Source organism: Anoplolepis gracilipes, chromosome 6 (assembly GCF_047496725.1).
Source record: "Anoplolepis gracilipes chromosome 6, ASM4749672v1, whole genome shotgun sequence".
NCBI lineage: Eukaryota > Metazoa > Arthropoda > Insecta > Hymenoptera > Formicidae > Anoplolepis > Anoplolepis gracilipes.
Window position 1 is genome coordinate 2,715,279 of NC_132975.1, and position 72,089 is coordinate 2,787,367.

The 72,089-nt window shown below is 37.6% G+C and overlaps 6 protein-coding genes across 6 annotated transcripts; 2 read left to right on the forward strand and 4 right to left on the reverse strand.

Moving 5' to 3' along the window:
• The first annotated feature begins 27,425 nt into the window (after window positions 1-27,425).
• On the forward strand, window positions 27,426-29,232 carry LOC140667195 (uncharacterized). Its single transcript, XM_072894945.1, has 5 exons — window positions 27,426-27,658; window positions 27,725-27,925; window positions 28,008-28,064; window positions 28,419-29,043; window positions 29,213-29,232. The coding sequence occupies exons 1-5, from the start codon at window positions 27,500-27,502 to the stop codon at window positions 29,230-29,232; spliced, it is 1,062 nt and encodes a 353-aa protein (XP_072751046.1). The 5' UTR covers window positions 27,426-27,499.
• A 9,261-nt stretch (window positions 29,233-38,493) lies between these two features.
• LOC140666694 (uncharacterized) lies at window positions 38,494-40,066 on the forward strand. Its single transcript, XM_072894155.1, has one exon. It carries the CDS (start codon window positions 38,551-38,553, stop codon window positions 39,634-39,636), a length of 1,086 nt encoding a protein of 361 aa, XP_072750256.1. The 5' UTR covers window positions 38,494-38,550; the 3' UTR covers window positions 39,637-40,066.
• Window positions 40,067-41,606: 1,540 nt separating this feature from the next.
• LOC140666695 (uncharacterized) lies at window positions 41,607-44,143 on the reverse strand. Its single transcript, XM_072894157.1, has one exon. The coding sequence runs from the start codon at window positions 44,141-44,143 to the stop codon at window positions 41,636-41,638; it is 2,508 nt and encodes an 835-aa protein (XP_072750258.1). The 3' UTR covers window positions 41,607-41,635.
• A 92-nt stretch (window positions 44,144-44,235) lies between these two features.
• LOC140667196 (uncharacterized) lies at window positions 44,236-46,440 on the reverse strand. Its single transcript, XM_072894946.1, has 2 exons — window positions 46,420-46,440; window positions 44,236-45,375 (listed from the first exon to the last, which is right to left on the reverse strand). Exons 1-2 carry the CDS (start codon window positions 46,438-46,440, stop codon window positions 44,266-44,268), a joined length of 1,131 nt encoding a protein of 376 aa, XP_072751047.1. The 3' UTR covers window positions 44,236-44,265.
• A 9,617-nt stretch (window positions 46,441-56,057) lies between these two features.
• On the reverse strand, window positions 56,058-57,076 carry LOC140667197 (uncharacterized). Its single transcript, XM_072894947.1, has 2 exons — window positions 56,578-57,076; window positions 56,058-56,086 (listed from the first exon to the last, which is right to left on the reverse strand). Exons 1-2 carry the CDS (start codon window positions 57,074-57,076, stop codon window positions 56,058-56,060), a joined length of 528 nt encoding a protein of 175 aa, XP_072751048.1.
• An 11,943-nt stretch (window positions 57,077-69,019) lies between these two features.
• On the reverse strand, window positions 69,020-71,685 carry LOC140667144 (uncharacterized). The gene is made up of 3 exons (XM_072894864.1): window positions 71,395-71,685; window positions 70,966-71,150; window positions 69,020-69,577 (listed from the first exon to the last, which is right to left on the reverse strand). Exons 2-3 carry the CDS (start codon window positions 71,119-71,121, stop codon window positions 69,206-69,208), a joined length of 528 nt encoding a protein of 175 aa, XP_072750965.1. The 5' UTR covers window positions 71,122-71,150; window positions 71,395-71,685; the 3' UTR covers window positions 69,020-69,205.
• Window positions 71,686-72,089: the final 404 nt, after the last annotated feature.

The following is a 72,089-nucleotide window of genomic DNA, read 5'->3' on the forward strand; positions in this document are numbered from 1 at the left end:
TGTTGAAAGTGAAAATGTTGCTAATAAACTTTAAACAACAAAATTTTCTATTTTTATTGACGAAACGTCAGATATCTGCAACGAAAAATGGATGATATTTTTTGTTAGATACATTGATCCTAAGACATTAGATATTCACTCACAATTGACCAAATTAATAAATATTGATACAAGAGATAGTAGTGCTGAAAAGTTATTTCACGCATTTAAAATTAAAATGTGGAAATTAGAGATTCCTTTCGGAAATATTGTTGCCCTGTCATGCGACAATGCATCAGTAATGACAGGGAAACATTTATCGTTCAAAACTAAATTAGAAGAGATGTGCAAACATTTGTTAACATTTCCATACCCGTGTTATTCAGCCGCGTTAGCTGCGCACGCTGCATGTGCAAAACTACCGTCATTTTGTGACGAGTTTTTAAAAAAAATAGCACATTATGTTAATAGCAGTCCAAAACGTTCGGCAATTTTTCACGAATTTTGCAATTGCTTTCAAGAAAGTTATCACAAAATTTTAAAATTAAGTGAAACGCGTTAACTGTCTCATCACACATGTGTCGAAAGACTTCTAGAATCACGGAATACAATTAAAAATTTTTTGCAAGAAATGGTTGTAAGCGATAAAACAAAATCTGGAGAATATCTTTTGTCTATGATAAATAATTTAGAAATAAAAGCTTATTTTTTTTTTCTTCAATATATTTTAAATTTCTTTAATATATTCAATGCATTTGTTCAATCAACAGAGACGAGAATTCATTTATTACCGTTAAAATCAGCTAATTTTCTCTCCCAAGTCTGCCAAAACTTCGTTAAAAATGAATATCTAAAAGATATAGCAACAAGTATTGATTTTTCGCAAAAAGAAATTCAGAAAGATATAAATGAAATTTTTGTTGGGTCAGAATGTCAAGAATACCTTAATAATTTAATGATAGAAGGTCATGTAGATACAATTGTAACTATTCGACAAAACTGTTTACAATTTTATATAACCGCTGCACAAGAAATACGTAAAAGATTGCCCATTAAACATAATTTTTTGACAAAATTACAAATTTTTAAACCATCTATATCTTTATTTAATGATAATAGAGAAACATCATTCCAGTATGTTTCTTTTATTGCAAAAAGTCTTGGTGGTTTCAATGAAGAATCCTTAAAAAAAGAGTGGCTTGCATTATCAACAGATTTAACTATAGAAGAAAAAGAAAATATATCAAAATTAAAATTCGATGATATGTGGAAAGCAATTTTACAACGTCAGTTAAATAACACTTACAAATATCTCAATTTGAGAGATCTTCTAAACGCTGTTCGAGCACTTCCTAATTCAAATGCAGATCCGGAGAGAATGTTTTCGATTTTAACTGATTTAAAAACCAAAAAACGCAACAAACTCTCTTCGACCAGCGTTAATGCCATTTGCGTAATAAAATCAGCATTGAAAACGAGGGGCGAAACAGCTATAAACATGACAGTAACTGAACAGCATTTATCTCGTATGTCGACTGATAAATTATATGCAGCTTGTACTAAACAAAAAAAAAGTAGTTTAACTTTATATGCTGCAGATGAAATTGGCAGTCCTTCATCTACAACGCAATAATAATGTTGAGAAAAGAATAAATGCTTTGTCACTAATTGACACCATACTTATAAAAAAAGAAATTTGTAAAAATAATTTGTCATTAAATGATACCACACTTGCAAAACTAAATACATAAAAAATGTCTTGTCACTAAGTGACACCATACTTCCGAAATATGTAAAAAATATTTTGTCGCTAATTGATACCACAATTATAAAAGACAAATATTTAAAAAATATCTTGTCATTAATTGACATCACACTTGTAAAAAAAAATCTTGTCACTAAGTGACACCACAAAATGACACTTGCAAAAGGAAAGTATGTACAAAATATCTTGTCATTAATTGACACCACATTTGCGAAAGGCAAGTAAAAAATTTTTTTTGAAGACATCACTCCCCGTATAAATGGCACATTATAAAATATAATAGTATTTCATGTATGGTATAATAGGACTCCAGGCGAAGGAACTCCAAACTCTAAAAAAACCTTACGCGCCATTGGTGATACCTCATGGGTGGTGAGGAAAATTACCATTAATATTATTTTATTATTATTTTTGAACCATCAACGACACAAACGTATATGTGGGTCAATATACGTTTGCTGTCGTTATTGTGTTGCAATTTCAAATAAGATATTTATATTTGTAGAGATAAAAAAAGATTCCCGATGCCAGAGTGTCGCCGCAAGAGATAGAGAGAGTGAGAACGTACGAGGAGCAAGCGAGGAAGCTAACAAAGTCCCGCTCGAGAGAATTTCTTTTTCAATTGTTTTTCGTATCACATATCATTTTATTATAGAAAATAAAATTTCTTATTTCGCATTTCATCGGTTTGAAAAAAATTTTAATGAATTAATGAGATTTTTGCGATTAAAATGACACCAAATGCGACATAAATCAGTTAACATTTAATTAGAAATTTAATCGTAATTATGATTATATTTCTAATTAAATGTTAACCGATTTATATCGTGTTTGGTGTCATCTTAATCGTAAAAATCTCATTAATTCATTAAAGTTATTTTGAAGCCGATAAAATGCGAAATAAAAGTCTTAGCTTTATTCAGTAAGATGTTTATATTTGTAGAGATAAAAAAGATTCCCGATGCCGGAGTGTCACCGCAAAAGAGAGCGAGAACGTATAAGGAGCAAACGGTGCTAATGTGATTAGGATTATGCATGTAAAAATAAGAATATACAGAAAGAAGGTAAAAGAGAGATAGCATTGCGTAACTTACAATTAATATAATTATATCGATATTGCACGATAACATTTTACTGCGTATAAATAACGTATCGATTATCCAAAAATGTATCGATCCAGTTCAATTAATGAATATAGTGCAATGATCTCTTGGTATTTTGTTAATTTCTTATTTTGTTATATATATATACACATGTATATATAACAAAATAAGACGCAGAATGATGGAAAAGAATTACTTGAAACAAATAATATTAGTTATAAAAATAAAACAAATTTTTTCTCATTTTTTAATGTTATACATGCATATAATAAATAATAAAAAATTTTCAAGAATAAATAATAATAAAATAGCAAAAGATCATTGCACTATATTCGTCAACTGCACTGGATCGATACATTTTGTCGGACAATCGATATATTTATATATGTTAAAATTTTATCATACAATATAGATAATTATTATATTAAATTGCGCAACGCTATTTCTCTCTTTTTTTCTATCTATTCTTATTTTTGTGTATATAATCTTAGAAATATTAGCATCATTTATATATTTATCGATTTTTTTATTTTCTTGTTTGGATATTACATGGATATATCCTTTATTCTTTCAATAAATCAACAATTTAAGATACATTATTCCAGATAAAACTTTTAATAATTTATATATACATCTTAAAATCATAATAATTATATGTATAATATATTTAAAATAATAAATATAATAATAAATATATAATATAATATATTTAATACAAAAAGTGAAAAAAAAGCATTTAACGTTTTCACGCGTCTCAAGAATCGAGAATCGAGAATCGTCGATCGTCGCTCGTTACCAGTTTAGTGGGAAGAAGACAGGAAACAGTTTAGGCTATCGCACACAAAATGCATAAGCTACATGTGCATAGCATAAGATTGTATGGACCAATAATAATATGTAAATTAATATGGCGACTTAATACTCGATGCTCATCGGTCCATATAATTTTATGATATGCACATGTAGCTTATGCACTTTGTGTGCGACAGCTTTTTATGGGTCGGGCACATACATAAGGAATTCGATTGGTTGAATTCCTTATGCATGTGTTTATAAACCAATCACTGCGGCCGCGGCTCTTAGCTCTTATATCTATTCTTTTTTATTAGCTAGCTGAAGTTAGCCAAGCACCGAGCTCACACGTACGCAATACGATACTTGTGTATGTTTCCCTATCCTACAGTCTACAGTTGCGCGCGCATGCGTACGCCGTAGATTCGGTTGCTGGCGTGGGCAACCTGGCATCTCTGGCCAGTACGGAGCAGGCCGTACAACACTTCACAGCGACATTCGACAAGGCTTGCCAATACGAGAACGGCAGCGACTGGGAGGTTTCCACCAAAGACCATGGAACGCAAACGGAGCCTGAGAGACCACGAAGGACCAAGGAAAGCAGGCGACGAGCCCGGGAGCTCCCAGGCGGACGAGAACAACAACCTCGTAGACCGTTGGGGGCCAGTGAAGACCACGAAGACGCCTCCGATAGAGTGGCGCCCGTTACGCCGATAGGCACACAAACGGCCCTTTTCAGGGCCACCACAGAAACACTCACACCACGCGTAAACATTGTACATAATCATACTCGCCACTCGTGTAAATAGTCATACATGTAAAATAAGAGAATAAACCATCATTGAAGCAAACCACGTATTGTGTCTCCGTACACCTCTACCATCGCCTCTTCCTTTGCGAATACCAAGCGAGCGAACACCGGGCGAAAGCGGGACTCCACGTAGCGACCGCCATACTTGTGTTCGGATCGGTTGTATTATCGCTTTTAAAAATTGTGTTAAAGTTAAAAAGAAATATTTCCGGATATCGCATTAACGACAGTAAGTTAAAACATTTTTATTTTCTTACTCCTATTTTACTTTCACTTATCATTTTAATTGTTGTGTAGACCATTATAAACATTGTATGTGATAGAAATACCAGAAAAATTACCAGAATCCGGCGGATAGACAAGTGAGTCAATTATATAAAAGAAGACGATTAAATCTCACGTCTCATGTGCCGCAAGAATTTTTTATCAGGTATCGTATTAACTACTAAAATGTAACCTAACCTAACAATAAGGAGATAAGTATAAAGGGCCACGTATGAACTAACACAGAATCTTTATGTGTACTTATATTAATATAAAAAAATTATTAAACTATATAATATACATTAAAGACATTTTAAAAACATTTTTTGACATTTTGAGTTTTTTTCTACTTACTCATACATTCTTAATTGTGTGCTCTTGTTATATTATTTTACAGAAGCAATTGCTAAAGAATATCCAACTATAAATGACACGCTGTTTGGTAGTGTTACGTCCGAGCACCAAACATTTTTCCATTAGCTTTAAGAAAACACCAAATTTATAATATAAGTCTAAGCGATAAGTTACCGATTATATCTTAGCCGATAAGTTACTCATTAGATAAGTTACCTATCATAATTGTTACCAACTCTAGCCGACAGTCCGAAAACACTAATCATAAATAGTCGCCTTCCCACCACCATGGGACTCCCCTGCTTCCGAACCCTTAGATAACCCTTCCTACGCGTCCACCCCACTCTTCAACCCTGACCCGCACAAACCAAGGGACCTCGAAACAGTCCCAAAATTCGTCACATTAACTCGAGACTCTGAGCGATGCACTTCTCTCTCTAGAAGTGCTTCTCATTCTTGTAATACTATTTCGACACGCGATTCCATTTCCAAATACCGTTCCAAGTCAACACGCTTTTCCATATCCATACTCGTTTCCATTTCAGTACGTGATCCTATTTCATACAGTTCCACTCCAACCTTATTTTACCTCACGCGAGCGTATACATATTGTCACTTCGTTATATTACGCCTGTTCACCCTGCGTCAGTTCTCCGTGCCGATAGCTCTCCGATTTATACTCACGCGTCACCTCTGTAAACCACCCAATGTAAGTGCAGTTAAAATATACATATATTTGTGAGACCTCATTGTGCATTAATAAACGAAACGTACCCAAACCCAGTCAGCATTTTCTACGTTCGGCGTCATACTAAGTTCCAATCCGATCCCTCAACAAAATCTGGTTTCTACCATTAACAAAAACCGACAACACAGCGGTGCGGACGATTGCACGCTTGTTACTACCCCCTACCCTGCCGATATCATGCTAATATTCTGCACATACCGCACTCCTACTCTAAGACCAAAGCTTGCACCTTCTCCTGATAGCATCGTACTAATATTCTGCACATGCCACTTCCCTATCTCAAAATCAATGGTCGAACCCAGCACGCGAAACTAATTCAATTTTTTTGTAAATGCCAAAAATAAGAAGAAGCGGACACAAATATCACGCGCGGCGTTTATATTACGAATTCAAATACGCCCCCGTCAGCGAAGCGGATAGCGAGTTTCTCGGGACGGAACGCCTCTATTTCGACTTAGAGTACGAGGCGTACTTCAACCAGGTCTTAGCGAAACAGGCCAAACCTCTAAGGAAGGACATCCGCGTAAAATCTATAGAGTACTTTCGGTGGCCGTGCAAACTAACACCGTTGGACACGCAGCGACTGTCTCTCCCTCTGCCGCCCGCGAATTACGTACCGGGAGGCCCGAGGAGAACCCGCTATCTCCAGATACGCGACGAGATATTATACTTAAACTACGGGTGTTCCACCCCCGAGCACTAGAGTTCCGCGGAACAACTGATAATATTAGATTAATACTACGCGGAACGAAACATAATAATATTTTGTAGTAATACCACGTAAAGCACGAAACTTAGAAAACGCGGATTTTCTCGTGCCGACGAGAGACACTTTTACGACCGACCCTTTTTTTTGCTTCCTGCGTCTCACTTGGGCCAGCTCACTCTCGGCTGAACCCTTTTAAAATAGTATTTTCCCTTCGCGCTGCCGAGCTTGGTTTATGACCGACCCTTTTTTTTATTTCCTGCGTTTCGCGTTGACTAGTCTCTCTCTCGACCAAATCTTTCCGAAAATATTTGGCTCCAAAATAATATTCGTTTCAAATAATGTACAACGCGCGTTTTGCTTTATTCACTAAATTGTAAACAATCAACACCCAAACTTGAATAAATATGAGAACCCTACCTTCGTTATTTAATTATTTGTAGCCCTAGCTACTCCTTCCCCCGTCCCGACCGCGACTAACAACAACGCTTTATACAGATAATAATAATAATATTTAACTATAATCTATTAACAACACATCTACATGTGTTACAGACCACTGCGCCCCGCACAGGTGGGCCACCCCTCCCCTCCCGCCGTCGAAACGAGCCACCGATTAAAAAACGTCCGTTGCACCTACATCTCGGGTTTTGCTCACAAATCAGAACTCACCCCGTATTGCGCATCTTGCTTTGTAAATTCCGATAATATCGATAGAGACTCTTACGCGTACTTCAACGTACACCTCGTGATCGATAGCACGCGCTATACCGGTGTATATTGCACGGTCTGCCTCCGTAACCTAGCAGAATTTTTCCCGTTCGACTGCGAACGGTGTGTCAACGCCTACGCCGATTTCCTCAGAGGTTTAAGAAATAAAAATATCTCCTATTATTCGTTAGCGGACCCTATTAAAGTATTCGTTAGCGGAACTATTCCCGAGAGTTTCACGCGAGACTTCCCTTAATCGCTAATTGCCATTTTCGCCACTGTCACATTATCACATATACGGCATCCGGTAACATCACCCCCCGACGAAAGAAAAACACACAACGCATCGCACCATCACACTCCTAATACATCGCCTTTGGGAAGGGAAAACATTCGTCGTCAGGATAGCTCTAGTCGCGGGAAATCCCCAGAAGCTTAGCTTCTGAAATAAGCGACCGGTCACGTGAAAAGTCCAAGCACTCTTAGGAGCCGCGACTCCGCTTGACGTAACAGTAGGAAAGCAGGACCATGGTTAGCTCAGGCCAGCTTTCGTATAAAAAAGTAAATATATGTATATAGATAAACATATTTATTGATTCCCCTTGGGGTTTTCAACTCTTACAAGTTTTCTTAACCTACCTTACCGGTAACTTATCTTAACTTAACCTAATTGTTTTTGGAGAGCCTGCAATCGTGGGCGACCCTTCTATGTCCCCCCCCCCAATCGCATGCCCTCCCTACACACACACACACCACCCTCTCTCCGCCGAACTTCCGCTCCCTTTTGCCTTACAAAAACTTCATTTTCTTTTCTCTTTCTCTTCCCCTCGACTCCCTTCTCTCCTTTCATCCTACCATTCACTTTCATTTTCTTCTCCTCGTTCATTCTCATTCCTATTACTCTCCTCTCTCCTATACCTCTCTCTCTCTCTCCACCTCCCTCATCCATTCCTCTCTCTCCACCTCCCTCATCCATTCCTCTCTCTCCACCTCCCTCATCCATTCCTCTCTCTCCCCCTCCTCTCCCAAAACCCATCTCACATTATCCTGCCAGCTCCCCTCTCCTCTCTTCCAGTTCCTACAACCCTCTCATACATGCTTTCACGTCTCCTCCTGCCCTCCACACAGTCTACATTGTCTTTTCCCCTCCTCTTCCCAGTACCTACTCTCCTTCATCTCCTCTTCCAATCTAAATCTGGCCACTCTTCTCCATCTGCTCTCTCCCCAATCCTTCTTTAAATATCCCGGTATCCCTTCCCCCTTAACATCCTTATACCATCTATTAAATCTTGCCTCCTCCATCCTTTCCCTTCTTTCTTTCCTCTGCCTCTCTTTATCTCTATCTTCTATTCCCTTATACCAGTCCTCCCCCGTCTCCTCCTTTTCTTCCATCTCCTCCACTCTTATCCCTCTATCTTTAAAAAACCCTTCTCTTTCCTCCTCCCACTTCAACCCCATCTCCCTTTCTTTGCTCCTATCTCTTATTTCTTCTACACACCTTGCTAATTCACTCTCCCCCCTTCCTTCCCTTAGCCTTTTCTCATATCCCCATGCTCTTCTTCCCGCTCTCACTCTTATTTTCTCCCTCTGTAGTTCTTCCCTTATCATGTATCCCGGTGTCCTGTTGTCCACTCCCAGTACCCACCTTAAGTATCTCTCCTCTATTCTCTCCATCTCCTCTCTCTCTTTCCATCCCCATATCTCATACCCCAGTACCGCCCATACCAGCCTGTCAAACAGCCACTATATCCTCCTTCCCCAGTCCCTTCCAAATCTTCTCTTTCCTATCCCCCATACCTGTCCCATTATTGAAGCTGCTCTCCTAACCTGTCCCTCATCTGTGCCTCCTGTCCCCCATTCCTCTGTAGCGTATATCCTAAATATCTATACTCCTTTACCTCCTCCACCTCCTTCCCTTTTCATCTCCAATTTCTCTTTGATATCCTTCCTCCCCTCTCTCTCCTGAATCTCATGATCTTCGTCTTCCCTATATTCACTTCCAGCCCCTTTCTATCCATATACCTCTCTAGCCTATCCATCATTGTCCTCATTCCTTCCTCTTCTTCCGCCACCAACACCAAGTCATTCGCATACTACAGTGTGTATATTTTCTCTCCCCTCTAACGCAACCCCTCCCCACTTTACTTTTCCCATTTCTTCCTCCAGATCTGCAATCAGTATATTGAATAACATCGGGCTTAGTGAGCATCCTTGTCTCACCCCCCTCCCCGTTCAAAAACTCTCGCTCATTCCCTGCTCTACCCTTACCCTACTTTTTGTCTCTCCCAGTACCTCCTCTATCCTTCTTCTCAGTTCTTCTCTCACTCCCCGCCGTTTCATCATTTCCACTACTATCCCTCTATCCACCGAATCAAATGCCGCCCTCAAGTCAACGAATAATGCCACCCTCAAGTCAACGAATAATGCCACCATCCCATCCCTTTCTCCCCTTCCCTCTCTTCTTCTCCCTGCACTCCACGTCTCACCAACCTTCTTTCCCTTTATCCCTTCTTCCCCTTCCCTCCTCCGTCTCTTTTATCGCCTCCTTTATCCTTCTTTCCATTTCCTCCCATCCTTCGTTCTCCTTGCCTCTTCGTTCTATCTCTTCCATCTTTTCTCTGAACTTCTTCTTTCCCTTCTCATCCCATACCCTCCTCCAGAACCTCTCTCTCCTTTTTCTCTCTTCCTTACCTCGTCCTTCTCCTCATACCCATAATTCTATCGCGTGATGGTCTGAGTCTATCTTATCCCCCACCCTTAAGCTCCCTATCTTTTCCTCCACCTCCCCATTCCCTATTACATAATCAATCACCGTGTCCCCTTCCCTCCTGTGAATGTGAACTCCCCTTCCTTATCCCCTTTCACCCTTCTATTAGGATTCCCAGCCCCCATTCTTCTAAAAATTCTATCAGACATCTATCCTCCCTATTCTTTTTCTTATCTTTTGAACGCCTTTCCTTCTCCTCCTTCTCCTCCCCAACTGCTCTTCCTCCCTCCTCCGCCGTCCTTGCGTTGAAATCCCCCGCTATTAACGTTTTCGTTCCCTCTTCCTCCACTCTTACCTATCTCTCTAATTCCCTTGTCCTCCCTACCCCCTCCCTCACGTGTACTCCTATCACCCTCCATCTTTCTTCCTCCCAGCTCACCCTACTCACCATCATACCTTCCATTCTCCCTTCTATCTCACTTCCTTTTTCCATTCACTCTTTCCTTATACCCATCAACATACCTCCTTTCGGCCTCCCTCTCTTTCCCTCCCTTTTCGCCAATTGTACCCCCCATTTTAGCTCATTCGGTAATCTCTTTTTCATTCTCTCTTAACCCTTCTCTACTAACCACTTTTCCGATAACACCACCACATCCCATTCCCTCAACCCTTTCCAGAATTCTTCATCTTTTTTCTTCAAACCTGCCACATTCCAAAAAACCACTCTCCATCCTCTCTCTTCCTCTCCTCACTTACCCTATTCCCTAGTTTTCCCCTTGTTCCTCCCCTCTTCTCCTCCCTTCCTCATCTATCAAGCCTCCCTCTTCCTCATCTCATCTCCACCACTTATCCTCTATCATCATTCTCCCGTACCCCATTCTCTTTCCTGCCTTCTCCTTTCTCGCAATCTCTTCCATTTTCCATCTCATCCTCCTTTCCTGCCATATCCAGTCTTTCAAAAATTCTTCCTTACTCTCCCTTAGCCCACTCTTTTTCTTTCATATCTCTCTTCTCTGTTCCTCATCCTCTAACCTCACTAACACTATTTTCCTATCCTTTTCCCTATCACCTCCTAGTCTTTTTACCCCCTTTATCTTCACCTCCACCCCTATGTTCCTTAAGATCTCCTCCACCACCTCCTTCCCTTTCCCTTCCTTTATCTTCGCTCCTCTTATTATTATATTCTTCCTTCTCTCTTCCCTATCTTTCATCTCCATCTTCCTTTCCATCTCCTTCACCCTTCTCACCATCTCCCTTCCTTCCCCTTTTCTTTTCTCCCCGTCCCCTTCTTCCCCTTTTTTCTTATTTTCTTCTAACTCTATTACCCTCTTCTCTAATCCCTTATTATAATTTTTTATTTTCTCCATTTCCTTCTTCCATCTCCTCATCATCTCCTCTAACCCTCTCTCTTTTTTCCTGTCCGGTGATCTAGCCGTTTTTCTACTTTTAACAAAAATCCACTCATTTCCCTCCCACTCCTCCCTCTTCCTCTTTATCCAATCCTCCATATTCCCCTCGCTCCCTCTTCTGTCCTTTCTCAGCTTCCCGATTCTTCCTATGCCTTCCACCATTGGTACTTCTCTTTCTTTCTTGTTATCTCGCGTCTTTCTATTTTCTCCTTACGCCCCCTATGTTCACGCCTTAACCGCTTACTATCCGTCTTATCCCTCTGTCTACTTCTTCCTCTTTGCCTGAGCGTCTTGTTCACTTATCTTTCTTCACTATTCTATCCTCTATGCCTAACTGTCACTATTCTCCGTTACCTGTTGATCCTCTTTTCCTCTCTATACCTCGCTCCCTTTGCTTTCCTCACATTCACGCGTCACTCTCACTCTTTCTCTCTCACCCTCGCACACTCTCAGCCCTCCTCTCTCACTATAACCCCTGTACACTTCACTTGAAAAAAACTCACTCGTCACGTATCGCCACTGAACGCACTGAAAGCGGAAGTCCAAATAAATATATATTTTACATATTAAATAAGATTTTTATAACAAATTGAAGTACGACATACATATAAATAAAAACTTATAAGAAATTGTTAGATTAAGTTAGGTTATACAAACGGGGATAAATCTTCTCACCTATGAATTTATACATATATTAGAGCATGTATGCATTTTCCATACATGCTCTGATATACGTTTAAATTCATGTGAGAAGGCATCTGTCCCTATGTGTACAACATTTATTACATATCTGTTAACGTTTATTAATATTGATCTATTTTTAATATTAACAGACATCAAGATGACGTGAATGATGATAATTCAAGTGACAGCACGAATGAAGAGACTGATAATAATGGGAAAAGTAATAAAGAGACAGAGTAAATTATATATATTGTGACCGTATATTCTTTGGTTAATTACCGTGTACGCTCCTTTACATAATTTTTGGCCGATGGACGGGTCTACGGCACACCTTCGGCGCGATCGCTTAATTAATCGGCGTTTTTCCTTACAAGAACGATAATTTATGGGCGTCAGGCGCAAAAATTCGCGCCACCTTTGATTAACACGATACTCGTATGATCCACGTGAAATCGTAAAACAATTACGACCGCGACGGCAGCTAAAGCGGTTAGTCAGTACTTAAGCGGCAGAGGGGGGGGGTGCGTCAGGAGCTGGACGGGATCGAGAATCGATAATCTACAAGCGAGAAAGCTTCCGGGAAAACAGACACAGTTATTAAATTTGAAGAATAGATATATTTAACAATAATTAATAGAACGGATGTGACATACAGGGAAGTTCCCAGCCTGGAACGATAAATATCGGAGAGAGCTATTATAAATGCGACAACTAAACGTAAAGGTCGCACGCTCTGGGCATGTGAAGGGCGCGTGACGGCGTGATGCCGCGACCGAGAGGTATCGAATTACACGCGATTTTAGAAGAATTTGGACTTTCCCATAGATCGCTCGCGGCTTATCAAGGTCGCGGCGATCATACAGACAAATTTTTCGGTGGGACACCGCACGTCTCGGCCGCGAATCGTCCGCTAATTGCACTAATCGATTTATGATAAAGCTTCGGGAATGTGCATAAATATGCGCGGTTGACACGCATCGACCTTCGCCATCGATCACTACGGTACTTATTACGCGCAATATACGGCGTGTGACATTATCCAAATTCGCGGGATACAAAGATTCGACGGTCTTGTACAAAAAATTACATTCGAATAGAACAGCCTTGAAAATTGTCCCCGGATCGCGAATCGATAAATGGCACGGAATATGGAAGTCGCACGCGACACGCAATATACGAGCTCACTTCCCGACGGATACAATTTGACACGCGGTGTGACAAATCTCGACACCTAAACGATACTTAACGCGGTAATACAATAATGACTATCGGCGGCGGTTACAGAGAGAGACGTTATGCCCTTTTACGACTCGGACGAAATGCGGCCCCTTGCAAATTTCAACAACGGTACGGCAACAAATACGCGACGGCGGAACATATTCTCCCCGTTAATCGCGACAACTAAATTTTCGATAATTACGATAGGGCACGTCCGTCCGAATCGTGTGAGTTACCTGTTTGGCGGCCTTACAATTCTTTCCCTCTTCCGTCGTCCGGTCTCGCTTGGGGTAATCCTCGTTAGTCGGGTCGATAGGCCTGTCGTCCTCGATCGCTCGCCAAACAGTGACGAGCGTAAGACTTGCGGGAGACACGCCGGCGACATCGTACGCAAGTAGGCCACCTGTGGCGCTATCGTGGCCCTTAGGGCCAATCACGGCCGTTCCTTATCGCGACTGGTTCGATTCGGATTATCGATCTTTGATCCTTCGGCTCCCGCGAGGCAACTTCTTGGTACGGCTTGTCGGCAGCTTCCGGCCGGCTCGGTCCGGTGCCCTTGGCTTCCCCGGACCCCAGTCCGGTTGAGTCAGACCTTTCAGCTCCATGGTCGGGGCTCCGATGCTCAATACGTCGGGAGTGGCCATCCCCCTGACCGTTTCCTTCCGGTCCTTCGCCCTCGGTACAATCCTGTGGATGTGAGCCTTTTAACGGCGGCCGGTGTCTCCGCCAATTTATGAATTATCAAATAAAAATGTACGATCCTTACCGGGCGTGATTTCTCCGCATTCCTTGACCTCCGCTCGCCGTCATAACCAGGCTCCTCGGATCCTGGTGTAGATGTCAAACTAAAGGTTGCTGCCACCAAACTCACAAATAACGCGCGTAAAAAAATAAAAAAGTGAATTTTGCAGAGCGCTCTCTCTATAATTCGAGGACGCAGGCCCCGCGAAAACCCTTCCCGATCGGGCCTTTCGGCCCTTGTGACGGACGAAAGAAAACGTCACGTCACAATATATATATGTATATATATATACACGACGTGTGCAATATAATGTATAATATTTTCAATTCTTATGCATGCATAAGAAATTCAACCAATCGAATTTCTTATGTATATGCGTTATGGGTTTATGCAAGAGTGTGTGCTTTCCGCTTTATCGTTTTACCGCTTAAAACTCTTGCTATATACTTACTGTTATTTATATTAAAATTGCGACATTATAAACGAAAAATGACACTCTGAGAATTCTTGCATGTCATTTTTAAATAAAATATTTTAGTAAAACCACCACAGATCGTTATAGCGTTGACATGCGGTTTGACAACTGTCAAAAGAAGTGGAAAATATTTCTTCCATATAGTATATTTCTTGCAAAGTTTAATTTTCGGACATTTTACAAGTGTACTAAAACGATTTGTAGTATTATTTCATTAAAATATCTCTTATTTCATTAAAATATCTCTTATTTAAAAATGACACGCAAGAATACTCAGCGTATCATTTCTCGCTTCTCTAGAGATCTATATATTTTTATACTGTCACATAATTGTATAATGAACAATTTTATTTCTACTTAAAGCTAATTGTATCAATATTGAAAGCTAGTTAAAGCTAATTGTATCAGTATTGAATAAAATATAATAAAAATTCATGTGAGTATATCAATGTATTGATAAAAAATATTTTTTAAATGTAAAATAAATGTTTTTTTAATTATTAGAAAAGAACATTTTAAATGTAAAATAAATTTTTTTAAATCGTAAATAAACGTTTTTTAAACATAAAAATAATGTTTTTGAAACATTAAAATAACGATTTCTGAAATATTTATTAAATATTAAAAAACATTTTTCCAAATATTAAAATAAACATTTTTTTAATAAATAAAAGGGGACTTATCCCATTATTTTAACGTTTTTAAAAATGTTTAAAACATTTTTAAAAACATTATCTTGCTGATTGAGTAGCCCTGATTTCAATACTGAGTCTATTACTTTTTTAATAAGAATACTTAATTCGCATCCATGAATATTTGTATGCAAAATAAAATAGGCTACAGGTTGTTTCCACGAATATTTTAAACCTCGAAGTACGAAGCAAAGAGTATATTTAGCAAAATTATTTGTTCTACCAAGCTCTCCTAAATTTTCATATCCTTCTATAAGATCTTCCTTCGAATTATACTGAAGAGTGCTTTTAATACTCATTTCGTCCCACATTAACACACACTCCTTTTCATATGTGGACATGTTGTGCCTCCAGGAGGGGGGCACAGGATTTTTCGGGATCCGTTCAGGGAAGGCCGGGGATACGACGGGCAAGGGCTACCTTTTATTTTAATATTATTTTTAATTGTTTCCTTTAATTACTTCCTTCATTTTATTATAATAAATAGCAGTTTAAAAGAAATCACTGCTCCCAGCGTACGTATCTACACTCGTGTGTATTGTCGGTTAAAGGGAGAGAGCGGTATCTCTCATATACTCTGTCATACAGGTAGTCTGATACGCGTCGGCTTATCTCAGGCGCGCATATATCTCTTAGTTATTCGTGTATCTCGTTCTATTTAATAACTGTCCGTGACGATTATTCCTCTTTAAGATCTGATCAACGACTGCCCGTCGCTTCATCGCGGCGGGTGCTGAGTTTCCCTCCGAACTGCATGGTTTTTCGGAGGGGGTCCCTTAGCAACGTGACCAAATATGGTTATGTTGCTGAATTCGCGTTTTAGTGCAGGCGAGGAAGTTCAAAGTCGAATTTCCTCGCTTGTACTTTTAGCAATTCGGCGACACCTTTCCGGTTTCGTGTTCGCGCTCGGTCTCGGGCGCGCGTGGCTCGCTGCGTCAGCGGCTCGCGCGATTATCGCTTCGCTCGCGATGCATTCCTGCATCAATATAATTATATGTATATATATATATATATATTCATTAAATCTGTAGCCTTTTCTGGGGCTATAACAATATTTTGAGCCTTTATAGCTATTTTTTGCATTACTTGTGAATTTATACCGGGCTTGAGATTAAAGTCATTAATCCATTCGCGAATTAGAGTTATACAAGGCAATGCGAATTTTTTTGTAGTTTTCAAGAAGATATAAGCTTTTGGAGATTTATAATATAAGGACAAAGCAAATTCTTTCTCTTCTATCGTCCATTTTCGTTTTTTTAAATCATTTAATTGCATTTTCATAAATAAAAATTGATCTGTATTTAAATATTTGGCAATTATTTACTATAAGGGAGGCAGCTCCAATGACCTTGACCTTGACATATATTGTCATTCGCATGTCAAGGTCATTGTCTTGAGTAATGTTCAAAAGGTTTTAGCCGTCGGTCGTTATTTCTTAAAAAGTTATCAACAAAGAAAGTTTGACAAGTAGGATATTATTATTCGTTCGTAGGAGTAGTTATACATATAATATCTTATATTGTATATTGTATAATTGGTAATTATTTACTATAGGGGAGGCAGCTCGAATGACCTTGACCTTGACATATACTGTCAAGGTCACTGTCCTGAGTAATGTTCAAAAAGTTTTAGCCGTCGCTCGTTATTTCTTAAAAAGTTATTAACAAAGAAAGTTTGACAAATAGAATATTATTATTCGTTCATAGGAGTAATTATATAATATCTTATATGGTATAATATCTTATATTATATATTGTATAATTTTATTTAATTAATTTCATTTATTCATTTACATTTTCACTTTGAGGATACTTAATAGCCATTACTTCGAAAAAAGCATCTAATCATTTTTCAAAATCAAATCTCTTTTTAAATATAAACTCTGTTAAATAATGATTAAAATGTTCCTCTTTACGACCATACTCTCAGTGAACAACAATACGAAAGGATACAGTCTATACACACACACACACGAGAGGGTGCAACAGGGACCACCTTGCTTCGCATATACGTTGCAAAACAAAGCAAAGTTCATGGGTTTGCAACTTTCCATAAGAAGCGAATTGGACGGGGTGGGTGCGGGAGGAGGGGCCCAAAGGCCCCTCTTGCACCCCCCGTGTGTGTGTTATAAAAAGATTCCCTGGCCCATATTTATATTATTCCATGCAAAATTCAAAGCATGCGTTATTTAGAAGCGTACCTTCTACAAGATATATCAAGGTCGTCATTGGCGAGGTATCATTTAAAGTAATTTTTTTTACATGTATGTATCACTCCGCTCACGAGATTGATTTAATACACCTAAATAAATAAACCCGCTTTATTAAATATATATAAGGTGTGAAAATTATGTCCTATTTATGAAACTTGTTTTGATAACTTTTTAAGAAACGACGAGCGACGACTAAAACCTTTTGAACATTATTCAGGACAGTGACCTTGACAACATATGTCAAGATCAAGGTTATTGGGGCTGCCTCCCCTATAGTAAATAATTATCAAATATTTTGCCATATAATGCAAAATGTCAAGAATGGATATTTTTTTTGTGATGATTTCATGATATTCATTCTTTTAATTTTTCGATTTTTTAAAATTATTTTTTGCCATAAGTCTTTTATTTGATTTTTTAAACGTTTTTCTCTAATTGTACAAAGTGTGAATCTCCTTACACAATAAACTGAAATATTTTTCCGAGTTAATACGCTTTCTGTTGTAGTAAGCTTCAGAAGCTATTAAAGATTTATTTTTAGTTAAAGAATCTGATATTTGTAACGTGATTTGTTCCTCTATTTCATCTCTAGAATTTTCAACAATGTCCGAGTTTACATTAATATTTTCATTCACATCAATTGGTACTGCTGTACTTATAAACGTTACCTTACCGGATTTAAAAATGTCTATTGTTTGGTAAAAAATGAGTTGAGCAAATACGTTTTTCTCTAAGTTGCTTTGTACTTAACTCTGCAAAATCATCATTTCCCGAATGCATTATCCACTGAAATTGACTATATGTATATGTAAGAAAAAATAAAAAGTACATGTAAAAAAATTTAATATAGTTTAAATTAATATTTATAAAGAGTGTTTCAGATTTTATAAGTCATTCTTCATTGCACATAAAGATTTTAAAATGTGCTTTAAAAGATTAAATTTATATACAGAATGTGTATATGAATCTGCTACAACTTTTGATAAGAAAATAATTTTTTATGTCCAAATATAAATAAAATATAAATATGTGTGTGTAATTACATTATATATATTTTATATATAAAATACAAGAGAAAAATGACTTGTCGCGCTGCAATATAATTTTAATTAATGTCACAATTTACATGCACCTTACACATGCACAGACACTGTAAAAAAATTAGTTGTATGGACTAAATTTATTATAGTTGGGTGAGCCAATGGTTAATTCAACAATTATTTAGTTGCACTGAAAAAAGATATATTTTATTTATAATATACCTTTTTTTTAGGAGGAAAATGCTTTACGCACTCCCATCAGCCGGTTCTGACGGGAAGTGTGGGACTTCCACTCCTGTGGAGTGATATACCCACTACAAACTCCCTCGCACACGTCCATCCTTGGCCGTATTATTGAGTCCCGACTCACGTTGCTCACATCCATCGGCTCAAACGGATTTGTATTTTGTGGTGCTCATCCTTGGATCGGTATTCTTCTCCTTTCGAACTCATTCCTTCCTAATACCCAAACCCATAATCCTCCCCCCACCCCTTTCTCCTACACCATCCCAACTTCCCTACCATACAACCCACACCCCATCCCATACCCTATCCCCTCCCAACACCCACCCCACCCCTTCCACTCGACCTCTCCCTGGCCGACCTTTCTCCACAAATCCTACCCTTGTGCATGTATCGATACATATATCAACACATGCACATTCCCCATCCCCCTACCCCCTCACCCAATACTCAATACGCTTACCCTTCCCCCACTTCTTAGAGTTCGAAACTTTAAGCTCTAGGTCTAACTTTCCATATTAAGTAGGTAAATATAGGTAAGTATACGTAAGTATATATGTAAGTATAAGTATAGGTAAGTATGTAAGTATAGTATAGGTAAGTATATAAGTGTATGTAAGTAGGTGGGTATATATACACACACCTCTACACAAAGAGTACCTTTTACTCCCACGTATATCACGCTACTCACTGTGTCCACACAGTACCAAGCCCATTAAATGTTCCAACATGTTCCTAATAGGACCTACTTTAATATCCTGCACATTGCAATCACATGTGCGACTTCCTCTTGAATGACCGAGTCGTCTAAACCCATTATTCTTATCTCTCCTTTAATGCTCGGTATAGAGATTCTTACCGCGTATTCTAATTGCAAGACATCCTTTAGCTTATTTAAAGTGTCTGCCTTTTCCGTACCTTGAGGACCGGGAATTTCTATTAAAATTCTTCCGCTAATCGCTTTGCGGATCCTAGATGCTTCGATCCCCAGGGTTTTCAGGGAAATATGTTCACGAGCCTTTCTAAGTACATCCGCATACGAGAAGTCCTCACCTATACTCCTAATAGCAACAGCTGCTGTTTTCGGAGGTCTCCTTCTTACAGTCTTGCTATCTCCTTTCCTTATGTTTCCTTAGTAGGTAGGGGAGCGAAATTTTCTTCCTTTTTCCTTCTCGAGTCCTATCCTTTCCTCATTCTTCTCTTTCTAGTTTTAGTCCAGCCTTCCGATTTCTGATTTTCCATTTCCGACGTCATCCTGCTTACCTCCCTTTCTGGGCAACATCCTTTTTAGCTCTGGGAGGAACTAATTGGATATTGCTCGTAATTCTCTAACCTATTTAGGCTTAGTGTCACGCTTGGAACCAGGGTTAGGAGGTCTAGGGGGTCTTTACGGTAATGCTTCCAACTCTGTCTCAGTCTCCTCTTCTTGAATCTTTTTTCTGCCCTTTGGCGATCTTCCTTTCTCTGTTTCTATGCTTTTGTACATATTTTCTTTCCTTTCTTCTTAGACTTAGTCCTTGACACCCATCTGTCAAGGGTTAGGCTTTTCTGCCTTTTCTTTTGAGCTGTCTCCACTTTTTTATTAATCTCCTTCATTTCTGCTTCTGGTATGGGAATTGTACGTGCTATGTCTAGCCTATTTTCCGCAAAGCTTTTTCCTCTTCCTTTTGAGGAAAATGCCTTTACCTTACTTAGCTCTAAATTTAAATCCTCCATTACAGCTTTAGCCACTCCAATTCTCCGGCCATGCGCTCTTTAACCTTTTGGGCAATCTTCAGTTGAGTAGTCAAGTCGTTTACTCTTATCCGTAGAAGAACGGGATCACCTGTACTTTCCGCCTTACCTACTAGCGCTCTTATAATTTTTCTTAGATTACCATGTATAGTTTTCATGCGACCACTGAATCCTCCCTGGAATATTCTAGATTTAGCTCGAATTAGTTCTACCTCTTCAAGCCACTCCAAAGCTAGGGCGCCCAACATCTCGGCCGTCATACCGTAATATTCCTCTTCCTCATATTCATCAGGTGAGTCCTCGAAAAATTCTTCTAAATCAACATTCGACGGTATAACTAGTTTCTTTTGGAGCCTCCTAATATCTTTTACCTTTTTCCTTTCAGTATTTCCTATCCCTTTGGTCGTTACTTCTTCTACTGAAGACTCCTGTTTTCGAGTATGTTGGCTGTTCCTCCGAATTAACCAGTGTAGACTCGGATGCTGTCACTGTAACTTCCTTCTCTAAAACATCCGATCCTTCCAAAACAATCGCTTCACTCTTTTTCCCTTTCCTTATCTTGGAAGCGGTCTTCGACTTCTCCGTTCCTTTTCTTTTATTTTGGGAACTAGTGGCACATTCGCTCATTCCTGAGTCCGATGGTAAAGGCTCTGTCGAGGAAGTATCCTTTATTGAGACTTGTGTTTCCTGCACATTTATCACCGCAGTGTAATCCATCTGATTATCTTCATTAGCGGTAGTATATTCGACCGGGGCGCCCGCTGGCAACACTCCGGCTTGCCCATTGCTTGTTGATGACACGCCGGTAACTGGGACAATTACCGGAATTGCGCCAACCCTGGAGGCTCCGAGTACCCCCTGAAGTGGTAAGTTTTTTCGTGTTTTGTGTGTGATCCATCATGTTTAAAGAAAGAGTGGCTGATTGCATAGCTCACGAGCACAGCCAAACCCGGGTTTTTGTTTCGAGGTTTTCCTTCCTTTAGCCGTTCACGACCACACGGCTTAACCTCGCTGCGGTCATGCATCCCTCGGCACGGACTAGACCCCTAACAGCACATGTAGATTCTGAGAATGTTCATAGAATATCACAAAAGTATCTTGCGTATATTCTAAGAACATTCGAAAGACGTACTGTGATATACTAAGGACATACTGAGAATGCTCTAATGTTTCATCTATTATAGTTCATAGTATATACTATAATATTCTATAATAAATCCAAAAAATATTATCAAAATCATGCACGCACACACACACACACGCATGCGCGCACGCACGCATACACACACACACACTGTTTATATGTATACATACACACACACATACACAGATTTTTTAATAAAAAATTATATTTATGTTAAACACATATATTACTTATTTGCGCCTCCTTTATCTGTCCTATCCTTCTTCCTCTGTATTAGATTTAATTACATAATATTTAATACATAATAAGATATAATTAGATTATATTTAATATTATAAAAAAAACTTAACATACAAAAATTATCTTTTTCTCGCGTACGCCTTAGCCTCCGTCTACTCCCGCTATCCTTTCCCCGTACCCTCCTTCTTTCTCTCTCACACTATCATTCTATTGTGCTCTCTTCCGTTTCCCACCACATCATGCTCTCATTATTCTATGCTATGTACAATGCACATAGCGCTCTCCTTATCCTATCCTATACCACACGTCTATCGCGCCGTCTCTTTCTATTGCGTTGCGAACGCCTATCGCGTTGTCTCTTTCTACCGCGTTGCGAACGCCTATCGCGCCGTCTCTCTCTATCCATCTCCCTACTCGCAGATCCATCGGTTACGCCGCGGACCTCTCTTCCCTCTTCGCAAACCCCTCATCTACCGGCCGCGTCGCAGACCTCTCTCCTCTCCGCAAACCCCTTGCCTACCGGATGTATCACGCACTTCTCCCTCCTCTCCGCTGTCTCCTCGCCTACCGGCTGCGTCGCGGACCTTTTCCCCCTTCTCCGCTGTCCCCTCGTCTACCGACTGCGCCGCGGACCTCTCTCTCCTCTCCGCGTACCCCTCGCCTATCACCCGCGCCGCGGACCTGCGTGACGTCATCTCCCCCGCGCTCGCAGTTCCCCGCGCCCGCGGTTCCCCCCGCCCCGGCATCCCCCTCGAGCACCTGGGTTAGAATCTCCCTTACATCACTATCATTATTTAGTTAATTATTATTACATATGTTTAATTATTTATTCGATTTTTATTTAAAAATATAACATGCAAACATTTTAGATATGTTCCTTTTATTTAATTATCAATATTTAGTATTGAGTACTATGTATAAAACCCAGAATTAGCAAAATTCTACATTTTTTAGATAAAAATAGCCAGTAGTAAAAACTAATATTTCCTGGAAGAGACTGACAAAAATTGATCTTTTCCCATACTGTACAATATTCCCATATTGTACAGTATGGGAAAAGATCAATTTTTGTCAGTCTCTCCCAGGAAATATTAATTTTTACTACTGGCTATATTTCTATCTAAAAAAATGTGGAATTTTGCTATATTGTAATATTGCTGTAATTGTAACTGAAATATTTGTGCTGTATGAGTTCTATTAAAAATATTAAAACAAATAATAATAGATAATAAATAATAAATAAAAATAAAAAAATAAAAAATCTTTTTATTATATAATATTTGTCAATTATTTTGAATGTTTTTAAAATTGAACTTTTTATCAACGTAACAAATAATTAATTTTTTGGTAAAGGATATGTTAAAAGACAAATTAATTTATTGATACAAATTTTTAATTCTATTATTACAGGATATTCACGATTTTCACGACTGATATTCGTTTTGCTTTTTGTCTTGTCCTGGTGGCAAACATACGCAATAGCGTATTTGTACGAGCAAAAAACGTTGGTGCTGAGCCGTTTTTTTGCACATAATAATTTTAATATCTATAATAGAAAAGATTATATTTTTTGCCAGAAAATATCGGCTTTTACCATTGATGGTTTTCTATCCAAGAAAGTGAAATTTTGCCCCAACTTTGGTTTTTATATATCATTCAGTATTAATAATGTTAAAAACAGATAATAATATAAAGAACAGATCAAAAATAAGTTTATGTAACGATCAACTAAAACGCAGTCACAAAAACAATGTTTCAGTTGTAAGTATGTTATGAAATAATAAAGAAACAAAAAACAGAAACTTACGTTGTAACAGTGCACCTTTCCCGACGTCTCGGACAAGTTCGTCGATTCCAGGATTCGGGAAAAGGGAAAGACTCCAATTGACGAGAACGGGATCATTGATAACAAATGTTTTATTAAGCTTAGTATTTACATGTGGTAGGGGTCGTGTGCTATTTACATGTGTGATTGTGTACGTGTGATGTGCGTGTATGAGTGCGTGGGGGTGAGAGTGTAGGTAGGCGTGAGCGCAAGCGGGCGTGTTCGGCAAGCGGTACGGGTGCAAGCGGTTAGCGATACGGTTGGTTACAGGTATAAGCGGTGCGCATCACAAGCGGGTGGCGAGTATCTACAAGCTAAGGTGGCGCGGGTTGCGAGCGGTTCGTAGTACGTGCGAGTATCTACAAGCTAAGGTGGCGCGGGTTACGAGCGGGTCGCCGTACAATGCGAGTATCTACAAGCTAGGCGGCACGGGTTGCGAGCGGTTCGCAACGCGGTTATTTACAGGTGGTGCGGTGCGTGTCGCAATCGGTTTCGCGTTACAAGCAGGCCGCTGGGCGGCGATCAGGCGCGCTCGTCTTCGGTCTCCGGGAACACCCGGCAGGAGAAGAGGACACCCTTTTCCCAGATCGACGGTTGATCGGGATCGCGGCCGCCGGGAACACCCGGCAGAAGGAGAGAACACCCTCCTTCCGGATCGCGCGGTCGAGAGCGGAGTCGGTCACCGGGAACATCCGGCAGGAGAAGAGAACACCCTTCCGGATCGACGGTCAGGAACTCGAGGAGAGGCTTGAATCTAGTTGCTGGCTTCGCTTCGGAGCTTAACTCTGAGACTCTTGCCCGTCGGATTCAGGATCAGAACAGATGTCTGGTCGTCGGTCGGTCGGGCTTATATACCCGGGAGCTTTCCCTGTCTCTCGTCTCATTTGAGAGAGAGGGGGTTCCCAGTGGCGTGCGCGATTGTCGCGCGGTAGGGAGGGCGCGCATGAATTAAAAACTTTATTATTAGATTGATTTCAATTCTTTTAAACTCAAGAGTGATTAGTGTGTTTATTAATTAAAACAAAAATATCTTTGCTTAAAGTTGTATGTATATATTTTAGTGTTATATTTTAATTATTTTTCTAGTTTATGTATTTTTAAAGTTTATACATTTTGATGTTATTTTAGTATTACATATTAATTATTTTGCCAGTTTATTTTATTAAATAAAGTCCAAGATATTAAGGATCGTAATTCATCATACTTTTTTCACTTACTGTAACTTTTTCGACCCTTAAGGGGATCCTAAACGCACGGACGAACTCCGACGAGATAGCGCCATCATTTCAGCGGAATTAAAATTGTCGATAAATTACCAACAATTTTAATTCCGCCTTTTACCGACATGCATAATTGCGATAGATGTCGTAAAAAACAATTTCTCATTGTGTTCACGGGTGCGGGGACAGGCTTTTTCCGCTAACAGTGTCATTCTATCTCGTTCAATTAGTGACAAAGATAGAATGACGCTGTCAGCGCTTTTCTCTTTCTGATACACACCCAATATGTTGAAATCAGACAATATTTTTTTCCAATGTATCATCTCATACGCGTATGTAAACGTCGATGATAGGAAAATATAAATGTGTTTGACTTTTTTACGTAAATTGAACACAATTTATATTGTTTACATTGACACATATATATATGTTGTCATACATATTAAGCGCGAATAACATGTAGTTATTCGTGTATATATACATATAACATTTATTTGTGCATATACAGAGTGGTTTACATAAATCGACAATATTCTGTATATATATGCATATGTTACACATACGTATCTGTATATATGTATTAGAGCCTAGACAGAGATTGGACAGCAAATTGAATGTTTTTAATAATAATTTTTTTTTATATATTTTAATGTATTTTTTAATAAATAAATTTTTTAGTAGGTAATATGAGTAGAACGACCAAACTAGCCAATAAATTCTTTATTTAATATTACGACGTTTCGACCATTTGTGGTCCTTTTTAAGTGTCACTATAATGAATAACAAATTAATAATAAATTAAGCATAGAAGATAAACGCGACAAAATCGATCAAAGATAAATTAATTAACTTAGTACATACATTCGAGTGAAACAAAGATGTATAACAATGTATTGTACAAGTGGAAGGTAATTAAAACATTTCGCTGTTATAAATATTAATAAGACGAACCAACAAGTGACGAAACACGTCTTGTCAAAACAAATCTTAAAACTGAACTGTCGATTTTTTAAAAAACATTTTAAACGACCTTTATTATCTTGTCATAAATATTATTTAGATTTTCTGTGTCTCTCTGTAAATTTATTGTGTTGTTGTTAAATTTCTTGATAAAAAACATTTCGGCTATTTCTCTCTTTTTTACAAATTTCTCGTTGTGTAAAATATCTGGGCTATCCTATTCAAATTCATGTCCGAATTCTGATCTATGTTTACTAATTACGGATTGACACGAAGGATGCAATTTAATATTTTTAAAATGTTCTTTAAGCCGTGTGCGTAAATGTCTTTTAGTTTGACTTATGTAAAACGCATCACAATTCTTACAGCAAATTTTATATACGACATTAGTTTTATTATCAATGTGTAACATATCTTTGCCACGTTTTATCAATGTGTTAAGCTTATTAGTTACTATCGACGCAACATTGAAACCGGTATCACGTATTGACCGGCGCAAACACGTACTAAAATCCTTAACATAAGGTAGTTACATAAAAATGGTGTTCGGCTGTAATTTTTCGTAGATTCATGAGTATTAGTGGTTTTACGGTTTTTTAGAACATTAATCCTTTTTTGGATGTGTCGCTCAACAAATTGTTCAGGGAAACAATTATTACGTAACTTTTTACGAACTATATTTATATTCTCTTTGTGGAATCTGGCATCCGAGAGCAATAAGGCGTGATCAACGAGATTATATATAGTATTTATTTTATACTTCGTTGGGTGGTTAGAATGAAAGTTGATGTTTCTTTCCGACCATATAGGCTTCCTAAACCAGTTAGTTATAAGTGTTGTCGACATAATCGTTGTATTTAAAAAACTAATGGAATTGTTATGTTCTATTTCAAAGGTAAATTTCAATCGAGGGTGAAAATTATTAAAGGTCTCTACCATCTCATCTATAACTGTGCGCGGAACTACTGCAAAAATGTCGTCAACATATCGATAATAGGCGGCGACGTTAAAACCTAAAGAATGTAGACAATGTGACTCTAGGTCATCCATGACTATCTCGGCTAAAATCGGGGATAAGGGAAAACCCATTGGACTTCCAAAGATTTGTTCATAAAAATGGCCATTAAAATTAAAACTGGTCGAGTCCAAAATTAATTCAATTATATGTAAAAATTGAGAGAGAGTAAAGCTCATGACGGAAGTAATGTCTTTCCAACGTTTCTTGATGGCACTCAAAACTAAATCCTTAGAGATATTAGTAAATAGAGAACTCACGTCCAATGAGATCATCAAATCCTTGTTATCGATAATAGTATCCTTGATCTTAGTGGAAAAGGACCAACCGTCCTTAATATGTGAGGCTGGCTTTTTAATTAATCTATGTATGTCATGTATGTATGTGGAGGGGTGGGAGTCTATTGACCACGTCACCAATTGGCCAGTTTAAAATAAGACTCTCTTGGTTAATCATTGCTGATGACCCTAGGCATCGGTCGATATTAGAGAGCCTATAATCAGAATGGCGACATCAGGAGAGGTCTGCCATTTTTCCAACGAAATTGTGCGAGGAAGAAAGAAATATGCAAAAAAGAGAAAGAAATGTGCGAAAGAGACAGAGACATATGCAGTCTGTCTGTAACTCTGTCATCTGTCAGTGAGGTTAAGATTTTCTGTTAATAATATATTGATTGTCTAAATCTAAATTACAAAATTTTTACAAAATGGTTGGCTGTACAATTCCTTTTTGTAATAATTCCGCACAGAAGGGATATAACATGAAAATGTTACCAACAAATATACAACGCCGAAATCAATGGATTAATAATATTAATAATAAATACCCAAACTGGACACCAAGCAAAAATTCATATTTATGCGAGGTAAAATTACTTGTTAATGAATATTTATGTTATAATATATTGTTTAATTAATTATTGTATTGATAGGTACATTTTGAACCTGAAATGTGGGAAAAGAGGAGGATCGATGGAAAAAAAAAATTAAAACCAAACGCAGTGCCAACTATATTTGAATATTTTCAAAAAGAAAAACTACATTTTTATATTAATAATGAGAAATCTAATCTTGATATTATTGAGCAAGAACTTGTTAATGAAGAAAATCAAATTATAATAAATGATAAACAGGTAAAGTAAAATATGATAGAATATGTACACAAAATAAAAAAAAGTATATATTTAAATATTATATATATATATTTTTTTTTAGATAATGCATGATAAAATCAAGGTAAAGGAAAAAAATAATTCAGAAGAGATAATTAAGAAACTATAATTTAATTTATATCGTGTAAATAAAAGATATAAGATGATAAGTTTAAAATTAAGAAGACTTGAAGAACAAATGAAGAATGATAAGTATAGAAAAGTTTTAAAAGAAGTTTTTAAAGATGATTAAATCAATGCTTTATTAAAAAGAACACAAAGAACAAAATATTGGTCCAATGAGACCATTAAAAATGCGCTTAGATTTAGATTAACTTGTGGTACTAGTGGTTACGAAAAACTTTTTCGACAAAAAATATCACTTCCAAGTTTGCGCACCTTACAACGAAGAATAGAAAATTTGAAGTTTGAGAGTGGTATTTCAAACGAAATGTTTGATTTTTTAAAATTGAAGGTAAATTCTTTTCAAGATATCGATAAAGAATGTGGACTTGTTCTTGATGAGATGAATATAAGTCCAAAGTATGTTTATGATTCTTCAACAAAAACATTACTTGGAAATATAACTCTTTCACATGAAGAAGGTATAGCAACACATGCTCTAACGTTTATGCTAACGGGCATAGCTAAGCGATGGAAGCATGTTGTAGGTTATTTTTATACAGGTGATTCATTTAATGGAGAAACTGTTAAAAATATTATATTTCAGATAATTCAAAAAGCTGAAGAAATTGGTCTTCATGTAAATTATATAACTTCTGACATGGGTCCTGGAAATGGTAAAATATGGAAATGTTGTGGAATCAATGTGGGACGGCATTCTGATGTTAGAAATTGTATGTCACATCCCTACGCTTTAGATAGATTTTTATATTTTATCGCAGATATACCACATCTTCTAAAAAATTTAAAAGAAGCCTTAGTTTCCAATGGGTTTTTCATCTTGCCAGATGAATTTGTTCAAAAATACAACTTACCATCTAATAGAGTAGAGATTACACATTTTAATGAATTAATTGAGTTTCAAAAAGACCTGGAATTTCTCCTTACACCTAGATTACAATATAATGATGTTAATTGTACTAATAATTACAATAAAATGCGTGTAAACAAAGCAAAAAATGTTTTCTCAACCCATGTCAGTAGTTCCTTACAATTTTTATCAAATGAAAATTATAAACCGGAATTTCGCACTACTGCATGGTTTGTTAAACAAATATCTAAATGGTTCTCATTAATGACTTCTAGATCATGCTGTACAGCATTAGGTATTAAGAACAAAAAAATATATGATAATAGTATCTCTTTTCTTCATGAAATAATTGATCTCTTTAAAAAAATAAAAATAGGTGAAAAAGGAATATTTAAACCTGTACAAAGAGGAATCATACTTTCTACAACATCAATTGTTAATTTGGTACAATATCTTTTAAACGAATGCAATTTTGAATTTGTTTTGACTGGTCGTCTTACGCAAGACTGCATAGAAAATCTGTTCTCACTTTTGCGCCATAAAAATGTAATTTTAGATCCTTTACAATTTAAAAATAATTTAAAACTTATTGCCATAAGTATGTTTACAAAACCAATATTAACGGGAAATTATGAAATTGATGATAGTGAACATCTTTCTGGTTTTCTAGAATATTTAAAATCCAAAAAAGATAATGTACCTAATCCTTCACCTACATCTAATGGATCCTTACAATCTCCTACAATCATAGATCAAATTCCTTTGTTTGATAATAGTGCAATAAAAGAATATAATAATATAGAGATGAATTGCTTATATAATGTTGCAGGATATTGTTTGGCATCTATTAAAAAAACATGTATTACATGCTCTGTTTGCATGCAATCTGTTGGTTCTAAAACGCCATTAAATTTTAAATTTTCTGAACTTGTAAGAATTAAATGTTATAATGCAAATAGTCTTTATTTTGTTAATAAGCCAACATTTCAAGTTTTTTTACAATTAGAAAATATTTTTAGACATTACAGTCCTTATTTTCAAAAAATGCGTAATGTAAATTTACATAATTTTTTAGTTGAGAAATTTAATTATGTTTCTACACAATACATTCCAGACTGTCATAAATTGCGTTTTAAGTTATTTTCCAAATTTGCAACGGTACGTTTAAAATTTAAAAATAAGCGTAAAATTATATTAAGTAATCGAAAATATGACAGTAAATCTATGGCGATGCATTATTCTTTTAAATGAGTTTAGTTTATCTTTTTTTCAGTTTTAAATAAGTTTTGTTTATGTATTTTTAGTTTCAAATGTGATTTGAGTTTATCTATTTTTTTGTTTCAAATGAGTTTATCTATTTTTATATAATATAAACATATGTTTTTTAACAATGTGCAAAAAATAACATGTGATATATAATTTTATATATATATTTATTTATTTCCTATTTTAATTTTTAATTTAAACACTGTTTACTTATTAATACAAAATTTAGATAAGTTTGAAAACCTGGCGGCAATGGAAAATGGCGGACCAATCAGAAAGTGGCACCCAGTTGTCGCCACTCTGATTATAGACTCTCTAGTCGATATAAATGGCTGTGGTCAATCGTGACGTGGTCAAACGGGACGCTCCCATGTGAGAGACGTTATACAAGGGGCTACCAACAGACGAAACAATAACTCTTAAAGGAAATCTTGGTTTATGGATCTTGGGTAGACCAGCGAGATAGATTACCGTTGGTACACCTAAGATGTTTGTAAGTTGTTTCATCAATCAATTCATTATCAAACCATGATTTTAATAGTGTATTTATCTTATTCGTAAGCGGTTTAATTGGATCTTTATTTATCTTTCTGTAGGTAAATTCATCATTCAATAACAATTCCATTTGTAGCAAATAATCAGTCTTATTCATTACCACAGTGGCCTGACCTTTGTCAGCCTTGGTGACTAAAATGTCTTTATTGTCAAATAAAAACTTTTTTGAACGTGAAAAAGCACCAAGAATATGCTTGTCGACATAACTTATATGTTTTTTCGAACTCAAAAATCTCTGGAGTGTATTAGCAACAGAAATTCTCGTTGTTTCTAAAAAAACCGTGGAAATCTTATCTGAACAATAAAGGTCGTTTAAAATGTTTTTTAAAAAATCGACAGTTCAGTTTTAAGATTTGTTTTGACAAGACGTGTTTCGTCACTTGTTGGTTCGTTTTATTAATATTTACAACAGCGAAATGTTTTAATTACCTTCCACTTGTACAATACATTGTTATACATCTTTGTTTCACTCGAATGTATGTACTAAGTTAATTTGTCTTTGATCGATTTTGTCGCGTTTATCTTCTGTGCTTAATTTATTATTAATTTGTTATTCATTATAGTGACACTTGAAAAGGACCACAACCAAATGGTCGAAACATCGTAATATTAAATAAAGAATTTATTGGCTAGTTTGGTCGTTCTACTCATATTACCTACTATTAACTAGATACTAGCGATTTTGATCTAATAATTTAAAATAAATTTTTTAATAAATGTTTTTTAATAAATATTTTTCATATAATTTTTTACTATTATATATATATACATAGTAAAAAAAATTATATGAAAAATATTTATTAAACATTCAATTTGCTCGTATTCTATGTCGGCCACCACTTCCGAACACAAAATAGATAATTATTACTAAATATATATATATGTAATTGCAATTTCATATAATAGTAGATATATATAGAGAGTTCTAATCCAGGGATCTGAGGGGGGGTGAGGTAAGCGGGGGGGACGAGGCGAGGTACCTCGCCCCCCCCGCACTGACGGGGGGGGGGGGGGGGGGAGTCCCCCTCAATCGCGGGGGGAAGGGGCAAATGTCCCCCTAGACTGAGGGGGAAGGGGGAGGTACCAAATGCCCCACCCCCCAGATTAAGGGGGGAGGGTGGTACCAAACATCCCCTGATTGAGAGGGGGATGGGGGAGGGGGAGGGGGGGCATACATATGGTTCCGCACGTGGAGGGAGTGTCCTCTCCGAAAGACTGCGGAGGTCTGACGGTGAGAGAGAGGAATGTCAACTGTTATAGATAAAATAATCACCCCACTCTGTTTATTCATAATGTATATTTGCAATAAATAATTACGTTCGCAACGCGGTAGAGGGAGACGGTGCGATAGACGTCCGCAACGTGGTAGAGGGAGACGGTGCGATAGACGTTCGCAACGTGGTAGAGGGAGACGATGCGATAGACGTTCGCAACGTGGTAGAGGGAGACGGTGCGATAGACGTTCGCAACGTGGTAGAGGGAGACGATGCGATAGACGTTCGCAACGTGGTAGAGGGAGACGGTGCGATAGACGTTCGCAACGTGGTAGAGGGAGACGGTGCGATAGACGTTCGCAACGTGGTAGAGGGAGACGGTGCGATAGACGTTCGCAACGTGGTAGAGGGAGACGATGCGATAGACGTTCGCAACGTGGTAGAGGGAGACGGTGCGATAGACGTTCGCAACGTGGTAGAGGGAGACGGTGCGATAGACGTTCGCAACGTGGTAGAGGGAGACGATGCGATAGACGTTCGCAACGTGGTAGAGGGAGACGGTGCGATAGACGTTCGCAACGTGGTAGAGGGAGACGGTGCGATAGACGTTCGCAACGTGGTAGAGGGAGACGGTGCGATAGACGTTCGCAACGTGGTAGAGGGAGACGATGCGATAGACGTTCTATATAGCGTAGGACAAGGAGAGTATGACGTGGTGTGAGAAGGAAAGCGCTGTATGTGTATGACAAGGGAGTGCATGATGATAGGAAAAGGAGGGCATGATGGTAAGAAAAGGAGAGCATGATGGTAGGAAAAGGAGATATAGGTGTGAGAGAAAAGAATAGAGATGAAGAAGGATAGCGAGAAGGAGAGCGTGTTATGGGGTGCGAGAGAAAGAATAGAGAGGAAGGAGAGCACGCATGGTGAGAAAAGGACAGCGATATAGACGTAGGACAAGGAGAGTATGATGTGTAAGGAAAGGAGAGAGCACGATGGTAAGGAAAGAAGGTGACAAGTAAAAGAAATATATAAATGTATAAAAATTCCAAATTTATTTAAAATTAAAAAAATTTAATTACAGAATATAGAAAATAATACTTGAACTATAGTTTTTTAATGTAAATATGGGTTGATTGAACCTTCATGATGATGATTCGACCACCAATTGAATATTTTAAATACATTTTGTAAAGCGCAATTTCGTACATGTCTATCGCAACGCAGAGTAGCATCTAATTTATCTAAAGCAGGAACGTCATCATAGTCGTTATCCAATGTCTCGATAATAAGACCGATTCTCGCATCGTCTTCCAGTAAATTCGCCAACCATTCTCGTTTTTCATGTCCTTTGACATACACTCGAGAAGATGTATCTTTCAACGTCACAGCCTCAGTGATTAAACGTTTAGCCATGTAGTATGGAACGTTCCCATCTTCCCATTGCAGATTATGATGTTTTCCAACCAACCATGCAACCTGAGATCTCTCAGACCTCGTGAGCAAACGAAATGGTGTAAGACTCGTAAAAATATAATGAGAGAGTACAGATCCCTTCGTCAAAATCGCAATTTCTTTCACGATAAACTTTCCTCCAACGATAAATCCTTGAAGATCCACAAACGTTGGCACAACCATAATGAAGAGATATTAGCGAGAACTACGACGACGAACGACTGACGTTAACCATCGAGTATCGCAAGTTTTTATGTTATATGATCCGGTATGCGATTCTCCAATTTCGTTTACAGAAGAATCAAACGTTGGTTGGTTGGTTGGCTGATAAGACGAGCGTTCCTGCTAGTGTTGATTCATGTAATTTTACGTACTACGTTCGTTAGAGGATTGTATTCGACAACGCGATCATGCAAAATGAGACAATAAGCGGTAGTGTTTGCCGGCACATTTTCTTTACAATCAAATTCTATTCTTACGTCTACGGTAGCATTTTTCACCGATTCGTTTTGTCGAGAACAATCGATGATTACAAACGGACCGTAAAGTAGAAACTGTGAGACGGTGAGGCTCGGTTCGAGGTACTCGTATCCGTAATAGTTTTTGCAGAAACGCGCGTACGTGTCGTATAGAATCGACCATCTGTTTTTATCGAAATCCAGATTCATATCGTCGTACGGATAACATTCCGAGTTCAGATACAGTTTCACGTTTGTTAATTTGCAGTCGTCGAATTTACTCATATCCTCGAGCATAACATTCTTCCGACCTGTCTGCAGAGCAAAGATAACGTATCGTGGTTTTTCCAGCTGAGTCGCGGTCTTAATGGCCCACGAATGCTTGGTTGTACGCTGCAACAGCGGAAAATCGTACAGATCCCACGAGCGAAAACCCATGCTGAGGTAGCGTCCGCTTTCCAGAGCGCGCAGCATAGCCAACTTCTTAATTTCACTCAACAGCACATGTGGCATTCGCCATTGTATCTTGAATATGTTGATCACAGGCTCCACCACCGAAGCTCCAACCAGACAATTGTTGTCATTGCGCGATCGTATTAAGATCAACTCGTGACGAGCGTTAATTACTATGCGTCTGTAATCCTCGCAAAATCCCAATAACATGTAGAGCGGTACGCAAAAATTAAAATGTCCATTTACAGTAGTTGGATCACTCCAGCCAGCATTTCTCATAATCACGCTTTTATCGGATGATATTGTTACATAGTTTTTGAGCATACTCGTTATTCCCACGTTTCTGTTGCGATCAATCTCCACGCCATTGAGTTCGTATCGAATCTCGTCAAACATGAATGCTACGCAATTATTTTGCAGTACCACATTAGATCCGTCAGTTGGATTGTTTATCTTCAATTCTCCCTCGATGTATAAGAAACTCTCGTACGGTAATGTATACAGATCCTGTTGTTGTATGGGTATTCTTATCTCGTCACTGTGTCCGAACGTTGTGTTGGCGAATGGGTTGTATGCGTGAGTCTCAATCTTGACGATGCGATCGTCAAAGATCGGTTCGTCCGCGATGTTGAGAATGTCAGTCATCGTTCAAATGTTTCGCACCGCGAATCCCAAAGATTGTAAAAACGCAACGTTTGATGCGTTCAATTTCTTTTTCTTAGCGCAAGATGATTGCGTATTAGCAAATCTCGATGTTGTTGTTGTTGTTGTCGTCACGGGCGTCGTAAAAATTGTGTTGTCTCTCACGTCTTTCGATCCGTTCAGCACGAGCATCACACGCTAATTTTGTCGCCGTCGTACATGCACTCTAATGGTGATCTCTTCTCCTCGAAAATCGAGTAATCGTCCTTCCTGATCGACAACGCGTAACGTTAAATCCGTAATGCTCCGTACGATGATCGGTAGGTAAATGATGTGCGCCGGTGTTTCCGATATCTTATATCCTGGTGGTACCCTCGGTGAAAATTCATGTATCGTATGAACGAGTTTACCGTTGTTGTACGCACCCGCGGTGACATTACATTCGACGCGGATAATGTTCACGTTGATAATGTTAATCGGCACGTCCGACTCGTACCATTTTCGCGGCTGCAGTATACGGTTCGAGAATCCTAGCAGCGATCCAATGTTGTTAGGCTTGCTAAAATTTATTCTGTAGGCGCATTTGATCTCGCTCCGCATCGTATTGTAATTAGCGCGGAGCACTATCGGCCATTCTCCAGCCTCGAAGTCATCGTCGTCAGTTTGTTTTTTATCACCATCACGAACTGCGTGTTGCGAACGTTTTCGTGAAATTGTTTTTTTCAAAAATTCATGTATCGCTTGCAGCTCGTACGATCCCTCGGGAATCGTAATTTCCGCATCGTCTTTGCCAAAGTAAAATTTATTATTCGAGGAATTCACGTTCGATATCGTGTGATAACTCTCAAAATCCGCTAGACCGAGTTCGTATTCACCATCGCTTAAATCTACGGTGGGCGAGTAATTTGCCGCGAGAACGCTGCTCTTCCCAGTCAGCGTGAATGTCATAGACATGTTGACCAAACTGTTTAACGAATACTAAATTAAATAGCGGAATGTATGTCTTTAAATTCGCGTGCATCGACCGCTCGGAAAAACTGCAAGCACAATAGAGCGTATGACAAGGAGAGTACGACGTGGTGTAAGAAGGAAAGCGCTATAGACGTAGGACAAGGAGAGCATAATGGTGGGAAAAGGGCAACGCTATAGACGTAGCACAAGGAGAGTATGATGTGTAAGGAAAGGAGAGAGAGAGAGAGAGAGAGAGCAAAGGAAAAGGTTGCAGTAAAAGAAATATAAACGTAACTTATTAAGATATTAAAAGTATTCTTGACACATTTCCAATAAACTATACATTTCGATTAAAAAATATATCAATGTAACATATTATTATTATTATTATTATTATATAATATACAGGAAGAAGGATAGGATTTTATAAAGAAGATACATAGCGATATATATGTTTAATATATAATTTTTATTCAAAATGTGTTTTCATACATATAATGTGCATGTGTTAAAATTTAAATTCGCGTGCATCGACCGTTCGGAGAAACTGCAAGCACAATTGTCCGCAGATGCTTTGATTATAAGTTTGATAGGATGTATGATTATAATCTATTTTTGACACATTTAAATATCGTATCAATTCATTCGGCGGGCGAAGATTGCCAAAACTGTCAAAATATATAGCGCGATTCCCTCTCTTTGCATACGCTACTCAGTGAGTACCCGAGCCTTTAGCGTTATCCAAATTTATGATACCGCTCTCGTTTCGATATATACCACCGATCGGTAATGAGTCACGCATAAAAACGCCTCTAAAATACGGAATGCGCATACGTTTTGCTAGTTGCAGCAGTTGTACGTTGGTAGTTGCACCCTTTGGCATTTTTAGTGTCTCTTTGACGTTTTTTTTTTTTTCTTCTTCTTTCTCATTGAGATTCCTCGTCCGTATTTGTATGGCGCGAGATACAATCCGCGACCTTCCATGGCGCGATTGTGACGTAGCATCTCTTGAAACTGACGTTGCGTAGATTTTCCGTCGTTTACCATCTTCGCTACACCAGCCGCTCCACCAATCAGAGATCCGAGAGCACCCAACACTGGTAGAATCGGTAATACGCCTCCGCGTTTCGCTACCGGAAGTATTCGTTTTTTCGTAATCTTTTTCTTCGTCGACGACTTTTTCATCCCCATACCCATTTTCGTCTTTGCTTTCATGACCGTCCAAACGGCCGTGGCGGCTGCTCTTTCGCCAAAATTCGAATCTTTCGCGGTAATACGTTCCCGCGCCCTCGCAGCTAGTATACTATCCGCTACGTGTCGTTCGCCGAGGTTGTTGCTTCGCGAGTAAGCTAAATCGTGTTCGCGACACGCGACGTCCAATGGGTTGATGCCTCGATCGCCTCTAACCAATCGTTCTTGTAAACGAGTTCCCGGTCCGCAAAACTGATATCCAGGAATATGTAATTCGATAGGGAGTGCGTTTATCGCGCGATTCAACAGACCACAGCCTCTTACGGTTTTCGCTGACATTCGTAACAATCTTTTATCATCGGTGCTGGACCGTCAATGTGCGTTCGTTGCCACGGTCGATTGTAATGTTCGAAACAGCGACGATAGGTCTGAACCTCCGAATCAGCCTTTATATATTCCGGAAGTTTGTCCCACAGACGTTCCACGTAACGACCAAACTGTTTCAATAAAATAATCTTCGGTATATATTGCAACTGTTCTGAGGTAAGGTTGAGAATATCACAGTCATCCGACAGTGAAAGAAACATGTTTGACACTGAGCGGTTTCGATTTGATGCGCATCTATAAATAGGCTCTCCTCACCCTCCTCCTCCTCATAAAGTATCGTTAAGTCTGATTAGACAAGTCATGCGATTCGTGCTACAACCAACGGTAATTAAAGTAACAAATTTTGACAATAGACTAATGCCTGAAAAAGAAATACACAAACATGGAAAAATGTTACCGAATACAATACGCGGTCTCATTTGCGGCCCTTCGAATTGCGGTAAAACTAACTTGTTGATAAGCTTGATAGAAAGTCCAAACGGCATACGCTTTGAAAATTTATACATATATTCAAAATCTCTTCAACAACCAAAATATCAATATTTGGAAAATTTACTATCATCGATAGATGAAATTGGTTACTTTACGTTCTCTAATAACAGCGATGTCATTTCATCGAGAGAGGCGCTTCCGAATTCGGTTTTTATCTTCGATGACGTGGCATGCGACAAGCAAGATACGATAAGAGAGTACTTCTCAATGGGTCGACACTCAAGCGTCGATTGTTTCTATCTCTGTCAAACGTATGCCAAGATACCCAAGCATCTTATACGCGACAATGCTAATCTGTTGATTTTATTTAAACAAGACGGTACAAACTTGCGACATGTGTACAACGATCATGTAAATACTGACATGTCGTACGATGATTTTAGCGCGTTATGCCAAAAATGTTGGCAGCACAAGCATGGATTTCTAGTAATTGACAAAGACAGTTCAATGAACAATGGACGTTACAGAAGAGGTTTTAATGAATTTGCGGTACCGTAAAATGATCAGTCGCTATCGAAACATTGACAGAGCAACGTCTACATAAAAAAAAACATGAGTGATCGTGAAAAGATTGCGCGAAAAATTGTACAGACGAGCGAGTCAATTCGCAAAAAATATCGCGCGTTAAAAACTGGTAAAATTGAGGAAGATGTAGCGTTGGAGAAACAGTTTAAACCGATTAGCGAGCCTCTAAAACAGCTTGTTCAAAATACCATCGATGTAGAATCCGACGTATCGAAAATCGAGCCGTTCGATATACTCGAAAAAGACCATGTGGAAAAGAAAATTATTAAAGTTAAAAAACGACCAAGAATCTCATATAATGATTTGAGCTCAAAGCAAAAACGATTAAACGTCTCATTAAATGATTTGCCGATAACTTCTACACCTAATCAAAGACGAACGATACCGGACACATCTACTCAGATAGAAATTGCGCAACCGCGTCAATTATCGTACGAGCAACCACCCGTCGACGAAATTTTTGAAACCACACCCGATTCGTTGGTTACGACGGTACAACGTGAATTGCAAACGTCCGCAGGTGTAAACATATTTCGAGAGCATTTAGGTCCACTCGGACAAAAATATATATTAACTGTTATGAATCAAGATAAAGATAAAGCTATGGATTATGTGTACGGCATTAAGTTTTCTAACGATGGAATAATGCTCGGTGATAAACATTTTGACGTAGACAAAAATGATAATATAATTATCAATGAAGTAAAATATACGGGAACGCCTGGTCTCTATGAATTAATTTTCAAAAAAATCCCCGACGATGAAATATACACCGAAGATGATTTGCTTAAATATAAAAGTATATTATTAGCGACGAATGCGCATAAACGTGGGAACAAAGCACATAATCCAGTATTAGGGACTAAAGGATATAAGTATAAAAATGTAATTGCGCCGTTATTGTCTAGCAGAAAAGCTGGAAAGGGTATACTACCGCGCGCTATGACTCTAAACGACAATAAGATCGACTACGTGCATTGGAACGATCCAAACGAGTTGGTAGATCGTCTGCGATTACTGGATGCTTCGCGTCGAGCCGGTAACAATGCTCACGACAATGAAATCATGTCGATTATCGAAGAACTTCGCGAAGATGGTCTTATTATAAATTGAATGATGTATCGACAAAACTAATCAGTCGATCAGCGTCGCGTGACACTTTACGAAGCGTCGGAAAAAAAAATGCCTATCAACAAGTTTGGCTTATTCGATTCAAGAAATGATGCAACCGGTACAAACGGCTCTTGGGATAGGTTGGTAAAAAGTTATGTGCACGAAAACGCTCTGTGTCGCGTCGTTACAGACTTCGATGCGAGGTCGCGTAAGATTCGTCGTGTAGCGCAACCTGAGGCTGACACCGATGCCGTCAACAAATTGTACGTACAGTCTTGCGTTAAAAGATTAATGAATCGACAGAAAGAATCAGACGAGAAGCTTACTTCGCTTGAGAAGGACGTGCGAGCATTACAGATTGCGCTAAACAATCTTCAACGCGCGGCTAACGCTAACTCAGAGACGGCTATCAACCCGAATGAGCATCAGTGAACGAGTTAGGAGCGGCTATCGAACGGCTATCGAACAGCTACGAAGGATTATCGAACGGCTGCGAACAATTATCGAACCGCTACGAAGAATTACCGAACTGCTATCTAATATACTACAATGAGTGGCAGTGGTAGTGAACGACCTAGCAGCAGCAGCAGCAGCAACAACAGCCTCGAACGAGGCTATCAACATCTCAAGCAGGGCTGTGAACGAGGCTACGAACACGTTCTTCACGGCTACACTCAAGGTTACAAACAACTCAAGAACTCCTACGATCGTTCGAAAGACGTCTGTGAACGAGGCTACGAACGGGTCAAAAGCGGCTACGAACGAGTCAAAAACGACTGTGAAAAAGGCTGCGAACGGATCAAGAACGATTTTCGAATGGGTGAAGGACGGCGGTGAACAACGCAAGAACGGATTAGAAAACGTGAAAAAATAAAAAAAAACATAGAAAAAACGGAACTTAAAGAACGGCTCTTAAAGGACGATAAACGAAAAATGAGTGATAAAAAAGCAAACAACAAACAACCATCGAGAAAAACTGGCAAAGCAAAGAATCAACATAGTTTGGAGAGACGGCAGTTGGTAAACGAGCTGCACGCGCCAGCGAGAAAAAATTTTCCCCGAAGACACGTCATAGTGCGGGGATACGATGATCTGTGGCAAGCCGACATCGTCGAGATGCGTCCGTATGCTCGAGTCAACAAGGGATACAATTACATACTCACTGTTATCGATGTGTTGAGCAAGTATGCGTGGGTCGTACCGCTCAAGAGTAAAGGTGGAAACGAGACGGCCGATGCGATTGCGGAGATAATTCGAGACGATGCGAGATGCCCGAAAAATTTTCAAACCGATCAAGGAAAAGAATTTTACAATGCAAATGTACAAAACCTCATGAAGAAACACGATATTAATCATTATTCGACATATTCCGTCATGAAAGCCTCGATCGTGGAACGCTTCAATCGTACTTTGAAGAATAAAATGTGGAAAATGTTTACGCTCAATGGAAACTACAAGTGGATCGACGAACTATCGAGACTCGTTGAAGAGTACAACACGCAAAAACATCGCACTATCGGTATGAGACCTGTCGATGTTACTCCAGCCGTCGCGGAGAAACTTTTACATACGGTGTACAGCAACGTAAAGATTGCGGCGCCGGCGAAATTTAAAATAGGCGATTCGGTGCGCGTGAGTAAATTCAAGACTTTATTCGAAAAAGGCTACACACCAAATTGGACCACCGAAGTGTTCGAAATTGTTAAGATACAGAAAACTAATCCCGTGACATATATATTAAAAGATTCGCGCGGAAATCCCGTTGCCGGTGGATTTTACGAATACGAACTGCAACGCGTTGCTAATCCCGATATATATCTTGTGGAAAAGATATTGAGGAAGAGAGGGGATGAAGTTTTTGTGAAATGGTTGGGATTCGATAGTTCACGGAATTCTTGGATTCATAAAAATAATGTATTGTAAAAATATAACAAATATTATATAAAGTTTACATATATAAATATATATAATATTCAAATATATACACTTTTTTTCTTTTTTACAACGGTATTCTGTAATGCCCCCATGGTAGCGTATCGATACTTTTAGGTATTATATACCGTTTATCATCGTGTGGACTTAGAGCAATTTTTTTCTGCCGCATGGTATATACTTTATGCATTTTTGATCTTATAGTCGATTGCTGTCGCGTCATTTCAATTCCTTCGTTCAAACATTGCATGTAATCGTCAAATGTTATCGTTTTCGCGACGACGCTATTCTTGACACCTTTTACCTTTTTCGTATCCTTTTTACCATCTATTTTTAGCGCGTACATTTTTGCTCTAAGCCCGACAAATTCTGTCATTATCATACCGTTGTTTTCATCCTTCATCAGACCCGGTACCTTTTTATTCACGAGCGGTATACCGTACGCATTGTCTATCGCATAGTCGCTCGTGTCGAACTTGTCGATGTCGCGCTTCATATTCTCGTACACGTCTTCGCTCTCAATGTGATATATGAGACTATCCGTGTCGGTGTACATGACTTTACATTTTTCTCTATACATTGGAATCATGTAATCGTGATGAAATTCGTACAAACACATCTTGGATACATCAAGTATACACATACCTACATAGATTGGTTTGTAAAACTTCACCTCGAGTCTACGCAATTCCACAGCGATTAAATTTTCCGAAAAAATGCTCCTGCTATGAAAATTTGGTTTCGCGATCATCGCCTCTGCGCCGTACCTATCGTCCCATTTTGTTATAAGTTTTACATCTACGCGATTGCGCACATTTTCCATCGTTTTGCCGAAAACTGCATTATTCATTAATTTGTATAAATTCTTTTCAAAATCATTTTTAGCCATTGTTCTAAATTGCGTGTTTAATTCAATATATGTACGTAACCATGGAGATTGCGCGAATTGTAATATGCGATGAATTTTTGTAACGCGAAGACCGTGTCGCGTACATTGCTGCAGATTGCGGTAGTGTATTACGTATCGTTTCTTATCGTATAAGGTCGCGAGCAACTTGTTCTCTCTCTTGCCGGGTGGTTTGTCACGCGTCGGACAAAACGGTAAGTCAGTATGCGCGTCGTGAAGATGTTGCGGGTACTCGAGATCGACTTCGAGGATATAGCCTGTAGGCGAATCGGACGCGATCGATGATAGATCAAAATTGCATATATTGTCGACCCATTGAAAACTAGCGTAAGGCAAAGGTTGACACATTGCCCATCCGTATAAATTATTTACATCGAAATACATTAGATACGATGACGGTTTCAATGGGTCGTATGACTGCATGTACTTGTTATTAGCATGCGCGTATCTGTTGGAACATTGACTCAAACCACCGCGTATACCTCGTTCTATAAACATTACCATATCGATGTCAGTGAGCAATTCAAACTTAATATTTGTATGCTTCAACATGGCATCCCACGTGTATCCGGGCAGAGTATAATAATGCGCAGGGTCGAGCCCGTAACTCTTGATACAATTGTCACGAAAATTTTCAAAAACATCTGCTAACAACAAAACATCGATTTTTAAATACAGATCGCTATATTCGCCTAGCGTTCGAATGGAGAATCGCTTCCACACAATCTCAGCGTGCGCGTAATCGCTCTCAGATACTGTGTTACCTGTCAAGGAACTGTAAAATAATTCGCGCGGAGGTAAACATGTATCGTGCAATTTATCTACACAATCGATATATTCGTACGGAAAGACGCCTTTACGCGTTAACAGATCAAAGTCTTCTACCCGCAAATTTTGATATTCAGATTGTAAAATTTTTAATTTATCTTTACTGAGAAAAGATGCTAATTTGTTGAGACTTGTTGTGAGAAATTTAAAAGAATCGATGAAACGTAATTTAATGTGATTTCGCCAATTGTCTTCCGTAAGTTTAACATCTTTCGTAAATGAAACGTATTTTTCTTTAGTTATCGGAAGTAGATCGATTCTTCCTTCGAACGCTGTGGCTATTTCCTCGATTATAAAATGTGAATCATAACCGGATAAATTGTGGAAAATAATTGGAATATAAAAGGATTCCTTATAATTTAGATTGCAATTTGAATGCGCGGGACCTCTGTACCGCCCAGTGAGGTGGCAATGATCGTGTACGCGCGTATCGTCTTCCACGAATGGTTTCTCACATATGTGACATTGAGTAGCGCTGTTAAACTTTTCCAATTCTTCACGCGTCAAATTTATCATGGGAAGATTTGTAGATAAAATTGTTTTCACGCTCGTTGCTAAATTTTTTAATTCTTCAGCAAACCATGCGACGCAATTGGCTTCGCGACGAGAATGATACGCGGACAACGAATTATCGTACGAGCAATGTACATAATAAGCGATACTAAACACTTGATGATGCTGGTATAAATTTTTTTCTGCTTCTTCTTCTTTGTACGTCTTTCTCAAAACACATTCCAGGTCGGCATACACGACGAAAGGAACCTGCTCCTTCCTGTTATAGTTGTTAAAAGCGAGCCACTTATCCTTATCGCTCGGTAATCGGATAGCGCAGTCGTTCATCTTCCCGCAGTCTACAGTATGTGACTGTAGTTTCTCATTCGAATAAAAATAATGTAGACATCTATAAAAAAGAAATAATAATTATATATATATTTTAACATTTATAAAAATAGAAATAATAATTATATATTTATTTTGAAAAAAATCAATAATATTAAATATACATACCGATCGCAGATATATTTTTGTCCATTGTGTTTATTGAGTTGCGAACTCACGAGTCGCGATAAATTCTTGATCCACGCGAAATGTCCGATATCTTGCGCATCTTGAATGTAGAGCAAATTGGCGTGCTTGTCCCTCTTTTGCTCCGAAAGACGAATAGGAACAATATTTTCGTTTTCGATGGTATACACATTGATTGAAATATTGTTGTTAATTTCAAACTTTTTAATTTGATTAAGAGTCACTGGAAACTCAATGTCTCGAAGATTTAGCACATCCGTGTAACGCGGGTACGATAATTCTCGTTCAACCCTTCTTTCAGCGGGATACATAGCAGCAGTCACTGCCCATGCGAAACATGCATTGTCTTTGGATCGCACGTTAACTATCGCTCGCTTCATCATTATCTTTCGCGGTAATATAATATGACATCCCGCACGCATAGGATTATATTTATTTATATTTACAGTCAAATTATGTATACGCGATAATGCCCACCCACTATCACGTTCTTGAAATTCTTCGAGAGATGCTAAAGTGGGCTCGATAACACGTTGCTCGTACCATTCGCGTAAATCAGATGTACGAAATAGTTCACAGTTTTTTGTACTTACACTTTTATCGTTGTGCTTTTCACCCGCCACAAACTCACCGTTAAACATAGTATTCACTTTCACACTGCAGTGTGTTTCGATAGCGTCTCGCACATGTTCGAGCACGATATCACTCGCGTCTTCGAGAAACTGGCGAGGTTCGATATAATTGCTATTGATTATCGCACCAGTCGATATACGGTTCTCGAACGCTGTATCAATTTCTCGCCAAAATAGTGCAGCTTGATGCGCGCTGTGTCCGGCACCCGCGTGTACGAAACGTTTGCGCAACGCATTTTTCAGTCCTTCGAGTCGCGCGATCTTTGCGATCAACAATTGTCGATATCCGATCGATATTCGCGGTCGTTTAATTCGACTCTGCTCTTCCAACGACTTGATATAATCATCGCATCGCACCTCCCATGCAAAGTACTCCTCCACCGAATTTATCAAGGTGGATTGTTGCGTTAAAACCTGCTATATTTTTTTTACATATAAGGTACACTCGTGCAAGCTTCGACAATAATGGCGAGATGTGACTCTCTGTTCTGATTTATATCTAATCGTTATATTCTTTTCAGATTGCGAAAACGTTATTCTTTCGTATAAACATCCGTCATTTCTATATTATCACGTCTCTTTATCTCACGCATATTTTCGTGGTAATGTAATATAATATGACATCCTCTCCGCATAGGATTATATTTATTATTTACAATCAAATTAAATATACATGATAATGCCCACCTACTATGCGACACGTTATTCTTTAGCGCAAACATTCGTACTGTCGGCGCGTTATTCTTTAGCGCAAACATCCGTACCGTCGACGGTCTGTTTATGTTATCATTTAGCCAAAAATTTTATCTCACGCTTTGTCCTATACATTTGTAACCGAATATTTCTAGCGTCGTATACATTTGATTAGATTTCATCATACGGCGGCCACACACGGCGCTCGAGAAAGCACGTGGGGACGCGATTTTTAATAATTTCTAGCAGCCTTACATTGGCGCTTGCAAAATTACGTCACAAATACTCCCCTCCTCATTACGTTTTGCGATATTACTGATTGATCGCAGTACTTTCAATAGTTTAGTATCGCATCAGTTGTCCGTGCATAAGGTTGTGCTAAAAAAAAAAAAAATGTGCTCCACAAAAGAAACCAGCAAGATGAATTTTTACATTCCGATTGAGAACGGTGAAATTCAATCAAAGAACATGTAAGTTTCAATTATTTTCTAAATATTATTTCCTAAAAATTATTTTCTAAATATTATTTTTTAATATATTTTAATATTTTATATAGCGTTTCATCTCGTCGTGCGGTTTGCATACTTGGAAGAAGGTATATCCTAACCCCGACATCTTACAAATATTTGGAGATTGGAATAAGCGTTGGAGCTATGTCGTATGTCGAATTGATACTTGGTGACAACCGAGGTAATCGATTAGTATTGCCTATCGTACTCTGGCACTCATTGATGCAGAAACGTGCAGACATTGAACGACATGTACAATCGACTGAAAGTCAACCATTATGGATTTGTGATCTATCTATCCAAATGATCGCATTAAACGGATCGAGAATTGTTAAATTAACATTATCTAATAAGTCTTTGTATATGCAACCTCAAACATTATTACATTTATTCGATTTTGAAGATTGCATCGATCATATGCATTCATGGTTGTGTCAAAATACACATTTCGTGAATGAAAAATTTAAACAATTTTGTAACGTCTTGCAACGAAACAATATTACTGATGTAAATGATGCTGTGAAAGCGATTCGCGAGAGTGACGCGTTCGATAGCGGATCACTCGTAGATTGCGAATTGTTGGCGTGTGCTATAAATGATATACTTTATGATACTTGTAACAAATAAAAAATTATTATTAACATTAATGTTTCTCTTCACACTATTTTATTCTACGACTCTTCCTCCTCCTCCTCGCGCTCTCTTAGTCTCAGTCAAACAAAGACGTTTACCTCTCATAGGATCATATGCATAGTCTATTTAAAAAGAGATACTCTGTTTAGAGAGAGATGGGATATGGGATCCCGTGTATATATTTGAGATAAATGTGCGTGACGCGTGGTTAGTTTTTCCTATACGCTCGTGTCGCGAGGAAATATATGAATTGTGCTCGTGTCGCGAGGAAATATATGAATTGTGCTCGTGTCGCGAGGAAATATATGAATTGTGCTCGTGTATTCCGAATATGGCTGAAGATAATGGTGATAATTATTTTATAATAAATTCCGATGAAGAAGACTCAGACATTGAAGTGCCGCTTTTAGAACTTTTTAGTGATGACGATGATGACAATAACGCCAATATTGGAAATATTGGTTTGGATATTATTGAAAATAATGGTGATATTGATATGAACAGTTCTGACGAAGAGGGTGATTTGGACGATGAAGTGCAGCACTTAGCTGACAGTGACTATGAAAGTGCTGAAAGTGTTTTCGAAGATAGAATCGATCGTGCATTGAACTTAGCAGATATTAATTCTTATAATGATTTAACAAGAATGTGCTGCATATATTTTTGTTATGCAGCTGCAGATGGCACATACTTCTGCACATCGTGTTTCATAAGAATGGCGTACCTTTTTGACGAGATTTGTGCTGTGCGTGAACACTCGATTAATATGTACCCATTAATACTCGGTTTATTTTGTAGTGAGTGTCGAACTCCATTATTTCAAATTTTACCTTGCAATATGTGCCCCATTTGCATGACTTAAGACTTGTGTGAATACTACAAAAAAACTTTTATTATTATTGTGTAAGTGTAGCACATACACCGAGGACTTATGTGTAAAAACCAAAACAAACTATTATTGTTACCTTTGGGGTGACACTCCCGAGAACCGGAGGCGCGAGGAGGTGACTCCTCAGTTTAACGAGGATCGTCTTTGTTTGCGGAAACTCTTTGGTGAGCTTCCGTATGAGGTGTGGGAGACAGAGGAACCGTGGCTCCCCGAAACTCTGCAGGAGGACTCCAGGTCGTCAGATGAGAGAGAGAGAGAGAGAGACTCCGAATAGATTGTAAGTATTTATAATTTTTATCATTTTAGAAAATATTTTTAAAGTACTAATAAAAAATGTTTTTTCTGTTTCAGAGCTGCTACCCTAGATCATTATTTTAATTTTTTAAAATTTTATACTATAATTTTAATTCTTTTTATATTTTAATTTTTTTTCAATTTTCTATTACAATTTTAATTCTTTTTTATATTATAATAATTTTAATACATGCACAAACGCACACACACACACACACACACACTTTATATGTATACACATACACACTTTTTAAATAAAAATTTATGTTAAACTTATATATATATATATATATTACTTATTTCCACCTTCATCATCATCTATCCCATCCTTTTTCCTCTGTATTAGATATAATTAGATAATAAGATAACATTTAATATTAGAAAAAAAAAAAACGTAACATACAAAAAAAATATCTTTTTCTCGCGTACGCCTTAGCCTCCGTCTTATCGCGCCTCCGCTATCCTCCTTCCTCTCTATTCTTTCTCTCGCACCCCATAACACGCTCTCCTTCTCGCTATCCTTCTTCATCTCTATTCTTTTCTCTCGCACCTATATCTCCTTTTCCTACCATCATGCTCTCCTTTTCTTACCATCATGCCCTCCTTTTCCTATCATCATGCACTCCCTTGTCATACACATACAGCGCTTTCCTTCTCACACCACGTCATACTCTCCTTGTCCTACGCTATATAGAACGTCTATCGCATCGTCTCCCTCTACCACGTTGCGAACGTCTATCGCACCGTCTCCCTCTACCACGTTGCGAACGTCTATCGCACCGTCTCCCTCTACCACGTTGCGAACGTCTATCGCACCGTCTCCCTCTACCACGTTGCGAACGTCTATCGCACCGTCTCCCTCTACCACGTTGCGGACGTCTATCGCACCGTCTCCCTCTACCACGTTGCGGACGTCTATCGCACCGTCTCCCTCTACCGCGTTGCGAACGTAATTATTTATTGCATATATACATTTTTTTTAATAAACAGAGTGGGGTGATTATTTTATCTATAACAGTTGACATTCCTCTCTCTCACCGTCAGACCTCCGCAGTCTTTCGGAGAGGACACTCCCTCCACGTGCGGAACCATATGTATGCCCCCCCCCCCTTCCCTCAATCAGGGGATGTTTGGTACCACCCTCCCCCTTAATCTGGGGGGTGGGGCATTTGGTACCTCCCCCTTCCCCCTCAGTCTAGGGGGACATTTGCCCCTTCCCCCGCGATTGAGGGGGACTACCCCCATCCCCCTCCCCCCGTCAGTGCGGGGGGTGACGAGGTACCTCGCCTCGTCCCCCCCGCTTACCTCACCCCCCTCATATCCCTGGATTAGAACTCTCTATATATATCTACTTATAATAATTATATTAAGATCGATTATTATAGTTATGATAATATACATATTTCCACTTAATTGGAGAAAATGTGGATTAAATATTTTATAAAAACTGTTTCCATCAGATTGTAGCAACTTTTCTGACAATAAGTATGCTACAGTATTTCCGCTCGTTTGTGTATAGGCAACTGTTGTCCGCATAATGCTTTTAAGTTAACCCAAACAAAATTATTATTGTCCCGATAATAGCAACATAATGGAAACGGAAGGAAAACTTATCTCTAGCAATAATTTCCTTTTTTACACCAAGGAACGCTTTGCTATCTGAGTATATGTAGGATGACTAATCTTAAAGAATGTTATTAGAATATTTAGTATTATTTAATATAGAATATTATAATAAGATAGTGTACTTTTAAAAACATAAGAATATCTCCAGAATATCTATCTTCTTAAAAAGAGCTTCTATGAATATTCAAATCTTTTTAACGGAAGATCGGAGAATATTCTACGAACTAATATGTGCTGGCTGGGTATAAAAGATGTGCTAATGAGTCACTACACAATGCAATCAAGAGGGAACAACCGCAGTATATAGTTTTGACACTAAATACATATTAAAGGCATATACATATTTATTTTTTGTAATTTTTATGTTGCAGAGAGTTGGAAAAGTCTATATATGCGCATATATTGCGATGACATTTGTCGGCCGACAAATGTAATATATAATAACTAGTAGAAATATATGTATAAAAAACAAAAATAATGTATGTATTTATATATTTTATATATAAATTTTATTAAAATATATTTTATATATGTATAAACAAAAATGTGTTAAAATATATATACAGAGTGTCCCAGAACAACCTTCCGTCCGTCAAATGACGTATTCCTGACACAATTTTAAGACAATTTTTCCTTTACCAAAATTTGATTTGAAGCGTAGTTTTTGAGTTATAAGCAAAAATCACGTTAGCAAATCACACGTCGAGTATAGAAGGCATGCAGGAGCACCGCGAGCGCGGGCGCAGCTGACCGTTCGACGAGTAATTACCGCCGCATGAGTTGCTAACTATTTTATCTTATAACATAAAATTATGCTTTAAATAAAATTTTGGTAAAGAAGAAAATGTCTTATAATTACGTCAGGAATAAGTGTTGCTTAAAATAACGTCGGACGATTAGCTGATTGCTACACGCGATGTCTCTCAGCTGAGCCGGAAAATCAATATATCGATCGGTCTAAAGTCGTGACGACAATGTCGATGACAATCGAAGGAGCGTTGTCGTCGCGGAGACGGTTATTTCTCTCTCTCTTTCTCTCACTCATTCTGTCCCTTTCTTTTACGCACACACTCAGACATACACACATCGCGTGTAGCAATCAGCTGATTGCAGCGTCCAACGGTCGGCGATCCGGAACAACTTTTGGTCATTAAAGTAATGTTATTTTAAGCAACACTTATTCCTGACGTAATTATAAGACATTTTCTTCTTTACCAAAATTTTATTTAAAACATAATTTTATGTTATAAGATAAAATAATTAGCGACTCATGCGGCGGTAATTACTCGTCGAACGATCAGCTGCGCCCGCGCTCGCGGTGCGCCGCGCCGCTCTTGCATGCCTTCTATACTCGACGTGTGATTTGCTAACTATTTTTGCTTATAACTCAAAAGCTACGCTTCAAATCAAATTTTGGTAAAGGAAAAATTGTCTTAGAATTGTCAGAAATACGTCATTTTACGGACGGAAGGTTGTTCTGGGACACCCTGTATATATAAATTTCTTTTTTTATTCGATGTATTTAATATCTATTCTTGTGACTAAATAAATTTATGTTCTGAAAAAGAACTTGAAAAATTTCGCAATTTAAATATCTCGTATTACATATATTATTTTATTATCGATACAAAAAAGGAAGAAAAGTTTCTTTACAATGGCAGGTTTTTTATAACATAATTTTTATTAGAAATGTCTTGAATTAAATAGTTATTTTTTGGTTTAGAAATTCGATTTTCTTGCAGGAGGATCTTGAATGTTCGTTTTCTGATCTATATATATTGATATGAAGGAAAAATTCTTCACGATCACTTCATTTTGTGGCAAACTTTTTAGACATTCTTAAATTTTTGCCACTCTGGAGTGTTTATACAGAGTGTCCCAGAACAACCTTCCGTCCGTAAAATGACGTATTCCTGACACAATTTTAAGACAATTTTTCCTTTACCAAAATTTGATTTAAAGCGTAGTTTTTGAGTTATAAGCAAAAATAGTTAGTGTTACGTCCCGGCACCAAAATTTTTCTCATTTACTTTTAAGAAACACTAAACTTATAATATAAAGCCAAACGATAAGTTACCGATTACATTTTAGCCGATAAGTTATTCACTAAGACAAGTTACCCATTATAACCGTTACCGACTCTAGCCGACAGTACGAAACGTTAATCATAAAATAGCTGCTGTCCCACCACCATAAGACTCTTCCGCTACTCCGAACCCTTAGATAACCCTTCCTACGCGTTCACCCCACTTTTCAACCCTGACCCGCACAAACCGAGGGACCTCGAAACAGTCCCAAAAATCGACACATCAATTCGAGACTCTGAGCGATGCACTTCTCTTTCTAGAAGTGCTCCTCATCCTTGAAATTCTATTTCTATACACGATTCCATTTCCAAGTCAACACGCTTTCCATATCCACATTCGTTTCCATCTCAGTACGCGGTCCTATTCCATACAGTTCCATTTCAACGTCATTCTACCTCACGCGAGCGCCTATTATATCGTTACTTCATTATACTACGTCCGTACACCCTGCGTCAGTTCTCCGCGCCGATAGCTCTCCGATTCATATTCACGCGTCACCACTGTAACCATCCAATGTAAGTTTAGTCAAAAAATACATGTATTTACGAAATCTCATTGTGCATTAATACCAAAACATACCTGAACCCAGTCCGCATTTTCTACGTTCGGCGTCATATTAAATTTCAATCCGACCCTCAACAGACCTGGTTTCGACCATTAATCAAACCAGCGACGTAGCGGTGCAAACAATTGCACGCTCGTTACTACCCCTCCCCAGCCGATATCGTGCTAATACTCTGCACATATGGTACTCCTACCCTAAGACCAAACTTATACCTTCTCCTGGAAGCATCGTGCTAATACTCTGCACATGCCACCTCCCTACCTCAAAACCAATGGTCGAACCCAGCGAACACGCGAAATTAATTTGATCTTTTTGTAGATGCCAAAAATAAGAAGAGGCGGACACAAATTCCACGCGCGACGTTTATATTACGAGTACAAATAGCCCCCGTCAGTGAAGCGGATAGTGAATTCCTCGGGACGGATCGTCTATATTTTGACTTAGAGTACGAGGCGTACTTTAACCCGACGCTACGAACAAAGCAGGTCAAACCTCTGAGGACGGACATCCGCATAAAGTCTATGGGATATTTTCCGTGGCCGCGCAAACTGATACAGTTGGACACGCAGCTACTGTTCCCCCCTCTACCGCCCGCGAATTACGTACCGGGAGATCCGAGGAAGACCCGCTACCTCTAGATACGCGACGAAATATTATACCTAAATTACGGGTGTTCCACCCCCGATCACTGGGGTTCTGCGGAACAACCGATAGTAATAGATTAATATTACGCGGAACGAAATATAACAATATCTCGTAGCAGCGTTACTTAAAATACGAAGCTTGGAAAACCTAGAGTTTTCTCGTGCCTACACTTTTACGACCGACCCCTTTTTTTTTTATTTCCTGCATTTCGCGTTGACCATTCTCTCTCTTGTCGAGATTTTCCCGAAGATAATACTTGCTTTCAAATTAATACTCGTTTCAAATATTGTATAACGCGCGTGTTATTTTATTCATTAAGTTGTAAACAATTAATATTTAAACTGAATAAATATAAGAAACCTATTTCTCGTTATTCAATTATTTGTACTCCTTCCTTATTCTGACCACGACTAATAACAACGCTTTATACGAGCAATAACAATAATAGTATTTAACCATAACCTATTGACAACACACCTACATGTATTATAAACAACTGCGCCCCATACAGGAGGGCCACCCCTCCCCTCCCGCCGTCGAAGCGCGTCACCGATTAGAAAACGTCCGTTGCACCTACATCTCGGGATTCGCTCATAAATTAGAACTTACCCCGTATTACGCATCTTGCTTTGTAAATTCCGACGACATCGATAGAGATTCTTACGCGTACTTCAACGTACACCTCGCGCTCGACAGCACGCGCTATTCCGGCGTGTATTGCACGGCCTGCTTTCGTAATCTAGCAGAGTTTTTCCCGTTCGACTGCGACCGGTGCGTTAACATTTACGCCGACTTCCTCAGAGGTTTGAGAAATAGAAACATCTATTACTATTTGTTAGCGGACCCTATTAAAGTCTTCGTTAGCGGAACCATCCCCGAGGAGTTCACATCACGCGACTTCCCTTAGTCAGTAATCGCCATTTCCCTTTTCGTTTGATACTGCCGCAACATTATATACACGGTAACACCATCGCCATATCCCTATTACTTCGCTTTTGGTAAGGGAAAACATCCATCGTCCGGATAAGCCTAGTCGCGGGGAATCCCCAGAAGCTTAGCTTCTGAAATACGCGACCGGTCAGACGAAAGGTCCGACCACTCTTAGGAGCCGCGACCCCGCTTGACGTAACATTAGCAAATCACACGTCGAGTACAGAAGGCAGGCAGGAGCGGCGCGGCACACCGCAAGCGCGGGCGCAGCTGACCGTCCGACGAGTGATTGCCGCCGCATGAGTCGCTATTTTATCTTATAACATAAAATTATGCTTTAAATAAAATTTTGATAAAGAAGAAAATGTCTTATAATTACGTCAGGAATGTGTTCCTTAAAATAATGTTGGACGCTGCGATCAGCTGATTGCTACACGCAATGGCTGCGTTCAGCAAAAAAAGCAGCTTTGCAACTGTTGAAAGATTTTCAGTTAAACGCCATCTATCGCTTTACGCTTTTCCAACATGTTTACTAAACGGTCGCCATTTTTTCCAGCAAAGTAAAAGTATGCTTATTAAGCGCAACACGTTGTGTCATTTTAAGTGTCACAGAAATATAACCTTAAGATGGATAATAATAATGATGAATTGGAATATGCAATTATATACACTTATAATAATATAAATTATAATATTATCGCAACAAAAGAAACACATGTCAGATTGCAAAATGATATAACAAATTTTATAATTATACATATATGCATATAATGTTAATTAATGTCTTAATTTAATTTTTGATATTCCTAACCAACATACATAAATTTATACTCTGATTATTTATAGATGTTGATTTCTTTAATATATATATCAACGACAATATAAATTCATTTGAAGCAACAGGTGTATAAAAAGAAATGAATGGTATGTACTTATAATTGATTTGAAACAATTATTAGAGTATATTATTATATATAATGATATAAGTATATTTTTGTGTAATACAGATCATGATGAAAATTTTACATAGACAAATAAAACTACTAAATTACTTCTACATAAATATTCTGAAAGGAAGAATAAATTTCATGATCCTAAAATTTAAAAAAAGCTGTTATTGAGACAGATAACAAATGAATTTAAAATAAAAGGTTATAATATTAACACTTAGTTAACCGCGCGCGCTAGAGCGAACTGTACGTTTCTCACCGCGCTCAGGCAAGCCAAACTACGCTGCCCACCGCGCATTTTTCGCAAGTAACGCGGACTAATATTCACTACTTGAAATCAAAGAAGCCTGAAAATTATTTAAGTGGTCAATTATATTTTGCGGTAACATTTTCGTTTAACAATTTTACATATTGCTTATACAAAACATGAAATTAAAAGTATATAACAATTTTTTTGTAGGTTATTAAAAAAATATAGATAATAGAATTTGAAAATACAGAATTTTAAAGATAACTGAAGATAAATAACACGACCCAAACGTGAAATAAAAAAATAATAATGCATTTTAATAATTTTTTAAAGTGTGGTATCGTTCGAAGCAGGTGAGTTTATGCAGTGGTACATTACAATATTCGCAAACATATCGCGTATAACTAGTTTTTTTGTTAGCAGAGCATACTCTACATATTTGCTGAGGATATGTTTTTTTTTCACCCGTGACAATTGGTACCAATTTGTGTTTTTTGAAATCTTGAGATAGTCTTCCTGGTAGGTCATATCTCGGTGCTCGTCTTGTTCTTTCTATGGCGTTAGAAGGTTCTGCCTCTTCGATGCCTAAATTTTGAATTTCTTGTCCTTCTATTAATGCTATTGCAACTTTAAGCAAAAATTTTTTGTACGTCGTTTTATTATTATTTATTTTTCTTTGAACTAGAAATGAGTTAAAAAGAGCGCAATTCAAAAAATAAAGCACTGCTTTTTTTGTCCATTTAGTGCTTTTTCGCAGAATACTGTAATAGGACATATATTGATCTGCATGATCGACTTCTTTCATATATTTGTTGTATTCTATTACAGACTTGGGTTTTGCTTTCTCTCCTGACTAATGTGTAATGTTTACCATTTCTGCCGAATGAATGGTTGAAATGGTTCTTACTACTCGGTTTTTCTTTGCCTGCCAAAGTTGTAAAAGAACTTGTCTCTTTCTCACAAATTTTGTTTCATGTTCTTTTAGTGTAATGTCTTTTAAATTCTGCGAAAATCCTCTATTGGCCCTAATTGTTCCACAAACTCTCGTGTTCTTCTGTAGAAGTAATTCGGCTGTATTTATACTATTATAATAATTATCCATGTAAATGTGGTGATGGAATCCCACATAAGGATGTAGAATCGACAAAACTGTATCTTGTAATGTTGCTCCTGCGCCTGAATATACTGCAAAATTACATATGTATCCTGATGTTGCTTCACAGAGCATCCGCACCAGAATTCCATATTTTGTTAGTTTTGCAGGATTATAGATGCAGAAAGATAATCTGCCTCGCCAAGGTATTATACCTTCATCCAATCACAATTCTTGCTTTGGCGTATATACAGTTTGGAATTTATGTTGTATATAATTTAAAACTTTTCTAATTTTGAATAATTTGTCCGAATTGTCATGCGGTAAATCATTATTACAAAAATTCCACATCTTCCATATTTGCATAAATCTATTGCGACTCATTGTTTTTGGAAAGATTGGGGTTTTTATATATAAAAGAGTTGACCAGTAATCATATATGTCATCTTTACGTGTCTGTCCCATCAAGATAATTAAACCCAGAAACATTTTCATTTCTTTCACTGTGACATCAACCCATTTTACTGATTTATATTCTTTATACTTGTTTGCTACCTGAGAGCGATATTTATTTGTTTCTGTGACTAATAATTCAAATAAATCATTGCCAAGAAATAACTCCATTATTTCTAATACGTTTTCCTGATCATTAGGTATAGTGTTCACGCTTGGAGTTCGATCGTATGCTTCCAGCTCAAGTTCCATATCAATTTCTGACCAATCATCAACAACATTGCCAATAATGTTTTCATTCGTGTCATGGTCGGAACTAGCACTATCATCTTTCGAATCGCTCGAAATTATTCGACAATTACTTTGATGTATGGGAACAATAATACTGTCATCTTCACTAAATTCATACTCACATATCTGCATATCGCAGTCTTCAGAACAGTCTGATAGTGCGTCCATGAACAATTCACTTAAATTTTCATTATTGTTTCCTGACATTTTCAACGGTATTTTTTTATTTATAGCTTATACTTTATTTTTTAATATTTATTTGTTACACTATAATTTTATTTAATACTGTGCTTTATAAAAGCAGAAAAAGTTCGTCAATAATTGGGACCATCGAACTCCAAGCGTGAACACGATACCTAATGATCAGGAAAACGTATTAGAAATAATGGAGTTATTTCTTGGCAATGATTTATTTGAATTATTAGTCACAGAAACAAATAAATATCGCTCCAGGTCAAAGTGACTGATAATAACAGAAAAAAGGAAACGCGTTGCTACGGTCAACGTGGGAGATCTCCCCGATCGGTCGTGCACCAACCTAATTGAAAATGGGGAGATATCCCCGATCGGTCGTGCACTGACTTACTTTAAAGTAGGGAGATCTACCCATTTGGTTGGCTAAGTTGTTAATGAAGCTATTCTGGATCACAAAATGCGAAATTTAATACAATCGTATAAAAGTATAAAGGACAACAATAAAAAAACAAGTACAGGTCGCGGTCGAATTACTTGGGAATGGTTTGACTTAATGGAAGATTTATTTAAAGAAGATCGAATCATAAATATAGGTGCTATGTTGTCTTCTATGATAAACAGTAATGAAGTAAATCAGGAAAGTTCATCTGCTTCTTCAATTCCATCAACATCAAGTAAATATGATGAACATACTATAAATATGCATTCAGATATTGACGCATGTTCGGAAATAACAGGAAACTCAGAAAGTAGAAGTACAGTAAGGTGTGTACAAGAATTTATAAAAGATACCTCATATATTTCTAATTGGTTAAACAACTGTGTACAATTTAATTTCAATCCACATATGTATGACATAAAGAGTAGCAATAACTTGGACAAAAATATTGTAAATGTAAAGCTGAGGGAACAGTTATTTATATTTTGCAGCCCTGTTTTCAATAATCCGTCAAAGCAGCCCCCTAAAAATTTAAAAGCTACCAAATCAAGAGCAATGTATAGTCTACATAAAATGTTGTTAGATTGTGAAGAAAAAAGAGTAGATGCAATTAATAAATTAAGTGAGAAGATCGAAGAACATAATAAAATTCAAATTAGTAGATCAAAATCGCTAGTATTCGAAAAATAGTAGATAGTATAATTAAAACGACCCAACTAGCCAGTAAACTCTTTATTTAGTAGTACGACGTTTCGACCATTTGGTTGTGGTCCTTTTCAAGTGTCACTATATAATCAATAACAAAATAATAATAATATCAATTAAGCACAGAAGATAAACGCGACCAAATCAATCGAAGACAAATAAATTAATACGTACATACAGGTAAGGCAAAGATGTATAACAATGAGTTTTACACATGGAAAGTAGTTAGAAATTACGCGGTTAAAAATACTAATAAGACGAACCAACAAGTGATGAAACCCGTCTTGTCAAAACAAATCTTGAAACCGATCTGATGTTTTTTAAAAAACAATTTTAAACGACCTTTATTATTTTGTCGTAAATATTATTAAGGTTTTCTGTGTCTCTTTGAAGGTTTATTGTGTTGTTATTGAATTTCTTGATAAAAAATATTTCGGCTATTTCTCGCTTTTTTACAAATTTTTTGTTGTGTAATATATGTGGGCTGTCCCACTCAAATTCATGTCCGTATTCTGATCTATGTTTACTAATTACCGATTGACATGAAGGATGCAACTTAATATTTTTAAAATGTTCATTAAGCCGTGTGCGTAAATGTCTTTTAGTTTGGCCTATGTAAAAAGCGTCACAATCCTTACAACATATTTTATATACGACATTTGTTTTATTATCAATGTGTAGTGTATCTTTGCCACGTATTATCAAATTATTAAGTTTGTTAGTTACTATCGAAGCAATATTTAAACCGGTATCACGTATTGAACGGCGCAAATAGGAACTAAATTCATTAACGTACGGTAAATAAAAGAGCACGACAAATAAAAGAGATGCTTGCTAAAGGAATAACTCATCGCTTTGGATAGTTCCAAAAAAACAAGATGCTTCAGGAAAAAGAAAGTGGAGATTAGTAATAGATTATCGGAAACTAAATGATAAAACCATTCAAGATAATTACCCACTACCTAATATTGATGAAATAATTGATAAACTCGGGAACGCTCGTTATTTTAGCGCATTTGACTTAACATCGAGGTTTCACCAGATCGGTATAAAACAAGAGGACATTAAAAAGACTGCATTTTCTACTCAGGATGACCATTACGAATATACGCGTATGTTATTCGGGTTAAGAAACGCGCCACCTTTTAAAAGATGATGAATAAAGGACTAAAAGGTCTGATCGGAAATAACTGTTTCGTCTACATCGATGATATAATAGTATACGGACATACAATTGAAGAACATAATAAAAACTTAAAAATACTATTTGAACGTTTAAGACAATGCGGCCTAAAACTTCAACCTGACAAATGCGAGTATTTAAAACCTGAATTAGCCTATCTCGGACACATAATATCTGCTGAAGGTATAAAACCAGAACGAGTCAATAAGATTAAAAATTATCCTAAACCAAAGAACAAAAAAGAAATTAAACAATTTTTAGGACTTTGCTCTTATTATAGAAAATTTATATCAAAATTTAGTGAAATCGCAAAACCAATAAAAAAGCTATTAAAGAAAGATCAGAAATTTAAATAGACATACGAACAAGACGACGCTTTTTTAAAATTTAAACAAATGCTAATTGAAAACCCTATACTACAATATCCTAACTGGAAAGAGCCATTTATACTCACTACAGACGCCAGCAATTCTGCACTAGGAACCGTGCTTTCCCAAGGAAGAATTGGTAATAATCGATCATTAGCATATGCATCCAGAACATTAAACAAGGCGGAAGCCCGGTATACGACAATAGAAAAGGAACTACTAGCAATTGTATGGACGACACGACATTTTCACCAATATCTTTATGGACGAAAATTTACAATCGTGACAGATCATCGACCATTAATATGGCTAATGAATGTAAATATCCGAACTCTTGACTGATGCGATGGAGACTGAAACTTTTAGAGTATGACTATGAAATTATCTACAAACCAGGAAAAATCAACACTAACGCTGATGCTCTTTCCAGAATGAATGTTAACGCTATTGAAAACTTTCAGGGAGAATTAGATGAATACTTGAAATTTTATGGGGATGTTTCGGAAGACGACATACAAGACGGTTTATTACCTATCTAAAAGAACAAGTGGAATCAATACCTTCGAAAGACTCGAGAGACGAACAAACACGTCAAGCATTCCCAAAACAAAAAGAAAAATTAAGGATAAAAAATCAAGTAACAATCAAACATGGAACTAATAAAGGTTCTCTTACTATCATGTATTTATGGAGACCATCAGAACTGATGAAGAAAGATATAATATTTCTAGATCCGGGCGAGACAAGAAATTATAAACAGAAAATAATAAATTCTTTGATAGAAGACGACAAAATTATAAATGTAATTGCTGAAAAGAAACACGAAAAAGAATTTGCTGATATAGCAGCGAAAATAGAGTTAACAATATATTTTTCAAGACCAGAATCATGAAATAAAGAAAGAATAATTCAGGAAGCACATAGCTCAGAGCTTGGAGGACATTTTGGCATAGAAAAAATAGTATTAAAAATACAAAAGGACTACACTTGGAAAGGAATTTATCAAGACGTCAAAAATTCATCGAAAACTGCGAATCTTGTCAAAGAAATAAAAACACAGAAAAACAACCCTATAAACAGCAAAAAGTGGATATCCCAACAAAACCCAGTGAAAAGGTGTCGCTCGAGATTGTAGGACCCTCTGTAGCAAACAGAACAAGGAAATCAATACATCCTCGTTATTCAAGATTATTTAACTCAATACATGATTTGCAAAGCACTAATTGACAAATCAACAGCTGCAATAATAAAAGCATTTTAGAGTTCATGGCTTAGAATATTTGGAAAACCAAAAGAAATCCTAACAGACAATGCAAAGGAGTTTATGAGTCAAGAGTTCAATGAATTTTGTAGAAGAATGAAGACAAAACAAACCCTTACCTCCATATATCACTCTCAATCAAATGGAAAAAACGAAAGAAGTTACACAATATTAAAAAAATATCTTAGACATTACTCCACTCCTGAAAATCCTTGGGATCTATTACTACCAAAAGCAATGCTAGCATACAATACTACTCAAAACAGAATGACCAGTTGTACACCTTTTGAATTGCAAGTGGGATTCGAAGCTAACTCCATTTTAGAAGAAATAAATGAAGAAGAAGAAATACAACATTTACAGGAGAGAAGAAAGTTTGAACAAGAAAACAAATTAAAAGAAGTAAGAGAAAAATTAGAACACAACCAATCCTCTACTTCCTATGATAACTTAGAACCAATCCTTCCAAAAATGAAAGTTTTAACCAAAAATTACATAGCCACAGGTTTACAACCTCGTTAGAAAGGACCTTAGGTCATTAAAACTCTACCAAATAACTTAGTGATAGATAATGAAAATGGAAGACAAGTGACTCATCATCGGCCAAACGTAAAGGTATTTAAACATAAAGATCTAATTATTACAGAAAGCAGCGATGATGAAGAAGAAAATTAAACTCATTATTATGATATTACTCATTTTGACAACCACGGCATACGTTAACGGACTTGAACAAGAAGGCAACAATAAATCGTATAACAAGACTTGATAATAATGAAAATATAGTCCTAGAAGGATTAGGTCAAGCTCGATTCTACCATGAAGAATGGAAACTCATAATAGGCTTTGATTTTTTACATATAGAAATCGACTTAAATGTGATCGATACAATGTATAGATACGTACTAAATAATCTATGCATGAAAACACTAGAAATGGAGAAAAATTTGTATGTTTTTCTTTTCAACGAATCTCAAAACGAATTAATACTTTTAATAACGTTTGGGGAGAACTAAGAAATACCTTCCATCTCACGGGATTAGACAGCAACTCCTCGCAAATCAAAAGAGGTCGATTTTATCGGAGAAGTTAGCAAAACCCTGTTTGGTACGCTAGATGCATCAAATGCGACATACTATAATAACGAAATAGACAAATTGTATAATGATCAAAAAGAAATATTACACTGTATAAAGAACCAAATAAGTATTATATTAAACTCGATAGGTTTCAGTATAACCAATCTAAATAAATCCCAAGAACAGATAAATGATATAAAGAATAAGTTTAATAAAGTACGCGATTTAAGTAGAAGTAATGAAATAAATATTCAAATAAACGAATTAATATTTAACATAGAATTAGATATAATGGAATTAAAAGATAAAATAAAGCGTATAGAAGAACTTGCTTATGATGCCAAACATGGCACGATTAAACCTTATATTTTAACGTCTGAAAGATTGTTTGAAATACTCAGAACACATGAACATGTAAGGAATTTTCCATAAAACTAGAAGAAAAAAATTATTTAACATTAATTGATATTTGCGAAATAAATGCAATCTTAAATGGAAAAAGAATAATAATAGAAATGAAAATTCCATTGTTAGAAGAAGCAAAATTAAACGTAAAACGAGTAATAATTCTACCTGTTCATGGATGGCTATTTCAATCAATAATTGATACCAAGAATAGATTTATATTGTTAGATGAGATATGCAAATGTACTTTATTCTCGTAACAGAACTAGAGCTAGAAAAAGGAAGAAAATTAAGAGACATAAAATTAATAAAAAGAAATAAACCAGATTATTCAATAAAACTAGATAACGATTGTCTATTAAATATACTTACTAAGCGTTCAAGTGAAGAATGTGAAAGTAAATATGCTATTGTTAAAGAATCGTATTGGATACAATCTGACACGTGAAACAAGTGGATAGGCAATATTCCTAAAGAGGAACTGTTTAAATTTGTTTAAAAATTTAAAATAGTCTGATTCTAATTGTAATTTGAAAACATGAATCGAATTAATTTAATCATATAATAAGAAAAGATATACAATTTATTTTGTTTGATAAAGAAAACGAATATACATAATGTATTAAAGATCAAATTAAAAAAGAGTGGATATATAAATGTACAGTAGAGAACAATCCAAAAAAAAGAGGCGGGTATCCAAAATGTATAATATAGAATTCTTACAGAAGCCTCATGCTTCTCACAAACATCTTTCTTTCAGAAGCTTCGTGCTTCTCATAAATCATTCGCGGTTTTCTCAAAAGCCTCGTGCTTCTCGATTCTCTCAGAAACCTCGCGTTTCTTAATTCTCTCAGAAACCTCGTGTTTCTCGCTTCTCTCAGGAACCTCGTGTTTCTCGCTTCTCTCAGAAACCTCATGTTTCTCGCTTCTCTCAGAAACTTCGTGTTTCTCGCAAAAGTCGTAATGAAAACGTTGAAAAATATATAATTATATATTGGTAACTAACATAAACATAAACAACGACAAAAGAGTAACGCAACGATAAATCGATATGCGAGATGTTCGCTAGAGTTGGCGCCAATATTGGTACCTCTTCAACATTTTCTAAACAGAAACAAATTAACATATTATGTACAGATAATAAAACAAGGCGACCGAAATTAAAAGGAAATGTAATGATTGATTTAGCGCCAGATTGTATTGGAATATCCAACTCAGCGACACTAAGACCTAATAATCTAATCAAAGAAAACATTACAGTTGACATATTTGATACGAAAATCAAACTGCCAAACATAACATTGACTGAGTCTGATATTCTAAAAGATCTATTAAGTGTAAAATTAAATAATAATGACTTACAAGGAATAGGAAAATCATTAGATGAAATAGAATGTAAAACGGATAAGATAATGCAACATCAAAGACAAAAAACATGGAAGGAAAAATTAATGCAATACTTAAAATGTATAGGATATGTAGCAATAGCAGGACTTACTTTTGTATTTCTAGCAAAGATAGGATTCTTTAAACTATTAATTCAAACTATTAGAATGATGTGCGGAAATTGTTATAATAATTGCAGTTTTGGAGAAAATGCTAATCATATAGGCGATAAAGCACAAAATGTAACTTATGCATCAGCCATCCCAATCATGGACAAGAATCGTTTTGACAAAATAAGAAAACTATAAACGATTCTTAAAAACGCAGGGAGGTGTCGTATATGTCGTATAGGCATAAGGTGGTTCACAGCGAGTGATACACTATAGCGATAAGGAAATTCTTTCGATCGACAGACAAAGCAAAGCGATAAGACAATTCTTGCAATGAACGGACAAAGCAGGGCGAGCATTCATTCTCGCTGAGGCAACGGGCCAAGTAGCATTAATCGTAGCTAGTAATTTTTATCATAGTAAATAATTTTTATTGTAGTGAATAATTCTAATAAAATAAATGATTTTTAAAAAGAGATTCTTATTCTAATGTCCACAACAAAGTCAACGGAATTTAGCACAGACTCGAACCAGGGGCAAAGCAAAGAGTAAAAAGAAACAAGAGGGAATGTATCGGTGGTGGGGGCTACCCAAATCGCTGACGGAAGCCGCCATTTTGAATATCCACTTTTTTTACGCTTATTAGCATTGTTTGCAGCTGTTGTCAGAGAGACACATGTGCGTATTATTTTGCACAATTATTAATTCTAAAAAAAATAGTGAAATAAAATTATGGTGCATTGTCAGGCCTGTGGCATAACAACAGTGCGAAATTATGGGATAACATTTCATCGGTTAGTAATTGTTATCAATATAATAACAAGAATTTAATGTTTTGAAGATTATGTTTTATTTAGATATACTATTTAAAGGACAGTAAACAATGTGTTAAAATTTCAATATTATTAATATATATTATTTTATTTGTTGCATATTAAAATTATATATTTCAATTTAATCTTATTGAGTTGATTTTATTAAAAATATAAAGTATATTCCATATTTATATTTAAAATTTTATTCTTCCACCATCTCCGAAAAGCCATTCAATTTTGACGCCCATAAGCAGCCATTTTGAGTGTCCACTTTTATGCTAGTATATATAGGCATTTCCGTCCGTTTAGCTCACAGACATCTATAAGGTCGGGTCTACAATAGATGTAGTAAGCCTTAAGCCGTAAGAAATTAACCAATTACAATTGACTTTACAGAAGAATAATGAATATGATTGGTTCATTTCTTACGACTTAAGGGGATCCAACAGGGCTCATTTTACCGACAAAATCAGTTCGACTAAAAATCTTTTTTTTGGCTGCACAGATCAATAAATCCTTTTACACAGTTAAAGTACTTTTAATAACGAGTTCTGGACGCTATAATTTATGTAAGAAATTTTACTTTTGTTATCGACTCATTGAATTAATATTTATTTAATATAAAAGTTCTTTACTTTATTCACACGAAAGATGTGCCTCATGCTTGGAATAATGTGGTAGAATATAAGTAAATTTTTGAAAATGATTTTAAAAGCCTAGTAAAAAAGTTTTTTAGTCGAACTTTTTAGAAACTGCTTTCATACATATATGATGTATGAAATCGAGACGCAAGATAATACAAAGCAATTTTTAGTTGATCGATCTCGAGATAGCTGGAACTGCAATCTGTTTGTGTAACAAGGACAGTCGCCGAACAAACAGAGAGCGAGAACGTATAAAGAGCAAGCGAGATAGCTAACCCTCGCGAACGAGTCTTCGGAACGCTTTGATGTCGTTTATCTTGCTTACTCCCGCAAACACTCTTCCATAACGCATAACACATATGCATAAGAAAACTGATTGGTCTATAAGCACTTGCATAAGAAATTCAATCAATCGAATTCCTTATGTATGTGTGTTATACGCTTATGCAAAAGTGTGTGCTTCCCGTTTTACTCTCTCTCTTTCTCTCTCCTTCTCACCCTCTCTCCCTCTCTCCCTCTCCCTCTCCCTCTCTCCCCCTTTTTCCCTCTCTCCCTCTCTCCCTCTCACCCTCTCTTCCTCTCTCCCTCTCTCTCTGCTAATTCATTATTATATTCTTTTCACATTATCTTTCATTCGTATGGCTTTTCTTTTTCCTTATATACAAATAATTTGTTTTTCCATTTTATAACTTTCGTGAAATACGCAATGAGTTATTTTCTCTTTCTATTTTGCGATTCTAAATATCTCTACATAATATAATTGTTTACTTTGATATAGAAATAATCCTTATAACAATTGATTTTATTTATTTATATTATGAAACATGTATATAAAGTGGTGAATACTTCACTTTTATGCTATTTTGTATATATGTTTCACAACATATATTGTGACGTGGCCGTCACGACGGACGCCCACTTCGCTAAAAATTATCGCGAACCGAGTGAACGTGCCGGTCGAGTAATCGAGAGCCCTACCGCGATTCCCAAAAAGGCAAACGATTTCAATTATTTAAAATTGACCGTTGTACTTGCATATTTTCCGGCCATAAATCACAGTGACAACGAGGAATTATGACGAGGAACATTACAAAGGAGACAATAGCTCAGGAATGCCGTAAACACGAGAGCGGCGACAACAAGGATCGGCCATCCTCGCGGAGCCTCGCGGACGCCCGGAGAATCAGCCCGGCAAAGCAGGACCGGTTGACAACTAGGCGCCCCGACAGCGGGTAGAAAAATTATGGCGACGCCCATGGAAGGGCTACGTCCGGCCCCGAGGGGACATAACCGGAGTACGCCGATCACCTACGCTGTCAAGAGGGAGAATCCCGCGAGGGAGCAGCAAGAGCATTCGCGGTGCAAAACCCATCCGCCAAAGGCCCGGGCGCCCGAGCGCGTGATACGTCCGTACGCGAAACCAAATTTTGGGCGCGCGAAGCAAATTCCCCGCTCCCCGATAGCGATAAGAGCGGTAGGGCGGCGGGAATAAATACGGATTCCTGAGGGCTGAGAGAGAGATTCGATTACGAGTCAGTCACTTACGATCCCACGAAGCAACACGACGACTTTTGTGAGCGTGGATACTCGGTGCAACACCCGCAAGGACGACGCATGGATCACATCGGGAAGAGTTCACCGATGAGGCTGTCTTGCATCTTTGCGCATCTTTGTCACGCGAATTACGCCACCACCGACACGATCCGCGTGATCGACTCCTCTGACTCGGACGCGCCATCACGGGAAATTAGTGATTTCATTTGGTGTTTTGGTCTTTGCGGATTGGAGAGCGACCGCAGTCAAGGAGCTCAAAAGGATCGTAAGGCGTTGGCTTACCCAGCGTTATCGTTCGTCTCTTCGCGAACCGAGTGGTCATGTCAAAAAGTTACCTCGTTGTTGAACCGGTACGGTCTTAGTGAATTGTCGCCGAGCGGAATCGCCAGATTCCTCCCGAGAGTGCTGTCGTGTGCCTGCGCAAAATTGTGGGATCTCAGTATTCCTATCAGCGAGTACAAAAGTGTGTGTAACCGCCTCCCAGGTGGAGGAGCGGCGCAGCTGGCGCAGGTAGAGGCCTAGTGGGGCCCGGGAAGGGACTAGTTTCCTCCCCCGCCAACGTAGGGTGAGTACCACTGAATTCTCATGGGTGGACCACGCGATTCACGTACGCCAAAAAGGGCCTCGATTCTCGACCACCAGTCGTTGCGGGTTTCACCCAGCGGTTCACTATCGCCAGGGCGATCGGCTGTCGGAGGCACGAGCTGTCGACGGTGTACCCGCCTCAACCGTCTAAATACGCCATTTCGTGAGCTTGCGAGTACGCTCTAATAAACGGCGCGAGATTGTAGCAATCGCGATTTCTGTCTCGTATTGTGTTCTCACCGCGTTCGCGACATTCGCGTCTTGTAAGCGATTGTCGTGTCTAAGATTATTGTCTTGTGACCAAGTTATCGGCGTTTCCGCGACGGTACGAATCATCGTCGCGTATCCCTCGCGAGGTACGTCCCGTAATAACCCACGAAGTTTGTTAACGCCTATCGTTTCGTTTATACCGCCGATATCGAACGAGCATCATTCATGTACTTTATTTGACCCGCTACTTTCCGAGTCGTTCAGTTAAATAAATTTGTCATTAAGTTTTATCCTACTAATTACGTGTTCTTTTTGAGCCAGGGGTTTCCCCTACTCGCAGCCCCATAAGCCTTTGGACTTCCTTCGGAAACAGTACCTCTCATAAACGACCCTCCCCTCTACCGTTAGGCGAGCTAGCCCGTCGTGACGGGCGGAGAAATATCCGGCTAACCTTTAGCGGTTTTCGCGCCTTTTTGCGACTTGGCGCGTGAAAGACCGCGCCTGGCGCCCAGGGTATATTTCGCGTATCGTCTCCTGCCCGCCACATCACCCCGCTTTTCGCCCCTTTCGCCTCCCTTTTTCTGAATGGCGATTTACCGGCCACCCCGCTCTCCTGTTTGCCGTCATTCCCTTCCCACCTGACGGAAAAAATCGTCGCAATATATATATATATATATATATATATATATATATATATATATGTTGTGAAACATATATAAAAAATAGCATAAAAGTGAAGTATTCATATACCACTTTATATACATGTTTCATAATATAAATAAATAAAATTAATTGTCATAAGGATTATTTTTATATCAAAGTAAACAATTATATTATGTAGAGATATTTAGAATAGCAAAATAGAAAGAGAAAATAACTCATTGCGTATTTCATGAAAGTTATAAAATGGAAATACATAAATTACTTTTTATTTTTATTTTTGTATAAGGAAAAAAACAAAGAAAATTAAAGCCATGAGACAACAGCGTGAATAAAAGAATATAATAATAAATTAACAGAGAGAAAAAAAAGAATATAAATGTAGGAATATAAATTGAAAGAGGAAGAAGAAAGGAAGAATAAATAAATAAATTTTTTAAAAAGTTTTTTTATTTTAATGTCATTCTTTATATAAATGAGTGTGTATGCGTGCGTGCGTGCGTGCGTGCGTGCGTGCGTGCGTGCGTGCGTGCGTGCGTGCGTGCGTGCGTGCGTGCGTGCGTGCGTGCGTGCGTGCGTGCGTGCGTGCGTGCGTGCGTGCGTGCGTGCGTGCGTGCGTGCGTGCGTGCGTGCGTGTGTGTGTGTGAGCGAGAGAAAATAAAATTGAGAAATTAAAATTAATTAAAATAAGGGTATCCTGGTGTGGGAGGGGCGGGAATGTATCCAGCTGGTGCAGGCTAGTGTGCGAGAACGTATCTGTCTGGTGCGGCCTGCGCGGGAACGTATCCAGCTGGTGCGAACTGCGCTGGAACGTATCCGGCTGGTGCGGGCTGCGCGGGAACATATCCGGTTGGTACGGATGGCGCAGGCACATATCCGGCTGGTGCGGATGGCGCAGGCATGTATCCGACTGGTGCGGATGGCGCGGGCACGTATCCGAGTGGTGCGGACGGTGCGAGGACGTGCACGACTGGTGCGGGCGGCGCGGGGATGTACCTAGATTGTAAATACGTCGCCAGCATGTACGTACGTGCTTGCATACCGGCGACGTATTTTCTGTGCCTCCTTCTTTCTTTATTAACGGCCCGCCACACCGAATCGTTCATACGCTGAAAATAAAAAAATATTTAATATTTTTGCATGTGTACGTATAAGAAAGCAAAATTAAAAAGAAGTATTTCAGAACAAAAGCTATATGATTGCAAAAGAACTTGAATAAATAAATATACATACATATATATATATATATATATATATATATATATATATATATGCAGCATTTTAATTGGGACACCTAAAGTAGATATATATTAATGGTTCCTTTGAAATCACAGCTTTTGTCTGTATGTAACAGGGATTCAATTAATTAATAATTTTACTTATTAATTACCATGTTTAATTATCAATTAATGTGAATAAATTTAATTAAAGCTTTTTGAATTGACGATTAATTTGAAAAAAATTAATTGTAAATCGTTCAATTGACGATTGATAAAAGCGAGATTATTTGTTTAACGATAAATATGAACGAAATTAATTTAAGGTCGCTTGATTGACAATTGATATAAACAAAATTAATCGAAGGATATTCGATTAACAATTAATATGAACAAATTTAATTGAAAGTCTTTTTGATTGACGATTGATATGAGCGAATTCAATTAAAAATTATTCCATGAACGATTGAACCAAAAAAATTCAATTGAAGACTGTTCAATTGACAATTGATTTGAGCTAATTTAATCGAAAATTATTTGATTGACGATTGAATATAATAAATTTAATGCGAATATTTTCGATTGATAATTAATTTAGGTAAACGCAATAATAATATTCTGTAATTTTTGCATATCAGAAAACACGCAAACATAAACACAATAATATTCTGTAATTTTTACATATCAGATAAATCATTATGGTTATCTCAAATTGTGGCTATCTAAAAATCATATAAAAATATATGTTTATTGATTTCGTATTAATTTTAAGCAAAACTTACAGAATATTATTATTGCGTTTACCTAAATTAATTATTAATCAAAAATATTTGCATTAAATTTATTATATTCAATCGTCAATCAAATAATTTTCAATTAAATTAGTTCAAATCAATTGTCAATTTAACAGTCTTCGATTGAATTTGTTTGGTTCAATCGTTCATGGAATAATTTTTAATTGAATTCGCTCATATCAATCGTCAATCAAAAGACTTTCAATTAAATTTGTTTATATTAATCTTAATCGAATATCCTTCGATTAATTTTGTCTATATCAATTGTCAATCAAGCGACCTTATTAATTTCGTTCATATTAATCATTAATCAAATAATCTCGCTTTTATCAATCGTTAATTGAACAATTTACAATTAATTTTTCTCAATCGTCAATTCAAAAAGCTTTAATTAAATTTGTTCACATCAATCATTATTTTGAAAAATTTTATTGATATTTTCCCAAACCTGGTATGTAATAATGTATAAATATATTTTTAAATTACTTTTCGTATATTTTGAGGCGTTGGTTGGGGCGATGTGCCCACATTTTTACATGTCCCCACCGTCGGCGTCGTCGCCATCGTCGCCGCCGTCTTCGCCGTCATCACCGACGTCGTCGCCGTTGTCGTCACCGCCGTCGTCGCCGTAGTCGCCGGCATAGTCCCTCTTATAGACCCCTAGCTACGTACTAATAAATAATATATTATTTATTATATTCATAAGAAAAGAGAGAGATAGATAGATAGATAGAGAAAGAGAAAGAGAGAGAGAGAGAGAGAGAGAGAGAGAGAGAGAGAGATGTCAGGGATATAAATTATCAGCTAATATATTATTATAATTTCTGCATCATAATATGATACATACATTTTAATAATATATTCAACTGAAAATAATAAGAAAAAAGAATATATAAAATATAAAACAGTACTTACTCATTCTCCGCATCTTTATCTTGTTGCCACTTTCGAGACGCTGTCCGCGAATGTAAGAGATGCACACACAAGAAATAGCTGTACGTATAGTGATGTCAGACCGGGAACGCGGCTCACTCTCTGTATGACGCACCACAAGCGCGAGCCGTGAATATGTGGCATCGAGCATGCGCAGAGCTCACATATACACGGCTTACGCTTGTGTGTGCGCCATACGTGAGCCGCGTATCCGATATCCGATCTGGGCCCTTATTCTCAAAACTGTGAAAAAAGTATCGTATGCGAAAATTGCTCTGTGCGATTCTTGATTGGTGTATACTTTTAGATACAGCAATCAGGAATTGCGTAGAGTCATTTTTATATACGATACTTTTTTCACGGTTTCGAGAATAAAGGTCCTGGTATCATTGTAGCTGTATCATGTGCCGTGCGCACACGTATACTCTTTCTTGTATGCGTATCTCTTCCACACGTTAAAACAGCGAGCAACGACCCGAACTAGCACTTCATTTACACAACCGAAAAATCACTGATAATTTACGCCGTCCAATTACGAGGACGTACACCGTTGTCGCGTTCACTGTTTGAAAGCGAGACCGAGATCGAATGAGGAGCAAACGAGATGACTAACATCAAAGAGTTCCGAAGTCTTGCTCAGGAGACTTTTTTTTGTTTACTGATTTTCGTATACATGT

Coding starts and splice junctions, on each gene's coding strand:
- LOC140666694 (XM_072894155.1), top strand. CDS start 38,551: ATGAGTGATCGTGAAAAGATTGCGCGAAAAATTGTACAGACGAGCGAG.
- LOC140667195 (XM_072894945.1), top strand. CDS start 27,500: ATGGTTGGCTGTACAATTCCTTTTTGTAATAATTCCGCACAGAAGGGA. Junction 27,659..27,724: donor AAAATTCATATTTATGCGAG/GTAAAATTACTT, acceptor TTGTATTGATAG/GTACATTTTGAACCTGAAAT. Junction 29,044..29,212: donor ACAATATAATGATGTTAATT/GTACTAATAATT, acceptor AATGACTTCTAG/ATCATGCTGTACAGCATTAG.
- LOC140667144 (XM_072894864.1), bottom strand. CDS start 71,121: ATGCCGGCGACTACGGCGACGACGGCGGTGACGACAACGGCGACGACG. Junction 69,578..70,965: donor CGCCTCAAAATATACGAAAA/GTAATTTAAAAA, acceptor TTTTATTTTCAG/CGTATGAACGATTCGGTGTG.
- LOC140667196 (XM_072894946.1), bottom strand. CDS start 46,440: ATGGTTGACTTTCAGTCGATT. Junction 45,376..46,419: donor TGGTTGACTTTCAGTCGATT/GTACATGTCGTT, acceptor AAAATATAGCAG/GTTTTAACGCAACAATCCAC.
- LOC140666695 (XM_072894157.1), bottom strand. CDS start 44,143: ATGAACGACTGCGCTATCCGATTACCGAGCGATAAGGATAAGTGGCTC.
- LOC140667197 (XM_072894947.1), bottom strand. CDS start 57,076: ATGTCAGGAAACAATAATGAAAATTTAAGTGAATTGTTCATGGACGCA. Junction 56,087..56,577: donor TATCTTGATGGGACAGACAC/GTAAAGATGACA, acceptor TTACTTCTACAG/AAGAACACGAGAGTTTGTGG.